Source organism: Moschus berezovskii, chromosome 5, assembly GCF_049115385.1.
Source record: "Moschus berezovskii isolate FMDL1 chromosome 5, NW_MosBer_1.0, whole genome shotgun sequence".
Classification (NCBI taxonomy): domain Eukaryota; kingdom Metazoa; phylum Chordata; class Mammalia; order Artiodactyla; family Moschidae; genus Moschus; species Moschus berezovskii.
In genome coordinates this window covers 95,306,689-95,378,777 of record NC_142464.1, presented here as the reverse complement: position 1 = coordinate 95,378,777, position 72,089 = coordinate 95,306,689, and the positions used below count along the sequence as shown (strand labels likewise).

The window sequence follows — 72,089 nt, the reverse complement described above, 5'->3', positions numbered from 1 at the left end:
TGCCAGTTAGATGCTCCAGTATGTAAAAAATAACTTTTACCTGAACTTTGCTAACCTGTCTTTGAAATATATTCTTAATAGTCTACATTGAAAATAACTACAAGTTGCTAAAGCCAGGGAGATCTCAGGAGCTAGTCACATTTATTTCTTAATGATGAAACAAAAATTCTTCATAAATATGGCATGTTCTGTACCAAAAAGACTTAAAATAAAAAGATTCCTCCTTGTCAGAAAGCTTGGGTCACATTTAAGCACTGTTGTAGACCTGCACAACCAATCAGCTTTGAGAAAGATGGTTTTGCCATCTCAAGAGTTTAAGGTGAAAAAACACATCCAATGTGAAATTTATAATGTGTTATTATAGAAGCCGTCAAATGAAGTCTCTCATCATGTATAATAACAGTCCAGGAAAATGAGCTTACAGCAGTAAGATTTAGAAGATGCTTTCCTTGATGAGTTTGGGATTTTTCAAGTATAGAAACTTTGTTTATACAAAGATATTTAGGGAACAAAGGTGAATATTAACCATGTGCTGTTGTCATAAATCATTGACCATCATCAAAAGGCAGTCCAAAATATGTAATTAATTTAATATACTTAGTATATATTTGTATGTGTGTGCTCAGTGGTGTCTGACTCTTTGTGATCCCAAGGACTGTAGCCCACCAGGCCCCTCTGTCCATGGAACTTTCCAGGTGAGAACATTGGAGTGGGTTGCCATTTCTTCCTCCAGTATGTATTTAATATATAATTAAAATTAACTCATATTGCAACACTATGGAATATACAGTCCATTCTTCAGGCCAGAATACTGGAGTGGGTAGCCTTTCCCTTCTCCAGGGGAATCTTCCCAACCCAGGGATTGAACCCAGGTCTCCCGCATTGCAGGCTGATTCTTTACTAGCTGAGCCACAAGGGAAGCCCAGAATATTATTCAACTCAGTGACTTGATTTGATTCATATTACAGAATGTTACCAGGACATAGTGTTCTTTTTTGAAGTCAAATATATGTTAGTTACTGGGGATTCAGAGTTATTGAAGAGAAAAGCAAAATGATAAATTAACTCTCAGCTATTCATGATAATACAACCTCACAAAGATCTGAGTTGAGAAATTTACTGAAGGAATTGTGTTATGGATGTTTTTAGAAGTTTGATTTTCCATAATAAAGATTTCCCTGCTAAGTAAACAAATAAGACAGTCATTCTTTTCTTTGACAAGAGCAAGTTTTGTTATTTTTGCTGAATTTAGTTTCTCCTGTCCTTTGTGGCTCCATTTATGGTGATATTTGCTGCTTATTTTTATGTTGGCATTAATTAGTAAGAATTTTTGAATTTGATGTCCAAAGCTGGTTCCTTGGTCAGACTGTGCACATCAATTCACGTAGGGGTTGTACAAGGTGCTGTTCTCTAAGGCATGAGAGGTGCCATGTTCTTCCTCTTGGGCCAAATAACACTGAATTTTTTTTTTTTTTTAGCTCTTCAGCTCCCTGAATTCAGGGCCACAAAGAACAAAATTGGACCAGAATAGCTGACTTTAAATTAATCTCTAAATATCTATCCAAATATCTAAGTATCTTTTTAGATTGTGTGTGTCCAAGAAGGTATGCAAGTTTATATCTGCTCCAAGTATCTGAATATCTTTATCTGATTTTGTAGAAACTGAGTAGGAACTACAATACCGTGTGTATGCTGACATTGGTTTGCAAGTGGTAGGACACCTAGAAGACAGTGTATTCATGAATATGCAATGAGAATTGTGATGCTGGTGACCCTCTTCACGCAGAGGCTACGGTTTTGATACCAACCTTAGCCATAGAGGTTGTTGGGAGCTGCCACTAAACCTCACTTGACTGCTTCTCCATTTACCCTTGTGCTGTGCTTAGTTACTCAGTAGTGTCCGACTCTTTGTGATACCACAGACTGCAGTCCGCCAGGCTCCTTTGTCAGTGGGAATTCTCCAGGGAATCTCCCTAACCCAGGGATTGAACCCAGGTCTCATGCATTGCAGGCAGATTCTTTACTGTCTGAGCCACCAGGGAAGTCCCCATTTGCCCTTTTCCCTGCCATAGGCTGGTTAGTGGTCATGGAATAATCCATGTTTTAAAAACCCAGCTAAGCTACTGAATGAATTTTACATGGTTTGTTGACATAGTCAAAGGTTTTGGCATAGTCAATAAGGCAGAAATAGATGTTTTTCTGGAACTCTCTTGCTTTTTCAATGATCCAACAGATCTAGGCAATTTGATCTCTGGTTCCTCTGCCTTTTCTCAAACTAGCTTGAACATCTGGAAGTTCATGGTTCATGTATTGTTGAAGCCTGGCTTGGAGAGTTTTGAGCATTACTATACTAGCGTATGAGGTGAGTGCAATTGTTCGGTACTTTGAGCATTCTTTGTCATTGCCTTACTTTGGGATTGGAATGAAAACTGACCTTTTCCAGTCCTGTGGCCACTGCTGAGTTTTCCACATTTGCTGGCATATTGAGTGCAGCATTTTCACAGCATCACTTTTTAGGATTTGAAATAGCTCAACTGGAATTCCATCACCTCCACTAGCTTTGTTTGTAGTGATACTTCCTAAGGCTCACTTGACTTCACATTCCAGGATATCTGGCTCTAGGTGAGTGATCACACCATCATGGTTATGGGGTTGTGAAGATCTTTTTTTGTACAGTTCTTTTGTGTATTCTTGCCACCTTTTCTTAATATCTTCTGCTTCTGTTAGGTCCATACCATTTTTGTCCTTTATTGTGCCCATCTTTGCATAAAATATTCCCTTGGTATCTCTAATTTTCTTGAAGAGATCTCTAGTCTTTCCCATTCTATTGTTTTCCTCTATTTCTTGGCACTGATGACTGAGGAAGGCTTTCTTGTCTCTCCTTGCTATTCTTTGGAACTCTCCATTCAAATGGGTATATCTTTTCTTTTCTCCTTTGCTTTTTACTTCTCTTCTTTTCACAGCTATTTGTAAGGCCTCCTTAGACAGCCATTTTACTTTTTTGCGTTTCTTTTTCTTGGGGATGGTCTTGATCCCTATCTTGTAAATGTCACGAACCTCCATCCATAGTTCATCAGGCACTCTTATCATATCTAATCCCTTGAATCTATTTCTTACTTCTATTGTATAATCATAAGAGATTTGACTTAGGTCATATATGAATATCTAGTGGTTTTCCTTACTTTCTTCAATTTAAGTCTGAATTTGACAATAAGGAGTTCATGATCTGAGCCACAGTCAGCTCCCGGCCTTGTTTTTGCTGACTGTATAGAGCTTCTCCATCTTCAGGTGCAAAGAATATAATCAATCTGATCTTGGTATTGACATCTGGTGAGATGGCTGGATGGCATCACCAACTCTGTGGACATGAGTTTGAGTGAACTCCGGGAGTTGGTGATGGACCGGGAGGCCTGGCGTGCTGTGATTCATGGGGTCGCGGAGAGTCGGACACGACTGAGCGACTGAACTGAACTGAACTGATGTCCATGTGTAGAGTCTTCACTTGTGTTGTTGGAAGAGGGTGTTTGCTATGACTAGTGCATTCTCTTGGCAAAACTCTGTTAGCCTTTGCCTTGCTTCATTCTGTACTCTAAGGCCAAATTTGCCTGTTACTCCAGGTGTTTCTTGACTTCCTACTTTTGCATTCCAGTCTCCTACAATGAAAAAGACATCTTTTTTGGGTGTTAGTTCTAAAAGATCTTGTAGGTCTTCATAAAACTGTTCAACTTCAGCTTCTTCAGCATTACTTCTCAGGGCATAGACTTGTATTACTGTGATATTGAATGGTTAGCCTTGGAAACGACCAGAGATCATTCTATCATTTTTGAGATTGCATCCAAGTACTGCATTTTGGACTCTTTTGTTGACTATGATGGCTACTCCATTTCTTCTAAGGGATTCTTGCCCACTGTAGTAGATATAATGGTCATCTGAGTTAAGCCACCCATTCCAGTCCATTTTAATTCACTGATTCCTAGAATGTCTACATTCACTCTTGCCATCTCCTGTTTGACCACTTCCAATTTGCCTTGATTCATGGACCTAGCATTCCAGGTTCCTATGCAATATTGCTCTTTATAGCATCAGACTTTGTTATCATCACTAGTCACATCCACAGCTGAGTGTTGTTTTTGCCTTGGCTCCATCTCTTCATTCTTTCTGGAGTTATTTCTCCACTGATCTCCAGTAGCATATTGGGCACCTACTGACCTGGGGAGTTCATCTTTCTGTTTCCTATCTTTTTGCCTTTTCGTACTGTTCATTGGGTTCTCAAGGCAAGAATACTGAAGTGGTTTGCCGTTCCCTTCTCCAGTGGACCACATTTTGTCAGAACTCTTCACCATGATCCATCCATCTTGGGTGGCCCTACATGGCATGGCTCATAGTTTCATTGAGTTAGACAAGGCTGTGGTCCATGTGATTAGATTGGTTAGTTTTCTGTGATTGTGGTTTCAATCTGTCTGACCTCTGATAGCCTCTGTCAGTACCTACCATCTTACTGGGGTTTCTCTGACCTTGGACTTGGGGTCTCTCCTCTCGGCTGCTCGCCACTCCAGCGCTGCTCAGCTGCCACTCTCCGTTCCAGTGCCACACAGCTACCACTCGCCACTCCACAACAAACTGTGGAAAATTCTGAAAGAGATGGGAGTACCAGACCACCTGACCTGCCTCTTGAGAAATTTGTATGCAGGTCAGGAAGCAACAGTTAAAACTGGACATGGAACAGCAGACTGGTTTCAAATAGGAAAAGGAGTATGTCAAGGCTGTATATTGTCACCCTGTTTATTTAACTTATATGCAGAGTACATCATGAGAAACGCTGGGCTGGATGAAGCACAAGCTGGAATCAAGATTGCCGGAAGAAATATCAATAACCTCAGATATGCAGATGACACCACCCTTATGGGCAGAAAGTGAAGAACTAAAGAGCCTCTTGATGAAAGTGAAAGAGAGTGAAAAAGTTGGCTTAAAACTCAATATTCAGAAGACTAAGATCATGGCATCTGGTCCCATCACTTCATGGCAAATAGATGCAGAAACAATGGAAACAGTGACAGACTTTACTTTTTTGGGCTGGAAAATCACTACAGATGGTGACTGCAGCCATGAAATTAAAAGATGCTTGCTCCTTGGAAGAAAAACCATGACCAACCTAGACAGCATATTAAAAAACAGAGACAGTACTTTGCCAACAAAGACCTGTCTAATCAAAGCTATGGTTTTTCCAGTAGTCATGTGTGGATGTGAGAGTTGGACCATAAAGAAAGCTGAGTGCCGAAGAATTGATGTTTTTGAACTGTGTTGTTGAAGACTCTTGAGAGTCCCTTGGACTGCAAGGAGATCCAACCAGTCCATCCTAAAGGAGATCAGTCCTGAGTGTTCACTTGAAGGACTGATGCTAAAGCTGAAACTGCAATACTTTGGCCATCTGATGTGAAGAGCTGACTCATTTGAAAAGACCCTGATTCTGGGAAAGATTGAAGGCAGGAGGAGAAGGAGATGACAGAGGATGAGATGGCTGGATGGCATCACCAACTCAATGGACGTAAGTTTATTCCCGGGTAAACTCCAGGAGTTGGTGATGGACAGGGAGGCCTGGCGTGCTGCAGTCCATGGGTCGCAAAGAGTTGGACACAACTGAGCTACTGAACTGAACTGAACTGAAGCTATTGAATGAGTGAACTCTTAGTGGTGGATTGGATTGAGAAAAACAACCAAGCATTGTTTTTTCTTTAGAAACACGAGACAAGTGCTTAATTCCATAGACTGTTTAAAACTAATTCTTTGTGACTTTTTCTCCTTTACTCCAATTATCTTTACTTAATTTATAAATACTGTTTCCCTCCAAACTATTACAGTAGTTTTTGAATATGTTTGTGATTTGACTTTTTAAGTTTAGAATTTGTCTCTTTCTATTTTCCTTTGTGTTTCCCTTTTTGTCCATAAAACAAGGCTGCTTATTAGGTCTCCAAAACCCCATGAAATTTGAAGAATTTGTGTGTTTGTATGTGGATGCATTTTTTTGCCCCCAAAGGAGAACTTTTATCCTAAAAAGTCTGTGACTTTCCCACTCTCCTAACATGATCTTATTGCCCTAGATTTTAAGTCACCAGGAGGAGAAAAATTTTTTTATTTTTATGGGTGGAAAGAGGCTAGCTTTGGAGTTGCCAAACCTGAGTTAAAACTTTCCATATATTTTCTGTTAAGTTTCCTGTTCTGTAAAATGGGGGTAATAAGTTTCTTTTAGGAAATTAAATAAGTGCTAGATAGGGTTAGGTGGTTTTCTACTTCTTATCCCTCATGGAGGCTGGTTGTGATGTTATATCACCATGGAAATAATATATATCTTGACTGTTTATTGTACGTGTTGGGTGCAGCTCTAAGCACTTTTCATGGCTTTATTCTCACTAATGCTCACAACAACCCTATGAAATAGTTTCTATTATTATATACATTTTATTATAAGGAAATCAACACACAGAAAGATTAAGTAGCTTGTTTAGTTACGTAGTCAGTAAGTGGCTAAAGCCAGACACTTTGACTCCAGGGTCCCTGTTCTGTCTTCTACTCCATGCTGTCTCGGCCTGGATTGAAGCAGTGATGTTAAGGGACAGCTTATTTAGCTTTTCTTTGATAACAATGACTGCCATTGTCCCTATTTGAGTATCTTGGAGTTAACTGGAGGTAAAAAAATCACAGGGAGTCAGAATATCTAGTTTCTAGTACTTGATTGATCACTCACCAATCCTGGGACTTTGGGAATGTACTTAGCCTTCACTGCCTTTCGATTTCCTTAACAAGAATCTGCCTATTTGTTTCCCAAAGCCTGTGATATTGTCCTTCATCAGCAGAGTAGAATCATAGTTGTCTGGACTTGCAAGCTAAAGAGAAACTTAAAATATTTGCAGTTCAGTTCTGCTGAAATGCCTTATTGAGAGAAATAGATTTGGGAGTAGAGCTATTCAACCACCTTCCTGGGAACTCCTAGATCTTTGTCCGGGTCAGGTCACACTATTGGTAGCTCGTACCCTTAGATTAGCTTAGCTTCTTTAAAGAATCACCTTAATTAGGTTCATTACTACAACTCACAAATGAGAGAAAGATATAGGAAGTCTGTTCCGAGAAAGTACCCAGCATGTGCTGGACACAGTGCAAGTGTGTGATATTTTGATTGGGAACACCATGGAAAGAGTCTGTACCTTCATGGAGCTGTTTATTAAATAGCAGATCTGGACTTTGAGGTGTAGGATATAATGCTGTATAGTAAGAAATAAGACTAGAGCAGTTCAGAGCATGTAGGAGGGACTTTAAGGAAGGTGTCCCAGAGGAAATGGGATACAAGCTATAACCTGACTTCTGAGTTGAAGGTAGCCAGAAAAACACAGAAACATGTTCAAGGCAGAGAATAGCATTATTATGAAGTCTGGAGGAAGAATGAACAAGGTGAATTCTAACAACTTAGAGAACTCTAGAACGGCTGTTAAAGAACTCCAGGAATGAGAGTGGTGAGAAATATGGCTAGAAGAGGTAAGCAGGGCTAGTCAAACAGAATCTCAAGTCTAGTGAAGGACTTTCCCAGAAAATATTGTTGAAAGCTGTACTATATCACTTAAATATGCATTATATAAAACTCTGCAGAGGAAATTTCTTCTCGAACTTTGTTTCAGGAAGAATCTTGCGGTTCTTGACATCTAATAACTTATTGTTCTGGGGTCACATTGCTGGTGGAGTATCTAGACCAGTGTCTTTACCTTCTACACCTTATTTTAGAAATATTAATCACTTTTGTTACAACTGTCATTATTATTTATTTCCTCCTTTGCCATAACAAGAAATATGCAACATTCTGTATTTTCCTCTCACTCTGGGTACGTGGAGAAGGAAATGGCAATCCAGTCCAGTATCCTTGCCTGGAAAATCCCATGCACAGAGGAGCCTGGCAGGCTGCAGTCCATGGGGTTGCTAAGCTAAATTTGGTGGCTTAATTAACAGTGGAGCCAAGTTATGTGAGGCCTTAGTTAGTATAATTTTGGAGGCTTTTTCTTTAAGAAAAACAACACAAAATTTAGGTAAGAAAAAATATTTGTTTAGATAAAAGAAATTGCAAACAAATTTGAGATTTTAAAGAGTTGACAAATAGTACAGACATTACGAAATCTGAAAAACCAATGCTTTTTACTAACTGCCTGACCTCTATTATAGCATCCATACATTTGAAGGCCAATTTCTCCTCTCCTCACATGTTGCCAGGCCAGCTTCCAAGATACGTTCATATCACAATATTTTCTCTGGTCTGACACCTTTAGGTCACATGTAGAATGAGTAGGTATTGAGAGTTAGGCATGGGAAGAAGGGAGGTTCTTGGAAATCATTCCCACAAGAGAACATTTTAACTATATATAAAAGTTTACTGTGGTTCACATAAAATATGTAACACTAAACCCAAACTAAATGTCTCCCAATCTCAGCTTCTCAAAATGTCCAGGGCTATTCCAATGCCATTTGAATTTAGGAGAAGTGTGTTGAAGGGACTATGGGAATGGGAAGATACAGCAGTCTCAACCACTTGTAGGCAACTGACTCAGCCTCTGACCTTGTATTGAGCCTGTGAATGTCCTTTCTGCTTATATCTACCATCTAATGTTACTAACCTTATTACTGTTTTTTTCTTTGGAGTTTTTTCTTTTTTTTTTTTGTACTTTTAAAATTGAAGTATAGCTAACTTACAATGCTGTGTTAGTTTTAAGTATGCAGCAAATGATTCAGTTATAGATACAGATTCTTTTCCAAATTCTTTTATATTATTGTTACAAGATAGTGAGTATAGTTCCCTGTGCTATACAGTAGGTCTTTGCTGTTTACCTATTTTATATATAGTAATGTGTATATGTTAATCCCAAACTCCTAATTTATCTCCCCCCTTCATTTTTACTATTTCATATTATGAACTGTCTAAAATAGTGTCTGAGAGGAAATAGATATAAAAAATTTAATTAATAAAGTAACAATAAACCTTGCCTAATTATCATTTCTTAAGTAATAGCACCTTGAAATATATAACAATAAATAACTTCATTGACTGCATGCTGGGCCTTGGGTTAAGTTCTCTAGATGATTTATATTATTGAATATTGACACAAACCGTCCGCAGTAGGCACTATGATCCATCCACCAATATTTTACTGTTGAAAACATAGAATCTTAATGAAGTTTAAGGACTTGCCCAAGGCTAAGTGGTAGAATGGGGAGTTGAACCCAGGTCTGCCTGCAGTTAACTATTTCCCTTTAAATAGTGTAGACACATACGGTATGTATGTTTTCACCAGTGGTTTCAGGACACTGGGACCAAGTTTCTTTTTTTAAAAAATATTTACTTATTTGGCAGCATTGGGTTTTAGTTGCAGCATATGGAAACTTTGTTGTGTCATACAGGACCTTTTGTTGTGGTGCATGGACTGTCTAGTTGTGGTGTTGGTCCACTGCAGATGGGATCTTCATTCCCCAACCAGGGATTGACCCATGTCCCCCGCATTGCAAGGCACATTCTTAACCACTGGACCACCAAGGAAGTCCCCCAACTTTCTAAAAAAGCCTTTTTTTTTTTTTTTGGTAAAAATAAAGTTGGATGTGAACTTATATAAAATGGGTTTGTGGAGTTTCAATTCCAAATACTAACATGAATTATGCTTTTGAACTGTGGTGCTGGAGAAGACTCTTGAGAGTCCCTTGGATTGCAAGGAGATCCAACCAGTCCATTCTAAAGGAGATCAATCCTGGGTGTTCATTGGAAGGACTGATGCTAAAGCTGAAACTGCAATACTTTGGCCACCTCATGCGATGAGTTGACTCATTAGAAAAGACTCTGATGCTGGGAAGGATTGAGGGCAGGAGGAGAAGGGGACGACAGAGAATGAGATGGCTGGATGGCATCACCGACTCAATGGACATGGGTTTGAGTGAACTCTGGGAGTTGGTGATGGACAGAGAGGCCTGGCGTGCTGTGATTCGTGGGGTCGCAAAGAGTCGGACACGACTGAGCGACTGAACTGAACTGAACATGAATTATGATTATTTTAAAGTCCAGTTGCTTGGAAAGTAAAAGAAAAATAAGTCTTGCTTTTCTTTCTTGAAAACAGGAAGCTGTCTCTTGGTATTTGGAGTATAGTGCATACTGGGCAAGATGAATCAACTTCTAAATAAACAGTTAGAGCAGACTGGATAATTGAGTAAGTGGAAGCTTGTTGAGTCTATCACCTCATTTCTTACCAGACATCATCTAATCATTTTTTTCAGAAATGCTAGCATTCACACTACACTTCTACACTGACATGATACACACATTTCAAGCTTCTCTTCCCCAGTGGTCTCATATACATGGGATGCAGCCCTCTGTTTATGGCTTTTGTGTTGTATGGGTTCCCTTTCCTACCTGCCACCACTGACCTTCACCTTTCTCTTCAGAGGGAGTGGGTCTCATAAACCTACCTTTGGGATGCTAGACCAATGTGAACTTGTATTCCGAGGTTCTACCACCCATTTGTTCAGCCTGAGATGTAGGGTTAGAATTGTATACCTTGGATATGTTGTCTTTTCTTTGTAACTCTGAATGGTAGATATTAATACTGGTAGATATTTAATATGTAATGGAAACTTGGGATGATTAATGAACAGAATCTGAGGCTACTCAGAACATGAGTTTGCACCACTGTCTGTTGCCTCGACTTTCCAGTTGCTACAATATGATCGTCACAAGGCTAGACAAAAGTCTGCACTGTGAGGTGCTGTGCTTAGTTGCTCAGTCATGTCCGACTCTTTGTGACCCCATGGACTATAGCCCACCAGGCTCCTCTGTCCATGAGGATTCTCCAGGCAAGAGTACTGGAGTGGGTTGCAATGCCCTCCTCCAAGGGATCTTCCCAACCCAGGAACTGAACCAGGGTCTCCTGCGTTGCAGGCGATTCTTAATCAGCTGAGCTACCAGGGAACATTAGTACAAGGGCTCTCCTTTGACTGGAACCATCAGCGTTAGTAAGTCAAAGTGTTGCCCCCAGGGGATTTCTGTTTCTGGCCTGGGGTCCATCTTGGTTCTTCTGCTTTCCTTTGATGACAAGATCATTCTGGGCTCACCAGCAATTCAATACTTGCCTTATCTATAAGAAATGCAGGAATCCAGCCTAAGTGTTCAAAATGTAATTGGAAAAGATTGGTTTTTAAACAAATGGATATTTTTCTTTCTTTGTGTTTTTAAAAAGGTTTTTGTCATAGATTTTCCTTTATTAGAAAAGCTTCCGGAAGAGAGACAGTAATGTAAAAGGGATACCATATATGTTCAGTTTTTTAGTAAATTAGTTTCTGAAAGAGTGAAAGATTCCACTCTGAAGGAAAAGTTTCTCCAAATCATAGAATCTCAGAGACAAAAGCAACCTTCAGTTCAGTTCGGTTGCTCAGTCATGTCCAACTCTTTGCTCCCCCATGAACGCCAGGTCTCCCTGTCCATCACTAACTCCCGGAGCTCACCCACACCAATGTCCATTGAGTCGGTGATGCCATCCAGCCATCTCATCCTCTGTCCTCCTCTCCTCCTGCCCTCAATCTTTCCCAGCATCAGGGTCTTTTCAAATGAGTCAGCTCTTCGCATCAGGTGGCCAAAGTATTGGAGTTCCAGCTTCAACATCGGTCCTTCCAGTGAACACCCAGGACTGATCTCCTTTAGGATGGATTGGTTGGATCTCCAAGAGTCCAAGGGACTCTCAAGAGTCTTCTCCAACACCATAGTTCAAAAGCATTAATTCTTTAGTGCTCAGCTTTCTTTATAGTTCAACTCTCACATCCATACATGACTACTAGAAAAACCATAGGCTTGACTAAATGGACCTTTGTTGACAAAGTACTGTCTCTGCTTTTTAATATGCTGTCTGGGTTGGTCATAACTTTCCTTTCAAGGAGTAAGCATCTTTTAATTTCATGGCTGCAGTCACCATCTGCAGTGATTTTGGAGCCCCCCAAAATAAAATTAGCCACTGTTTCCACTCTTTCCCCATCTATTTGCCATGAAATGATGGGGGTGGCTGCCATAATCTTAGTTTTCTGAATGTTGAGTTTTAAGCCAACGTTTTCACTCTCCTCTTTCACTTTCATCAAGAGGCTTTTGAGTTCCTCTTCACTTTCTGCCATAAGGGTGGTGTCATCTGCATATCTGAGGTTATTGATATTTCTTCCGGAAATCTTGATTCCAGCTTGTGCTTCTTCCAGCATCATCTAAAGGGATGTGTCCCTGTCCTAATCTCACAAACCCCAAACCTTGGGGTCATCCTTGACTCTTCCCCATTCCTCGGAAAATCCCAGCAGCTCTATCTGCAGAATCAGACCACTTTGAACCTGTTCTGTTCACTCTTGCTGAGTCTTACCACCTTAGTGGTAAGACTGCTTCTTCTTGGCTCCTTTTTAGTTTTTTTCTCAAATTAGCAGCCAGAGTGATATGTTAAATACATATTTAAATGTATGTAAGTCAGATCATGAACTTCTTCCAGTGGGCTCAGCTCAGCCTGTGCCCTATGTATCTGAACCTATCTCTCTGATAGACTTCTCCTCCTAGTTTGTCTCCCTCCTCGTCTCAGGCCAGTCTGGCCTTCTTAATTTATCTTATTCATGCCAGTATGCTTCTGCCTCAGGGCCTTTGCTGTGGCCTTTGCCTAGGACGCTCTTACCCAGAGTCTCCATGGCTTACTCCCTTGCCTCCTGTAGATCTCCACTCAAATTTCACCATCTCAGTGAGTAAAACTGTAGCTCTGTCATCCTTGCTAATCCTCTCTCCTGCTTTTTTATCTTGATTGCGCTCATCATCAATTAACGTATGTTTTCCTAACAATTTTTGTCTATCTTCCTCTTTTGCAGTAAAGGCAGGGAATTTTATGTATTTTGTACATCAAATAATGATAATGGGAGAGGCAGTGAGCCAGAGGGAGAGAGAGAGTGCGAGAGAAAGCAGAGAGCCAGAGGACTTGAAAGAGGGAGAGATGGAGACACGCCCACGTGCACATACACACACACGCACACGCACACACGTCAGGGAGACAGAAAGGATAGACAGGGAAGAAGACTCAGAGGACAGAGACAGTCCTAACTGGATTCACGCCTCCAACCATTCCCTAATTCAAAGACACCCTCCAACCCACTTCACTGCTGCCAGGATTAATTTCACCCAAACCAGTTCCGGTCTCGTATCCCGCTTCTTTGGGAGGTACAGGACAAAATGTAAATTCCTTAATTTGGCATAAAGTCACCTTCTGCCTCTTCTTGTTTTTCCTAACACAGCACTGAAGAATATTTCCTAACATCCTGACACTTTGCCATATTGTTTTATTTCCCCTCCCCAGACTCTTCAGATCTTTCTAAATATTTGTCCGTCTGCACTTGTGGTTTTCTGAGCCTAGAATTCTCTCTTTACTTCTTCCACTTAGAAGGCTCTGTATTTTTTCAAAGCCAGCTCAAAAATACCCTTCTCTGCGCTACTTCCTCCTTCACTCCCCGCAGAGTCAGCTTTTCCTTTGAGTCCTCGTCTAAGTAACAGCATCTACAGCACATTTGAGTGACCTACTCATCTTGGGATCATTGTGTCTCTAGCGCAGTACCAGGGCCTAACAGGTGCTTAAAATGTGCTGGCTGAATGAATGAAGTCCAATTGCAGAGGTTTAACTGAACTTGACTCTTGTGATAAGTAATTCTGGGCAGTACAAAGTAGGGGACCATATTGACATAGCTGCTCATACGAAATGAGTTAGGCTATTGCTTACTTAAAGCCTTCTCTTGTGACAATAAATAGTGAGTCTAAATTAAGGCTCATTAAGTAAAAATGTACAACGGCAGTTTTTACTGGCAAGATTCTTACCAATTTTGCTTTCTTTTCCAATATCTATAGCAATTATGCATTTTAATTCATTAAGTCATTCAGTAACTATTTATCAAGTCCATATTCTGAGTCAGGTACCATTCTACCATCTGGAGATACTGAAGTAAACAAGACAAATAGCCCTGTCATCAGAGAGCTTATGGGCTGGTGGGGGGAGACAGATCTTAAACAAATATTACACAAATAATTTGTTCATTACAATTGTAATGATAGGCAATACTGTATACATCAGTAGTTCTAAAAAGCACCGTAATTCCTAGTATTAATATTTATGGAATTCTAATATGCAAGTCACTATTGTGTGTTCTAACGTGTTGGATTTGATTACGTTTCTTTGCCTTGTGTGTTTTGTTTTCGTATAAGGAAGCTCTGGCATAGAGTGATGAAGGAATGGGGTCACAAACCACGAAGAGCAGAACTGCTGTTTAAACTACTGTGCCATACTGCTGTCTAAGGAAATCCAGGCATGAGGTCAGGGTCGAGTCACACGTTTCTTTCTGCCTGTGCAATACCAAGACTGAGAAGGTGCTTTGGAATGGGGCAGACAGTAGCACAGAATCCCAGACTGGGTATACCTTGGTCTGGCTGGCTTCTAGTTGTAGATCCCACATTCGTCTCTGTGTAACCGTGTGTGTGTGTGTGTGTGTGTGCGCACATGTGTGTGTGCGCGCAGTGCTAAGTCACTTCAGTTGTGTCTGCCTCTTTGCAAACTCATGGACTGTATCCCACCAGGCTTCTCTGTCCATGGGATTTCCCAGGTAAGGATACTGGAGTGAGTAGGCATTCCCTTCTACACAATTGTCTTTATGTACAGGGATCTTACTGACTCAGGGATTGAACCTGTGTCTCCTGCAGCCCCTGGATTGGCAGATGGATTCTTTACCACTGAGCCATCTGGGAAGCCCTTGTGTAACCTTGAGCAAGTTTTAACTTTCTGGCATTCAGTGTTTTATTTTTAAAATTTTAATGTGTTTGACTAGTTGTTCTTTAAGGAGCTTTCAGTTTTGAAATTCAAATGTCACCTCCTCAGGGAGCTCTCCTTAACCACCCCATAGTCTCTCCTTCCTCTTTCTTCCCTTACCCTGTTTTAGCGTTCATCACAGGGCTTGTCATTATTTGAAGTCATATCACAGATTTGGTGTTCCCTTTACTGTTGTTTTTGCAATGCCTAAAACAGTGCTTAGTGCATGGTGTTCACTTGGATCTTTGTTGGACAAACGTGCTTTCCAGCAAACTGAGATGGATGACCACCCTCAGCACCCACACAGGATCTTTCACAAAAATATGTGCTTGATGCTAACATTTTTAAAACTGCAAAAAGGAGACAAATGCTACATGTTCAACACCCACGTGTTTCATAAACTCGGCTTGGAAGTAGCTGGCTTGGCATACTTGGCCTTAGGACAGGTATAAAAATAAGCCTCAGAGATCCAAGACAGAGGGACAGTCTCAGGGTTTCTGACTTTCTATCTTCCATTTTTTTCCCCCCAAGCTTGTAACCTGTAGTGATGCTGTAGCTTCATCTTCTGGGACTTAGCTTTCCCTGCTTCATGGAAGTAGCATCGCCCTCTGTGTCCGTGCGCAGTTGCTCATCACTCAGTCCTGACTGACTCTTTTTGACTGCATGAACTGTAGCCCGCCAGGCTCATATTAAAATAATGTCCAACCTGTGCTAGACACATATCTCCAGGACTAACTTGTTTACGTCAGTTTTTCTAAACACATCTTTAAATAACAGCCCCCTCCCCACTACATTTCTAGTTTGTGAATAAATTAGAATGTAAATCATGGTTCACTCTGGAAAGCCTACAGTCATTTCGTTCGCTGTGCTCACATAGCTTATCTTTAAGTCATTATCAAACTGGTGGTTATGTGGGGGTCTGTTGGCAGAAAAGTGCTGAGCCCTGTGAAAGATGAAAGTGCAGGGAGAGAGCTGAAGGCATCAGCAAAAGGTATGATGACAGGAAACTTTGTAATGATTGTTACTCAAAACTGGGAATTTTGTTTCTAGCGTCTGGTTCTGTGGAGTGTGGTTGCAGGTATTCCCACCTTCCCCCAGTCTCCAGTGTTTAAGGAACAAAGGAACTGTCTAAACTTCGGCTTTGGTGCCCCTCTTTGCAAAATGCTGCCCATCTGTGTGTTGATTGATGTCCTTTGACTGATGGTCACATATAGTCTGCATTAGCCAACCCTTTCGTGTGAGCAGTTTTGGATGGAAGCTGAACACTCCTAGGAATTCAGAGCTTTCTTTTATGTCTTTGAGAGTTACTTTCCCAAAGAAAATGTTTTCAAGTTCTGAAAAATTCAGACTGTGAGTCTGGGTCAGTTAGAATATTTGCCTCCACTCATACAATACCGCATACTGGTAGGTATTTGAATGATTAGACTGTAGGCTGTCTGAGTAATCACTGAAATTGTAGGCAGAATTTTATGAATATTCAGTTCAGTTCAGTAACTCAGTCGTGTCTGACTCTTTGTGACCCCATAGACTAGCACGCCAGGCTTCCCTGCCCATCACCAACTCTCAGATTTTGCTCAAACACTTGTCCTTTGAGTCAGTGATACCATCCAAGCATCTCACCCTCTGTCGTCCACTTCTCCTCCTGCCTTCAATCTTTCCCAGCATCAGGGTCTTTTCAGTTCTTCATATCAGGTGGCCAAAGTACTGGGGCTTCAGCTTCAGGAGCAGTCCTTCCAATGAATATTAAGGACTGATTTCTTTTAGGATTGATTGGTTTGATCTCCTTGCAGTCCAATAGACTCTCAAGAGTCTTCATTTCACAGCTTTCATTAGATTCTCAATGAATGCTTGAATGCTGTGGAGAGTCTGTGTGAGACCCGAGGGGAAATTTGAAAGCTTGTATTTTTAACCTCTAATGCAAATAGAGTTTGAAAAAAGACATTATCATTCTGGGCATGAGACCCCTCACCTATAAATGCAAAGATTGAATTAAGTCAGTGTTTTTCTAAACTTTGTTCATGTACATAGTCATTTATGTACAATTGTCTTTATGATTGTTGCTATATCCTGCCCTAATCTGTGCGTGCTAAGTCATTTCAGTCGTGTCTTAGACATTTCAGTCCAAGTCATTCAGTCTCTTTGCAACCCCATGGACCGTAGCCTGCCAGACTCCTCTGTCCATGGGATTCTCCAGGCAAGAATACTGAACTGGGTTGTCATGCCCTACTCCAGGGGATCTTCCCTACTCAGGGATTGAACTTGCATCTTTTATGTCTCCTGCATTGGCAGGTGGGTTCTTTATCACTAGTGACACCAATCTGTACTATTTACTTAATTAAAAAATTTTTAACACTTAAAAGGTCATATAAAGAAAAAAATGTGAGTCAGTAGTTCAACTGAGGTAGTTGAGCGTAGAGCCTATTATACAAAATTTATCTTAAAAGAAGCCTCATTTTTGCATCTGTAAATGAAAAACCATCACTTGATGTAGATACATTTATTCACGTGCTGCATAAAAATTATTGTCTTGGGCTTCCCTGGTGGCTCAAATGGTAAAGAGTCTGCCCGCAATGTGTGAGACCCAGGTTTGATCCATTGTTCGGGAAGATCCCTTGGAGAAGGGTATGGCAACCTAACTCAGGATTCTTGCCTGGAAATTCCCATTGACAGAGGAGCCTGGTAGGCTACAGTCCATGGAGTCTCAAAGAATCGGACATGACTGAGTGACTGACTAATACTTTCAGTTTCGCTTCTTTACACTGATGGCAGGCATGCCACGTGTAAGACACATTGGTGTAATGCCAGATATTGGTGTAATGGGTCTATTGTGTTTACCATTCCAGATTTATTCCCAACCCTTCTCCACCCAGAAGGCCCTAGAACACCCTTCCTTGACTTAAGAGCTCTGTGGTTTCATCCTCTGTAGGGCAGATATAATGGCTTTCTCGGTGACTCAACGATAAAATATCTGCCTCCCATTTGGGAGCCGCAGTAGGCATGGATTCAATCCCTGGGTCGGGAGATGCCCTGGATAAGGGGATGGCAATCCACTCCAGTATTCTTGCCTGGAGAATCCCATGGACAGAGGAATCTGCCAGACTACAGTCCATGGGGTTGCAAAGAGTTGGACACGACTGAATGACTTAGCAGCAGCAGCAGCAGCAGGGCAGGTATAATGATGGAGTTTGCTGCTTTGGAATGTCAATGGGAAATATAGGATTCTGAAATAATAGAGGCCAAATCTCTCAGAGACAAGAAGGGTACAATTACCACACTAAGTCACAGGATGGAATGGTAGTCAGGATTCTTTGACCAGCAGGGATCTGTGGTGTTGACTAAAAGATTGTAAGTCTCTAGAAAACAATCTATGGACATCCTGTTAAGGTGCTGCTTGGCATAAAAAAGTAAGCTTCTAGGTTCACTGAGCCTAACTCAAGTCACCACAGTGGAATTCACATTCTCTTACCTACTTCCCAGACCTGGAGCCCCTTAACTGAGGGGAGACAAGATCTCTGTGAGAAAGACCGTGTATGTGTATTATGGAAGTTTCCCTAGATCTTCTCCGGAGAGACTAGAAGCAGTTTGCTATGGTGACTGTATAGAGTGGAGTTGGGGAAGAGAAATACCCAGGATTTCTGGAGGTTATTAGATAGTGGTTCTGAACTGGAAAAGCCTAACAGTTTGCCAAGTAAAGCTTTGGAAATCAGATGAGAGACAGAATTGGTCCACATCCACCTAATGGGGGTATTCAATGACTCTATCTTGTGGTTACTTCTCCAGACCCATAATGTACAGTCAGAGAAGATATGCCTAGTGATTGACAGAATTACACACTGATTCCTATGCCAGTGGCATTAAATCTATAATGGTAGGACAGGCCACGTGGAAGGACGCTCCTAGAACTGTACTGCTTCCTCCAATCCCCTTGACAAGATGGTAAGACCTATAGGGAGAATGATAGCAATTAGTATCACCACTGAAGTCTTGAGAGATAAAGGGAAGTGAAGATGACCTACCACATCCCCATTTAACTCAATTGTTAGGCTGATGCAAATGCTACCTGGGTTATGGGGACACAGTGGATTATTACAAAATCAATCAGATGGTGATGCCAGTTGTAGTTTGAGTTCTAGATGTGGTAGCTTTATTGGAACGAATTAGTATAGCCCATGGCATGTCACATGTCACATGTTGATCTGGCAGATGCTTTCTTTCTATTCCAATCAGTAAGAAAAATCAGAAGCAATTTGCTTTTAAAGGGCAGGGACAACACAGACTTGAACTGTCTTGCCCCAGGACTGTATCACCTCTCTTGTAATCCATCATAAAATAGTCCTGAGTCTTGATCATCTTCACATCCCACTGGAAACTATGCTAGTCCATTCCATCGAAAACACAATGCCACAGGTTTTGATTAGCATGAAGAATCAAGCCAAAAGGTGGAAGAAAAATACTGGAAAAGTTTATGGGGTTCCTGACATTTCTAGAGGCCTAGGAGCATGGGACATGTCAAGATCGCTAAAGTGAAATGCAAGTTGAGGCAGCTTGCACCACTGGGCAATATGAGAGAAGCACAATGCTTTGGGAGTTTTTTTGTGTGTGTTTTGAGGACAACATATACTACATAGTGTATGGCTTGAAAGGTGGCCAGTTTTGAGTGGGACTTAGGTCAAGAAAGGGGTACGTACAGTAGCATAAGCTTCTATGTCACGTGTGCATTATGACTTATGACTCAGGGGCCCATGGAAGTATCTGAGGCTTTATGGGACCTCTGACAAGCCCTGACAGGAGAATAAGAGCATGGAACCTTAGGATTTTCTTTGTGAAAAGAAGTTCTTGCCTTGCTACTGGACACTAAGAGACCCAGTGTGCTGATTTGGGGATGCCAAGTGATTATGCTATTTGAGTTACTCATCCCGAACTAGGTGATTTATGATCCATTGAACCATAAAACAGTATAAACAGAAGTAATCCATCATAAATGAAAATAATCAGGCTTTAGCAGATTCGAAGACCTCAAGTAATTTGTGTAAGCAACAGGTTCAGACTTTCATATACTTCCTCTTTATAACTTGATGCCTTTCCTTCAATCCATACATCTGGTTTCACGGGGAGTTCTGTATGACTAGAATAAGCAGATATCCAGGTTTGCCCTAGGTAGTACTGGTTTGGAGAAGTACTGATTGGAGAAGGAAATGGCAACCCACTCCAGTGTTCTTGCCTGGAGAATCCCAGGGACGGGGGAGCCTGGTGGGCTTCCGTCTATGGGGTCGCACAGAGTCGGACACGACTGAAGTGACTTAGCAGCTTAGCAGCAGCAGTACTGGTTTGGAGAAGTACTGATTGGAGAAGGAAATGGCAACCCACTCCAGTGTTCTTGCCTGGAGAATCCCAGGGACGGGGGAGCCTGGTGGGCTTCCGTCTATGGGGTCGCACAGAGTCGGACACGACTGAAGTGACTTAGCAGCAGCAGTACTGGTTTATACCTGTTGTCTGCATTATTCATCACTTATGACACCACTTTTCATTGTCAAAAGTGTCCTAATTTGGAGAATCAATTATGACTACCCTATGATCAATTAATGGATAGGAAGGAATGTGTGCCTGGTTTAGTTGTACTCTAGCATCAGCTGGAAGTGTACAGTTAATACTGCACAAGCCCACTAAGTGGACAGAACTCCAAATAGTATATCTGGTGTCTCTTTTGTGTGGAAGGACAAATGATTTGAGATATAGATCAATACCAGCTCACGGTCAACACCAGACTGGTCAGCTGCTCAAGGAGTCAGAAAGAACAAAACTGGACAATTACTAATAAGGATGTCTAGAAGGCAGGCTACTTAAATGTTTTAGAATGGGCTATAGTAGGAAGATATTTATTTCTTATGTAGATGTCCAGTGGAGGGCAGTCATAGTGGAGGAAATTCTCAGTAATTAAGATGGCTCCTCCTGTGGGGTATATTGAGCCCACCTTGGTGTTTGCTCATGGACTGGTGCTTGAAGTGACCACGGTGGTAGGGTATCAACAACTTGGTATCCCCCTTGTCAAAGATGATCTAACTATTAACACAATTAAGTGCCCACCTGCCAATAGCAGAGACCAACTTTGAGCCTGTTATATGACAGTATTCATCAGGGAAACCAGCATGTGTGGTCTTGTAAATGCTTGCTCTGAATTACAAAGAAGGACAAAAGAGGTAGCATATGGAGTGTGAATGGAAAAGCACAATTTCATTAGATAATGGGAATATTCCATTTCTCCACTGTTACTGAAGCTGTTTTGTTAGGTTCTCCTTATGAAAAGGATTGGGAGGAAAAGAAGGAAACTACTATGATGTGGCAATTTTGTTTGTGACTTTTCAGATCTGGTCTTGGAACCTCTTGATTTAGGCAAGTAGCCCTGGCTGATACAACCCTAGCTTTGGTGACAAGTGGGTTCCTTTTTCCCACATTATGTTTCACAGAAATGAGCTAATTCTCACATGGTGCCCACATGAGTCTTGGGTTTCTTCCTCTCGGAGGCCTCATTCTGCAGATGCTTTCGATACTGTTCTGAGAAAACTTGTGTGATTCCCTCCCAGCCCCTCGCATACCCCTAACCTTAGCCTGGAGATGCCCTAATCTCTGTTGTTCCTGGGTACTCTGTACTTGACCTTGTTATAGCACTTTTCACATGTGTTGGGGGGTTGGGGGTATCTATTCTGCAGTGCTGTTGTGAGATAATACATGTAAAGTACTCAAGTTTGGCCTTGAGTGGCTGTTTTTGTTATTGTGCACACGTGCCATGTGTGTGTGTGTGTGTGTGTGTGTGTGTGTGTGTGTGTGTATGTTAGTTGCTCAGTTGTGTCCATTTCTTTGTGATCCCATGGACTGTAGTCTGGCAGGCTCCTCTGTCTGTGGAATTCTCCAGGTAAGAATACTGGAGTGGGTTGCTGTTCCCTTCTCCAGGGAATCTTCCCCACCCAGGGATTGATCCCAGGTCTCCCTCATTGCAGGCAGATTTTTTACCATCTGAGCCACCAGATTTTTGTTATTACTGTGATTGTTTGTCTACTTGTCAATCACCCCTGTTAAAAGCTCAGAGCTGAAGGGGCTGTGTCACTGTTCCCTAGCACAGTGCCGAGGGCATCGGTAGATAAGAAATTTGCCAGGAAAGGAAAACAAGTTGAATAAAATGAGTTAAAGAGCAGCAAAGGCAGGGCATGAGTATGCTCCTCCTAACCATTTAAATATACGTAAATAATAAGCGTATAATTCCTGATATTTTCAGTGAGAAAAATTCTTTATTTAAAATAGGCTAGATATTTTTACTAGATTAAATAAAATACTCTACAAATGAGAATTTTAAATCCAGTAAACCAAACCCAGTAATACCAGTCAGTGATTGTCGACCAGTCCCCGTTTAATAACGTTTGAATGAAATAACTTATAATTCTAAGAATATGTGCCTTTGCTTAAAGAAAAATTTCCAAAGTAGTGTCACATTTCCTGGATATAACAGTGTCATGCTAGCAGGAGAAATTCTGTAATGCCAAGATAGCTAAGAAACAGTGATTTTCAAATGCAGAGACCCTTTGACTTGCTCTGATGTTATTAATAGTATTTCTAAATCACAGAGACAGGCGGCACATTTCAATAAAAGAATGACAGCAAGAAGGGGACCTACACTATTTCTAGCCACTTGTATTTATTAATATGTGCTTAGCACTTTTAATGCCTTTGTTGCAGAGGGGTAATAAGTGTTTTCGCAAACAGATATGCTATGGGGACAAAGCTGGGGAGCTTGTGCATACAGAAAGTAGCCGATATCTCCAGACTCTCAGGGCTCTTGGAAATGCCACGCATCATGCTTGATCTGGGGCTGCTGGGCCTTGTTTCTTGGCATCAATGTGTGCTGAATGTCAGGGGTCGCTGTGGAGTCCACAGTTGTTTCTTCCTGGAGACCCAGAGTTGTGGTCTCATCAGCACCGTAGGTCTCATAAACCTCAGCTAATCCAGGGGTCATCAGTGGGTCGGCAGCTGCTGGGGTGACTCCCATAAGGAATCCCCTGCTGCGCCCTGCAGGGCCCCTTGCCAGGTTGGGAATATTGCCCTGAGGATTAGTAAGAAGCCCTTCGAGGGCACTAGGTGCTAGCTCTGAAAGGAGAGCTGGGCTTTCCGGATCAGCAAGGTGGGCCTCTGGCACAGGGGAGTCTTGTGCACCTCCTTCTCCCTTCTCCGGGCCTTTGGTTGCAGCGACTGGGGAGTCAAACTCCAAAGTAAAGTCCCCACCCATGTCTGGGTTGTGGGGCATCCCTCCAAGGCTGGGCCTCATGCCTCCAAATCCTGGGAATATGGCTCCATAGGCCAGGGGGCCTCCTCTTCCTCCCTGGAAAAAACCATTTACCAAAGACACTATTGTCACATACTGTTAACTGTACCATGCAGTTTCACCTGGTCAAATTCACTGAGAAGTCACAAAAAAACTGATAGGGAACAGGGAATTGGCTGACAGCTTTGCATAAGCACATTTCTCACTAAATTGACTTCTGCAGTTTTCTGACTGGGGCGCTCACTTCTTTGAAAGGGAGATGAAGACCCTTTGAATGTTTGCTGAAAGGGAAGAAGAAGAGAAGCAGGGAAGTAGGGAAGAACCACATCTACAGGCAAAAAGGTAGTTTGAATTTAGTTTTAGGAAGACAATAAGCAGCTGAAATGGGCAATACCATTGTAAAACAAACATAAATCTGATCCATCCCTAAATTGGTTGAGCAGGTTTTGGAGGACCTTGTCAATATCATTTCTTAGTATCTCTCAAATTAATGAATCCCTATGTAATATTTTTTCTTTTAAAATTTTTTCTTCCATCCTTCCTTTTGTTCTTCTTCCCCTCCTTCCTTCCTTCCTCTGGAGAAATGGTAACATTTTCTTACTGTGGACAGTTAAAATTCTAGAACTGACCATGTTTCCTTTTTTTCCTTTGCTGCAAAACATTTCAGAACCAAAATGTTGGGCTACTTACAATGGTTGTGCATGGCCTTGTAACTTACATATCTGTATTCTCATTCTGACTCATTTAAAAATTCTATCTTCAGTTTTTTTGTTATATTTATTGTCTTTTTTATAAGCTACAGGAAAATCTTTTAAGATTGAGGCAGAATATAAATAAATTAATTGAAATTATAAAATGAAAATTGACACTTGAATTTTCAACCTGTTTTGTAGAGTCAGTTATGTATGTTGTGTTATGTAGAGTCATTACTTTCCCTCTTACCTTCTCCTGGCTCTTCACTCTCAAATTTTCACATCATCTCCTCCAGAGATGGTACTGTGAACCCATGGGCTGCAACCCTTATCACATAATTTTCACATTATTTGCTCTGGTATCTATTTTTCCCACTGATTAGTCTGTAAACTCCTTGAGATCAGAAACCTTATTTTATTTAACTTATCTCCAGAGGATCTTTTTACGTGTCTCATTCACAGAAGCCATTCAATAATTTGAGATTCGAATTTTCTTTTAGTGATAGCATGCTTATGTGTATTTATTAATTTGATATGATATGTATTTATTAATTTGATATGATTTGATAAAGATTTGTTATGTTAGTATGGTTTTGTGTTCTAACAGATGTAACATAGAAATTTCTGAGAGGAAAAAGTCCAATTGTGAGTCTGTTGGTCTCAAATTTTAAAGTTGTAATATGCATGGATAATGATAACAGTAAGAATATACTTGACTTAAGTCATTAATGTACTTGGAATTTTACAATAATCAAATTTTAAATTTGGTTAATTTTTTTCTTTCTGATCTCTCAATTTTGAGGTCTAAATGGTTTGTTATTTTGTTGAGTTTGTTGTTTTGAGGGGTTAAATGGTCTGAGAAGTAAGGGGAACTTCATGAACCGTGTGTTTCTTTTTTGGTTTGAAGCATTTGCTGTTGAGTAATGATGGCTTTTCAAGAGATGTTGCTCCTGTGCTCCTGTGCATTCAAGAAATGGGGCAAAATCCTATGTGCAAAAATGCTCATCACTCAGAAACAGTTATATGGGAAATGTGATGATTCTTTGCATGCTGCTTCAGAATCCAGCTTTTGGTTTTGGAGTGAGTCCCATGTTGTATATTCAGCTACACTCATGGCCAATGCCTCTTGCAGCCAGTCATCTGTGACTGTTCTCCCTTGGCCACTGTTTTAAGAAGAGTTTGAAGACATTACTCACCCCCATTTCTTCTGAGCTCATGATGCCAAGTCTGGCAGGAGCGTTCTGTTCAAAAAGAAATGCTGAATCATATTATGAACCAGCTGACTCCTATTATCTTTGTAGATACTCAAGAAAAAAGTCAATTGGTCTTTCCTTAAACCTTAATATTAATGCTGTGTCCAGAGGTGGAGTAAAGTGGAGAGATGAATCATTATTGACTAAATGTAGTCAATTTGGATAATTCTGATAGAAAATTTATTTACCTTTTCTTTAATGCCATTGTGTATGTGTGTGTTTGTATGCCTGGCCAGAATATCCAAATAGGAAGTGTGCCTCCTTGCCATTTCGGTTGCTAACTTCGGCAGTCAGAAAATATGGGATCTATTGTTGGAGACCTGGATTTTATAATATTACCTCCTAAGGTAACATTTAATTAAAATAGGATAAAGACTTACCAGTTGATTTGCTCCATAGGTCACGTAAAATATTCCTGGGTAAAGCTAAATATAATAATAAATACAATAATCATCACATAATGCATTCCCAAGAGAAAAGTTTTTAAATAAATTACAAACAGAGAAGTGGTATTAAAAAAACTTACCGGAGATGGTTTATTTTGTGGCATTGGTCCCCGAGATATCAAATGGGCTATTGGAAACATCTTTAAATGGTAGAAAGAAAATAAGCAATTCATATTTGCTATAAAACAATTAGCCTCTCATTACAGACATTTCTAAGAGTTATATGAAATACATTTTCAGATGAATTACTATGATAAATATTGTGTTTAATATTTAAGAAAACAAAGCAACCCATTATACTTCATATTTATGAATAAATGGGACAATTAAAATTTTTTACTCTTCTTCCTTAAAGTATGCAGATGTATTTCTCAAGAAAGTATCTTATTGAGATTTGTACTTACTGGTGGATCTTGTGGATCAGCAAAATCCATTCCTGGTAGCTGCGTTACAGATAAATATTAAAATTACTGAGCAATCAGAATAGACAAAATGAACTTAAAGGGTTCTGATCCTTTTTATGATTACATAAATAATCTAAAATGAATTTCCATGTTTTTAGTTTCATTTCAACTTGGAGGATACAACCTACACGATGACAACTGCCCCTTACTGACACGACTCAAGTGCACAGCAGGGGGATGTGTCCTGTCTGTCATGAATTTGCTTGGTCTTGCAGCATAGAAAGTAATGAATTTTGGGACCAGAGCCTGCCAGGTTGGTTTGAATCCTGGCCCTGTCACTTAATTTTTGTGTGCTACTGGGAACATTTTATAACCTCTCAGTATCTGGGGTTTTTTTTTTCCTCTTTAAAAAAGGATGATTATATCTGTCTTTATAGGATGGGAGTCAGGATAATGATATTGGAGAATGTTAACTGCCTCAACATACCAGTTACATAGTAACTTCCTTTTCTGTCCATTGCTCTTTTCTCTATTTTATCACACGGTACTTTCGCTTGATTGTCTTCTCTACCACCAGATAGGAGTATCTCACCCCACGAGACAGGAAAGCCTGGTGTGCCACAGTTCATGGGGTCGCAAAGAGTCGGACATGACTGAACGACTAAACTACAAACAACAGCTACCAGACAGAGAAATAGTAATGCACAACACTGCTTGCTGAGAGATCAGTCACGCTTCTCAGTCTTCTAGCACTGAAAAAGAGCTTGATCATAGGAAGCCTGGACTTCTCTGGACTATCCATCCTATTTTCAGTGAAAACTTTCACTTTTGCAACTAAGAGACCAGTTTTATAGGAACAGGATCTTTTAGAATCCATACCCCCATCTCAGATGGCAGAGGGCAGGAATGGATATCTGTGTTCTACTCCCAAATATGTCAATTGCTCGGACACACATTTGTATTTTCATGCATTATACCTAAAGCTCTGATTATTTAAATGTGCTCTGCAAATCGGAGAAAGATTTTCTCCGATTATCTTTCACCAAGTTAATGGATGATCCTGACAGGATTCAGAGAAAGGAGTTACCTCGGTCGTTGGTGGCTTTTCTGATGGCGCCACCTGCTGTTCAACCATCGGCCCCTCTGCTTGCTGCAAGGGCGGATGTCCCTGGTAAATCGGAGGCTGAGGTACGCCCTTCTGGACTGCGTTCTGGATGGAGGTGACAACGGAGGGCTGGAGGAAAGGTTTCTGTCCTGGCTGTTGAGGCTGCAGGGATGGCTGCGATGGGAGAGGTGGGGGATGCACAGGCAAAGAATATTCATACTGCAGAGAAATTTGAAAGGAGCGTCAGGAAGCGATGGCTCACTGAACTGTGGGGTCTAGAATTTCTAAAGCGAAAGGTCTTGGGGAACTTTGTACTTGCAAGAGTCTATGGGACTTGCCGTGAAGTTGTTACATAGAAAGTGTTTGCTTAAAGGCAATGTTATTTGGGTAAGATTGGTAGGTGTCTACCTCGCCTGCTTCCATTGGAACTGACTACCACGGCTCATCCTGCAACTGCCTCTGTGTATTTCTGTGTTACCATCTTCTCAGTGGATTACAATGATTTATGTCATGTCTTTATCCCTTATTCAACTAACACAGAATACTCTGTCTTATTTATCTTCATAGCCCCAGGACTTAATTAGCTTCTAAGTTCCTGGCACATGATAGATGATAAATGTTTTTGGAAAGAGAAAGGGTAACCAAATAAAATACCAGTTGAATTCTGGCATCATGAATTCAATTTGGAAATAATCATGTGGAGAAAGAATCACCCTTAACAGAATTTACTGTCCCACTAAATGTAGCTTGGTCAGTGATGCTGTTTGTGGTGGAAAATCAGCTGAAATCAAAGCTTCCTGTTCAAGCAACCATGCTTGGTTGCTCCTCTTTGAAATGACCTGTTGTGAATAGCTCCCTATGATTTTTAAATTGGTTGCAACCACTTCAAAGTGGTTTAAAAGTTTCACCACAGTGTGAACTCTGATTTACCTCTTCAAGCATTTCCCATCTTGAAACTCCTGGGCTTTCATTAGTACTTATACTTCATTCATTGCTCACAACTCAGCAGCTTGTAATGTGTTGTTTTGTCTTTTCCCCTAATCTGATGTGAAATTTCATAAACTTTAGAGCCATTCTTAAATGACTTCTCTTTCACTCCCAATCTATGGAGTGAAAGTCCATCTATCATTTGGTTTATGTATTTATTAGGCACCAAATAAATAATAATTAACTGATTAATATATTTATTAATTGCTATAGGGTTCATGGTGTTTTAACTATGACTTTGGCTTCATTTTAAATGTGGCTTTTAGTATTTAGGGAATCTTAACTAAATTTAGATTTTTCCAGGATATAGCCTGCTTTCATTTTGAGTCTAGTTTATTTATTTTTACTGTTCATATCTGTAACATGGTCTCTATTATTTTGGAAGACATATCTTCCTATTTGAAATAGCTATACAAAATGGGTTGAAATTCTGGACCATTTCATTTTAAATTTTCCTAAGTGCTAAAAACAGTTATAGATTTTGATTTATTTTGTTTTCTTTTTATTGTTCGTTACTGTTACCTGTCTGTGGTTAGTATAGGACAACTTAGAGAAAGCAAGCAGAAGAATATTTTAAAGCTTGAAGTTTCAGACACATTGATGCAACTAACTTACCTGTTGAGTTTCATGTTCCCTTGGTCTCATCCATGGGAAGGAGGAATGTGGTGGGAGAAGACCATTCATCCACAAAGAATTAAATGATTTCCCAAAGCCAAATCTTGAATACTAAAGACATGGAGGAAAAAAAATGTGTGATTATATTTCAGTGTTGTCTTGGTTTTCATTTTCTAAAAAAAATCACAGAAAGTGCAGAAATAGCAAAAGTAAAAGTGATATTCATTAATGTGGATAGGTAAGTCTTCCAATAGATTTACTTTCCATTCTGAGCCTGTCTGCAATATTTCTATAAACTTGTTGGAGATTTTGCTTTTTTAAAAGCATTCATATTTTGGACTGTATAATAAAATTGATAATACAAAAGAGAATTTTTTTTGTACTAAAGAAAATTCAACATTATTTTTATTTTTCCCTACTATCCCATCCTAGGTCCTTATTTTGTTTTAGGTTGTTTCAGTTACTCTTTGTTCTTTTGGTTGTTAGGATATTGTTTATTCACAAGCAAACTTTATGAATTACAATGCTGCTACTAATATCACTACCACAAATAACATGAATATTTGCAATAAGAAATATTTGAAAATACATTTACCTGAGAAAGCATGTTTAATCCCTGCAGACTTCCCAACTGTCTCATTGTCTATCAAGAAAAAGAAAACTCAGTTAGTGTTTGCCACATATGTTCCTTTTGTGTATGACACAACTGATTTTTCAACATATCATAATATTAAGACAAAGTTTGGGCTGGGTCAATTAGAATAAGATAGGAGACACAAATCATCACTAAAAAGTGGAAATGTTAAATATGATTCTGCCATTGTGGTTATTATTGCTATTAAAATAGTGAGCTTACTTTTTATCATTAATTAAAAGAGAGATAATATCATTTAAGTGGGTAAATGTTTCAACATGGGAAACATGGGAAAATAGCCCATTCAACTGAAATATCAATGTCACCATGAAGACCTTGTCTCATTGACTCTTCTCCTCCCATTTAATTTACTTTGCCTTTTACAAATCCAGCCCAAAGAGAAATTTGAAAACACACACACACATACACATAGGCAAACAAACTATAGCAAATCAAAACAAAACAACCCTACCTCTTTCCCAAGTTAAAAAAAAAAGCCCTCAAAATAATAAAAATAAAAAATACTGGGGAAAATGGTAAGTATCTAGATAGATGGTCAAGAATGCTGCCAATTCTACAGAAAGTCAATTTCATTTTTTCCTGGGGAGAGGTTTAGAAGGCTTTGAGTTGAGGTTAAGCTAGAAAGTAAGAAAAAAGTAACTCAATGAAACTATCTTCCATGTGAAAATAACTAGCATATACAAGTATCGATTACCCTCAGACTGTCATGATATAAATAAATTTCATAAGACCTTGTGAAAAATTTGTAATCTCATAAACATTTTTCTATTCTTAACTGTGTATATTTTCTACTGATACCTGAAACATTTCTATTTTGCTGGGATTTTCTAAACAGAGTATATATTAGTTATAAGAACTACAATAAGACAAACAAGAGTCTATGCAGGAGGTAGCATCTTACAGTGTTAATGCTGTTTACAGTTCTCATATACAATTAAAGTTTGTAAGATAAACTTTCCTCATGGGAACTTTATCATACACTGTAATGAGAAGGAACTAAGTATAAACCATTTGTGAATTCAGAACAATGTGTTTTAATTAATGTATTAAGTATTAAATTGGGAGGGATTGGGGGCAGGAGGAGAAGGGGACGACAATGAGACTGCTGGACGGCATCACCAACTCCATGGACATGAGTTTGAGTGAACTCCGGGAGTTGGTGATGGACAGGGAGGCCTGGCGTGCTGTGATTCATGGGGTCGCAAAGAGTCGGACACGACTGAGCGACTGAAGTATTAAATATTAATATTGCTTTGATTTGCATACAGATGGTGTTCTAAGGACCAAAACACCTGAAAATTTAAAACTGCAGTAAAATTATAAGGTGAGGCTCTAATAAATGTCTTAAACTTCTCTAGAACTTCACAGGAGGACAACCACTGACTTCTGGCTCAGAAAACTGAGAAACAGCCCTTGTATTTCTCTCTTGTCAGAAACAAACCAATGTAGCGATTGTATATAAATACTCTGACAATACATACCTCAAGGCTCAAACTAGCCATGCCTGGTATCCCAGGTTGCTGAGGAAACGCCTAAATGGAAATAAGAATAATTGGTGTTCTCTTTCAAGAGAAACTCCGCCCCACCCCCTTTTTTTTAATGATGAGAAACTTCCTTACACACTGAAAATAGAAAAACAGACCAGTACACAGTTTTCCTTTGTGAGCAAGAATTTCAGGAACATTTTTCTGAGCATATGTTATCCACTTCTTTTTAACACAGGGAAAATCCCACCATCTGAGTCATGGTGCAGATTTCTCCAAATAATTCCGTTTTGCAAATGGATAGACGGAAAAGAGCTATAAATGTGTAGCAAATACTCCAAGAAAAGAAAAAGGTTAGCTGTGTAGGCAAAAAGAGTGATATGTGTGTGTGTCTGTGTGGTGAGCAAATTATTCAGAATTTTAGGGAATGTGAGAGTTGACCCTTCTTTCCTCCTATTGACCAGTATGAAAATAAGGTAACAGGAACATATTCAACTACAGGACAAAGAACACTTTGCTTCTATTTACCCAAGTCATGCATTAATGAACAATATTTACATGAAGGTAGATAGAGAATATCTTTCCCAGTGGGAAGTAAAGAGAACATCTGATTGGGCAGGCAGTCAGTTGACAATCCTAAGCAGTTGTCCTCTTTCTCAAAGTGAACCTGATTGACACAGTTGTGGACAATTATAGGTTCCAAGAGTGTCAGGGTGTTAGATTGGTGGTTGGTGGCTGAGGTGACCACATTGTCAGTATCATACAAAGGTCAGCTAAGGTGGCAGCTTCAGTTTTTCTTTCATTTAAAATTCACATTGAGCAATGGAATAAAAACTTTTTATCTGTAGAATGGATGTTTTCATCCTAGTAGTCAGTTTTCACTGCCACCTCTCCTTTCCAAAATATTTTAAGACACCCAAAGAACTTTTGTCTCAAGGAACTTAAATATTTAAAGTTCATTTGAAGCCACTTACAAGGTTCTCACTATAAGAGACCATGTCACATTTATCTTCATGTCTCCAGTTCCAGCATGTTGCTGGATTCATGGCAGGTGCTTAGTCAATATTTTCCAAATTCACACAGGAGCTGAATAAAGTCTTCATGTAAACTGAATCACATACTGTTGATGGGAGTAGTTCAGTGCTCAAAGGATGGTATTCATATTAAATCATCTCAGTATATGAGAGAAAGTGCCAGGTGCAGGACGGTAACACACAATTAGCCCCATTGCCATGTATGTTTTAATTTAAGAAACTTAAGCTTTCGGTCACACAGTATCTTCCTATAAAGCAAATCTGTTGGTAATTGCTAGCTTCAAATGGAATTTCTTAGCTCAGTTTTGTAACCATAGAAATTTGGCTAATATTATTATTTTAAAAATGAAGAAGAACATGTACCTTACTTTTTTGGAAAAATTTCTTCTTTCCATTCACTTTCATAATGATAGCAGGTAGTTGATAGTAAATCTATGCTGTGACATCATTGGAGACCACATACATCTTATAACTCTGAGTTGAATAATAGGATTTGTCTTTGGAATATTTAAAATATCTTTGTGAATAGGAAAATTACATATTTGGCTATTGCTTTTGGATGGTAAGGCTTTCCCCTGTGGCTCAGGGGTAAAGAGCCTGCGTGCAATGCAGGAGACCCAGGTTCCATTCCTAGATTGGAAAGATCCCCTGGAGAAGGGAATAGTAACCCACTCAAGTATTCTTTCCTGGAGAATTCCATGGACAGAGGAACCTTGCAGGCTATAGTCCATGGGGTTGCAAAGAATCAGATAGACTGAGAAACTAAAACTTTCACTTTTACTTTCTTTTTGGATGGTAAAGGCTGACATCTAGGCAGCTATAACTTTTGACTCAATAGGAAGATACCATGGGATTAATCCCAATGAGTCGCTTTGTGGACACTCAGCTAGGTTCTTCAGTGTTGTCTGGTGTCTGGTGATGTCTCTACTAGGGTACCTCCAGAGGACTGACTTACCGGCACGGCAGAACTCATTTTCAGGAGGCACAGGATCAGTATCATGTCCTTCATTTTGAAAAGTGGGATCTGAAACAGAGTTGGAGTGGAGAATCAAATCAGATGAATTTTTATCGCAGAATGGTTTAAAGACAATATTTCCATTAGCCAAATCTCTGCTTTTCTAAATGACTAGGTTCAAAAACAAAACAACTAAATATTGCTAACCAACTAATTTTAAGAAGAATTGATGAAGAATTTAAAAATTTCTAAGTGCTGTTTTTAACAAAGCTACCACCTAAATGAACATGTGGGAACACTTCCATGAATATTCTATAATTTCATTGCATAAAATATATTATGAATTAAAAAATTCCCTTCCACTATGTGAAATGTTCATCTATAAAGTTTGAGTCACAGAATTTTATACTTTGTTTCCTTCCAGAGTAAATTTTGAAATGCATTTTAAAATGTAATACAACCAACAGTCATTTCATAACAAACCTTTATGTGCGGGTATAAAGGGTATACCATTCTATGTTTAGCTTATCCAGGAAACCATGCCAAAAATTATCTTTTAAAAATAAAAATGAGCTAAATATTTTAATTTCCTTTGATATTAATGTAAAATATGTCTCTAAATAGAGTTTTCCTCTTTCTAAAATGAATTATCTCTCATTTATTCTGTGAACTCAAAAGGCACTTTATATTTACACGAACAGAAATCTGACTAGTCAAGAGATTTGATCAACTTTCTATACTTTTCCAAATTAGATACTGTCACTAATAATCACAAATAACAAAAAAGTCAAAAGATAAGTCTTTTCCCCTTAGCTGAAAGGGTATTAGGCATGTCTTCTTGGGAACATGCTAATAATGGTTCACCATAAGCTATTATTCAGCTCATGGTGACAAATGAAGATAAATCCTCTTTATCAAAGCTGCCTGGAGATAGGAGAAAAGAACTTACAGGAATCACATGGAAATCATAAAATCACATTTTACCTTCAATGCTGGCATGCACTGTGCTCTCAGGGCCTTGCGATGCCAACCAAGATAGTTCTAAGAAAAGAAGACTAAAAATTTTTTCTGGACTGTGCCTGGGACTCACTCTGTATCTCTCATTCAGGGAAGACTTGAAACCTTTATTTAAAGTGGCAATCCACCAATCAAAGTGAAGCTCAATGGGAGGAAAAAAAACATAACTGCTCTGCTCCTGCAATTAGCTCACACCCTTTTATTTCATGCAAGGACACTGGCCCAGTGGAGTCTCATTATTTTTAATTGTAACTCAACCCCTGTATTTATTCAGAGAACTCGATTGCAGGGGAGAGATTGAAGGAATAATGAACATAAACTCTGAAGACAATCATTTTGGTGAGCTGGGGGAAATATATGTAAAATAGACCATTATCTGTTTTGTGTAGGTTTTTAATCTTCAGGTAAAACTAGTGACCTAGCGCCAGTCTTCTCAAGAGTTTCACCTTCATATTTGTTGTGGTGAAAGTAAATCCTCTCCTTTCCCCTCAACATACACACACTCTAGAAGGAAACACTGAAATAACTTTCTGGGCCTGGAAGAGAGGATAAAAGGATTAGATGGATAATGAGTATGTTATGATTTTTTCCTCACAGTTTCCTAGATATTTTCATGTCTGAAGACAATAGACTGCTGCTGCTGCTGCTAAGTCGCTTCAGTCGTGTCCGACTCTGTGCGACCCCATAGACGGCAGCCCACCAGGCTCCCCCATCCCTGGGATTCTCCAGGCAAGAACACTGGAGTGGGTTGCCATTTCCTTCTCCAATGAAGACAATATACTAGAGATAGCCAAACTTTTGCAAAAAAATTTCAGCTGGACCATCTGAAATAATCACCTCAGGTGAACCTTTAGTGCCTTGTCATTGCACGGAGAGGGACATAAATCAGGATATTTTCATGAACCAATAGACTCCCATGGGCACTACTCTCAGTTCATTCTTGAGACAGAACTATTTTCAGGTATTTAGTATTCAACCAGGTTAGTAAGTCATATCTGTGTCACATAAACAGCCAACATCAACATGAATGGGATTTTCTCTGTGAATAGGTAAGAATGTCCTGGATATGGATTGAACTTTAGCTGCTTTTGCTATTTCTCTGCCCCTCCTTGTCTTTCCAAAAGTATGATTTCAGATGTGGTAGAGATAAGCATTTAGGACTACTTTCTTGAGAAAGGATGAGTAAGCACACTCTTCAAGGAAGCAGAGATCTTGCCAATTACAGGGAACACTGAGGAAGCTAGTATTTGGGAGAAATATTTCTTCATACCCAAGTTAGGTCTAAAAGTATCAAATAATGTTATCTAAGAAGCTGTGCCTGAAAAACTCCATTCGCCATTGATGAGAAATTTTAGGAGGCAAAGAAGTAAGAATCTTAATATGCTTTATAAAGAGCAGAATGTTCTTGAAGTGAAAGTTTTGGGTTTTTTTGGTCTCTGTTATTCCAGCTCTGGTGCTTGATCAAGTCCCTTGATCTCTGTGAGCTCCACTTTCTTCCTCTGTTGTTGATCAGTCGCTCAGTCATGTCTGACTCTCTGCAACTCCATGGACAGCAGTATGCCAGGCTTCCCTGTCCTTCACTATCTCCTGGAGTTTGCTCAAACTCATGTCCTTTGAGTCCTTTGAGCATCTCATCCTCAGTATCCCCCTTCTCCTCCTGCCCTCAATCTTTCCCAGCATCAGAGTTTTTTCCAGTGAGCCGACTCTGCATCAGGTGGCCAAAGTATTGGATCTTTAGCTTCAGCATCAGTCCTTCCAATGAATATTCAGGACTGATTTCCTTTAGGATAGACTGGTTTGGTCTCCTTGCTGTCCAAGGGATCTCAAGAGTCTTCTCCAGCACCACACTTCGAAAGCATCAATTCTTTGGTGCTCGGCCTTCTTTATGGTCCACCTCTCACATCTGTACGTGACTACTGTAAAAACCATAGCTTTGACCATACGAACCTTTGTTGGCAAAATGATATCTCTGCTTTGTAATATGCTGTCTAGCTTTGTCATAGCTTTTCTTTGAAGGAGCAAGTGTCTTTTAATTTCATAACTACAGTCACCGTCTGCAGTGATTTTGGAGCCCCAAAAATAGTCTGTCACTGTTTCCTTGTTTTCCCCATCTATTTGCCATGAAATGATGGGACCAGATGCCATGATCTTAGTTCTTTTGAATGTTGAGTTTTAAGCCAGCTTTTTCACTTTACTCTTTCACACTCATCAAGAGGCTTTTTAGTTCCCCTTTGCTTTTTTCCTATCTAATGTATGAATAATATTTATTACCTACCATAGGTTTAGTTCAAAGATTTGGTAATATGATCAAGATATGGCAGCTGTCTGGGCTTCCCTGATAGCTCAGTTGGTAAAAATCTGTCTGCAGTGCAGGAGACTCTGGTTCGATTGCTGGGTCAGGAAGATCCCCTGGAGAAGGGATAGGCCACCTACTCCAGTATTCTTGGGCTTCCCTTGTGGCTCAGCTGGTAAAGAATCCACCCACAATGAGGGAGACCTGGGTTCAGTCCCTGGGCTCGGAAGATCCCCTGGAGAAGGGAAAGGCTACCCATTCCAATATTCTGGCCTGGAGAAAACCATGTACTGTCTAGTCCATGGGGTCTCAAAGAGTTGGACACGACTGAGTGACTTTCACTTTCTTTCACAGCAGCTGCCTATAGTGGGTGCTCAATAAGTGGGTTGATTGTCCTTCCTGTGGAAGAAACTACAATGAAACATAGGACCATGAAGATATCGTGTGTGTGTGTGTGTGTGTATGTGTGTGTTAGAGGTGGAGGAGTATTGGCAGTTAGGTCCATGAGCTCCAAGGATGTAGAGAAGGGACCTGATGGAAGGCATTTACTCTGTATGGAAGTTGATGCTAAATCTATGGGATTAAGCTTCCTAGTTTACAGCTAAACATGGAAATGGTGTCTTTTACAGTTTATGAGCATGATCATCATTTTGGTAGGACTAGTATGTTCTGTGTTACTCTTAAGCCAAATATCCAATATAGATAATATAGGTAATGTTGCTTTTACCTTTTTAAAAAATATTTTTCATACTCAGTTCTGGGGTTATTGTCTCCCAGATGTTTGCCTTTTAGTTTCTTTTTCCTTCAGTTTCCTGTATACCAACATTAAGTTTATCTTCCTAAAATATTGACTTCAGCATTTCCCTGTCCCACTCAAAAATTTTTTAAGGCTCCCTAAGGCTATAATGTAAAATTCACCCTCTGTAACTAGACAGTCAAATTAACATTTTAATTCACATTTCCAGTCATATCTCCCACTATAGGTATAATAATGATTGTTGTAATCAGTTGAAGTTAGTCTCATTTGTCTCTAGTAGAGTTTTTTTTTATTTTTGGCCTATGTTACTGGGAAAGTTAGTACATATAATGCTAATTCATGCTATGGAAGATGGTTTAGCCACAAAACATCTGGAAATTAGTGTGAGTATATGAATACATATCTGATAGTGATTATAGGTGTTAAGGAAGTTATTGCAGCTGAGGGAAACCATGTAATGTTTGTCAAGACAGTACCTATATAAAGAACAACCAGAGCCCCAACTGAAAAAGCTATGTCCAAAGCCCAGCAAAAATAAAAAGCCTCAGGATAACAGAAAATCTGAGCACCTGAGGGGACACATGCCACAGAAAAAATTATAAAGAAAAGTCTAGTGAAAGAAAATCCTATGGATGATGTTATTATAGCAGCTGAGAGCAGAGCTGTTTAAATCCCCTCTGTGACAATGATCATGTGACACTGGGTGAGCTACTCAACTCAAATATATTTAATATGTTCATATAATAATTTAATCTATGAAATATGGTCTACCATAGAACAGCATGAATTTCTTCTAAATTGAATAGAATACTGAAACAAAATACAGTGCTCAGTGTGTGTGCTTGCTCAGTTGTGTCCGTCTCTGCGACCTCATAGATGGTAATCCGTCAGGCTCCTCTATCTGTGGAATTTTCCAGGCAAGAATACTAGAGTAGGCTGTCATTTCCTACTCCAGGGGATCTTCCCAACCTAGGCATCTAGAGATGGAACACACATCTCTTGCATCTCCTGGATTGGCAGGCAGATTTTTCACCACTGCACCACCTGGGAAGCCCCTTTAGTGCTCAGCACACCATATGATATGAAGGAAATGTTCAATGATCATAAGTTCTTCTTGAAGTAAAGAAACATATATGCTGAAAATATGCTTCATATTGAACTCTGGGCCTTGGCTGTGGTTATTCCAGTCACCAGTGGAAACTTTAGCAACTAATTAAAGTGTGGACATGAGTTTGAGTGAACTCCGGGAGTTGGTGATGGACAGGGAGGCCTGACGTGCTGTGCTTCATGGGGTCGCGGAGAGTTGGACACGACTGAGTGACTGAACTGAACTGAACTGAACTGAAAATGTATAGAAATGATTTTGTGTGAACATTCCATATGACAAAATATGGAATTTGATTTTTGCTTTGTTTTGACACATTGTCCTTTTAACTGTCTATTCCAACTAGAATTGTTTAGTCACTGTCTTCTGCCATGGTTTTTCTCTTCCTGGGTTTTGAGTGAATCTTTCTCTCTGCCTAGACTCTTTTCTTACCTCTTCACAACTTGTTTTGAAAGTTCTACCCAATTTTTACTTCTTCAGTGACTCCTTCCCCCACCATTCCTTTCCTCTGTGATATTCCCTTCTCTGAATTCTAAATAATTGTCAGTCATTTTTCAGTAGTTCATACACTACATGGTGACTGTTTGTCATAGATCCTTCACATTTTGCTTTGAAAATGGCCCTCTAAATTTTCGGATATGGTTTTCATGTCTTTCAACCATAAAAACATTCCTGTGAGAATAGAAATCACCCATTCTACTATGTTGCATCTTTTGGTTCTATGAACATCTTGAAAGTGAAAGTTAAAGGTCCCTCAGTTGTGTCCAACTCTTTGTGACCCCCATGGACTATACAGTCATGGAATTCTCCAGGCCAGAATACTGGAGTGGGTAGCCTTTCCCTTCTCAAGGGGATCTTCCCAACCCAGGGATTGAACCCAGGTCTCCTGCATTGCAGGCAGATTCTTTACCAACTGAGTTATCAGGGAAGCCCACTATGAACATCATAAGAGGCAATATTTGGAATAGTATTTACCATGGGAAGGCATTAATTTAGTGTTTTACATGTATTAATTTATTTAATCCTCATAAGGACTTCATGAAGAAGATACTATTCTTCCCTTTCTATTCTTGATAAAGCTGATCTATAGAGAAGTGAAGTAAATTATCTGAAGTGGCAATCAAGTAAGTGGTGGAACCAGAGTTTAAGATACACACACCTGCTCTTATGCACTGTGCCAATGACATGGACAAATCAACGACTTCAAATACAGAGAAGTAAACACAACACACTTGTCTGTAGGAAATTTATAAGCTATTTACTCAAAGCAGAGAGAGACACAAAAATAATGAAACTTACAACAAACCAACAATAATTTAATTAAAATGCACATATAATATCAAAAGACAGAGTCCCGCATGGATTAACTGCTGAAATAGGAATGCTACAGAACAGTGATTCTCAATCTAGGATGGTTTTATTGCTCAAGGAACATTTAGAAATGTCAAGGGAATTGGGATAGTTTTTGTTGTCACAGTTTGTAGCAGGCGATGGGGAAGGAAGGATTTGCTATTTGGCAACTAGTGAGTAGAGGCCTGAGATGCTGCTTCATATCCTACAATACACAGGACAGGCCCCCCCCAACCGAAAAAATTATCAGTCCCCAAATGTCAACAGTGGTGAGGTTGGCAAACTGTTGTAGAAGATGGCTGTAAAATTTTTGAGGCTGGAGAAATACTTGGAGGCTTTCGGGTCAGATGTGAAAAGAACAGATTCATGCTGAGCCTAGAAAGAAGGATAAGCTTGGCAAGATGATCAGTCAGTAGCTGGTGACTGAGTGAATTGAGTTATTAAGTTTATCAGGGAAAGAATCTGATGGAGTGTCAGGCATTAAGCTTTAGTGAAAGGGAACAAGGGAAGAAAGTATCATTATGTCAGGGAAGGACAATTTCTAAAGCTGATTTTGTATGTTAAAATAATAAAGCAGTACTAAAAGTTCCATGGATCTTACACTGAAGTCTAATGTATATAATACTAATAGTTTATTTGTACTGACCACTTACCATACACTTACCATGCTCCCTTGGTGGCTTGGATATATGCCTGCAATGCAGGAGACCTGGGTTCACTCTCTGGGTTGGGAAGATCCCCTGGAGAAGGGAATGACTACCCACTCCAGTATTCTTGCCTGGAGAATTCCATGGACAGAGGAACCTGGCAGGCTATAGGCCATGGGGTTGCAAAGAGTCGGATACAACTGAGTGACTAACACAATTACTATGCCCTAGATGCTGTGGTTTATATTCCTTACCTTAAATCATTTTCCTGAACACCTCACGAGATAATTACTGTGAAAACTGAGCTTTAGAAAGGGTATTATGTCCTTCAGGGTTAATAAGTAGCACAGCTGGGAGTCAGTCTCCAAAGACCATGCTCCTGACTGCTAGGTCACTCATATCGATTGTTAGAGCTTAGTGTTTTATAGGGCTCATTATCATGCTGGTTTAGGCTAACAGTTATATCTGATTTTTAATTCTTACAAAATATAGATAATAAATTTGGGGGATACCTAATAATTTTTAGGGATATCTGTTGATACATTGGACTTTACTATCTGGTGGCTCAGATAGTAAAGAATCAACCTGCAATGTGGGAGACCTGGATTTAATCCCTGGGTTGGGAAGATCCCCTGAAGAAGGGAAAGGCTACCTACTCCAGTATTCTGGCCTGGAAAATCCCATGGACAGAGAAGCCTGGCGTGCTGCAGTCCATGGGGTCACGAAAGAGTCGGACATGACTGAATGACTGAACTAAACTGAAGGGATAAATACTGTATTTTAAGTTGCTGGAGTGGTAGCTTCTCAGATTGATACTTAAGACTCTTACTTTTTGATTTTTGATTGTTTTATCATAAATATTTTAATTAGTAAAGATTTAAAAAATTTATATTTTAAATTATTTTCTTAGTAAAATTTACCATGAATAGGATTCCTATCTGAAAGTATGCATATGTTTATGGCTCTTGATAAGTATTGCTGAGTTATCCCAGTTTATATATTACCAATAATTTATGTATTCTAGTTCACTTGCCAAAATTTGTTCATCTAATTTGGCATCACCAACTCAATGGAGGTGAGTTTGAGTGAACTCCGGGAGTTGATGATGGACAGGGAGGCCTGGCGTGCTGTGATTCATGGGGTCGCAAAGAGTCAGACACGACTGAGCAACTGAACTGAACTGAACTGAATTTATTTTTTTCCAAAATTTAATACATGTAATACAATATTTCACTTTTTTGGTTTTTTTTGAGGTATAATTTTTTAAAATATATTTGACATATATTGGTTCCAGGTGTACAACATAATGGTTCAGTATTTGTTTATACTGTGAAATAATCACTGCAATAAGCCTAGTTAACACTTGTCACCATACATCTTTACAATGTGCTTTTTTCTTATGATGATAACTTGGTGTTTTTAATTTATACTTTTTTGATTTATCAAGGCAAAATATTTTCCTCACATATTTATTTTCTAACTATATTTCTAATTTTTATAAATTGTTCATGTTTTTGCTCATTATTCTTATCAATGTGTGTGTTTTATATATATCATGAGTACATATTATAAAGCATTTTATATAACATATAAATTAATCTCTCTCCAGGTTTGATGTAAACTTTTTGATAGTCAATTTAAAAATATAAATCCCTTCCATGTAAAAGCTTTATATTTCACAGGAATTTCTCATACAGTATGCTTCATATATACTTATTGGAATCAGGTTGAACTCATTTTCTGCCCCTCTTTCTTTACATGGTGGATTCTGAAGCCCCATACTTGAAAACTCTGACAATGCACAAATTTGTCATTAGTCCTTTACAAAGGGATTTATAACAGAAACATGTATAACGGGTACAGTAGTTGTTGGCAAATTGCCAAGTAACATACCCACTTGCTTTGTATGTTAAAAATAATGTTTAATTTGTATCTTCTCTGGATTATTATCTGCCAGTTCATTCCCATTATAAGCCCGCTTCAGAAGGACTTTTGGAAAAATGAGTTGATCACTAGCCAATACAGAATGACTTCAGGTCTTCTTTCATTGACCTTACATGATAACATGATTTAATTTTACAGTAGAAATGGTATTTGTTTTTACTCTGCCCAGGAGAAGGCTCTGATGTGGATAATTGGAAAACAAGGCAGGAAACATATCTTTTGCTAGTCGCTTAGCTGCTGAGCTTGTTCAGTTCAGTTCAGTTCAGTTCAGTCGCTCAGTCGTATCCGACTCTTCGCGACCCCATGAATCACAGCACGCCAGGCCTCCCTGTCCATCACCAACTCCTGGAGTTCATTCAAACTCATGTCCACAGAGTCGGTGATGCCATCCAGCCACCTCATTCTCTGTCGTCCCCTTCTCCTCCTGCCCGCAACCTTTCCCAGCATCAGAAAGAGCATTTAATAGAGGCTCACTATGAACAGACCATCATTAAATTTAATGATGGTAGAGAGATATGCTCAAGCTCCTGTTCTTTTTTAAAAAATTAATTAATTTATTTTAATTGGAGGATAGTTATCTTACAATATTGCGATGATTTTTGTTATACATTGACATGAATCAGCTGCAGGTGTACATGTGTCCCCTCAGCCTGAACCTTCCTCCCATCTCCCTCCCTACTCTATCTTTCTGGGTTGTCCCGGAGCACTGGTTTTGAGTGCCCTGCTTCATGCATCAAACTTGCACTGGTCATCTGTTTTGCATATGGTAATATACATATTTCAATGCTATTCTCTCAAATCATCTCACCCTTGCCTTCTCCCACAGAGTCCAAAAGTCTGTTTTTTATATCTCTGTCTCTTTGCTGCCTTGCACATAGGATCCTCATTACCATCTTTCTAAAGTCCATATATCTGCATTAACGTACAGTATTCTTATTTCTTCCTGACTTACTTCACTCTGTATAATAGGCTCCAATTTAATCCACCTGACTAGAATGGACCCAAATGCATTCCTTTTTTATAGCGGAGTAATATTCCATTGTGTATATGTACCACAACTTCCTTATCCATTCGTCTGCCAGTGGACATCTAAGTTGCTTCCATGTCCTAGCTGTTGTAACCATTGCTGTAATGAACACTGGGGTACATGTGTCTCTTTCAGTTCTGGTTTCCTCAGCTTGTGTGCCCAGCAGTGGGATTGCTGGGTCACATGGCAGATCTATTGCCAGTTTTTTAAGGAATCTCCACATTGTTCTCCATAATGGCTCTGCCAGTTTGCATTACCACCAACAGTTTGAGAGGGTTCCCTTTTCCCCACACCCTCTCTGGCATTTATTGTTTGTAGACTTTTTGATGATGGCTATTCTGACCAGCATGAGATGATACCACATTGTGGTTTTGTTTGCATTTCTCTAATAATGAGTGATGTTGAGCATCTTTGCATGTCATCTTTATTAGTCATCTGTATGTCTTCTTTGGAGAAATGTCTGTTTAGTTCTTTTGCCCACTTTTTAATTGGGTGGTTTGTTTTACTGGTATTGGGCTGCATGAGCTGCTTGTATATTTTGGAGATTAATTCTTTTTCAGTTGTTTGTTATTATTTTCTCTCATTCTGAAGGCTGCCTTTTCACCTTGCTTATAGATTTCTTTGTTGTACAAAAGCTTTTAAGTTTAATTAGGTCCCATTTGTTTGTTTTTATTTCCATTACTTTGGGAGGTGGGTCATAGACGATCCTGCTGTGATTTATGTCAGAGAGTGTTCTGCCCATGCTTTCCTCTAAAAGTTTTATAGTTTCTGGTCTTACGTTTAGATCTTTAATCCAGTTTGAGTTTACTTGTTTGCATGGTGTTAGAAAGTGTTCTAGTTTCATTCTTTTACATGTGGTTGACCTGTTTTCCCAGCACCACTTGTTAAAGAGACTGTTTTTACTCTATCGTATATTTTTGCCTCCTTTGTCAAAGATAAGTTGTCTAGAGGTGTGTGGATTTATCTCTGGACTTTCTATTTTGTTCCATTGATCTATATTTCTGTCTTTGTGCCACTGCCATACTGTCTTGATGATTGTAGCTTTGTGTATAGTCTGAAGTCAGGAAAGTTGATTCCTCCTATTCCATTCTTCTTTCTTAATATTGCTTTGGCTAGTCGAAATTTTTGTGTTTCCATACAAATTATGAAATTATTTGTTCTAGTTCTGTGAAAAATACCATTGGTAACTTGATAGAGATTGCATTGAATCTATAGATTGCTTTGGGTAGTATACTCACTATACTGATTCTTTCAGTCCATGAACATGGTATATTTCTCCATCTGTTTGTGTCATCTTTGATTTCTTTCATCAGTGTTTTATAGTTTTCTATATATAGGTCTTTTGTTTCTTTAGGTAAATTTATTTCTAAGTATTTTATTCTTTCCATTGCAATGTTGAATGGGATTGTTTCCTTAATTTCTCTTTCTGTTTGTTTCATTGTTAGTGTATAGGAATGCAAGGGATTTCTATGTATTAATTTTATATCCTGTGATTTTACTATATTCATTGATTAGCACTAGTAATTTTCTGGTGGTGTCTTTAGGGTTTTCTATGTAGAGGATTATGTCATCTGCAGTGAGAGTTTTCCTTCTTCTTTTCCAGCCTGAATCCTTTTTATTTATTTTTCTTCTCTGATTGCTGTGGCTAGGACTTCCAAAACTATGTTGAACAGTAGTGGTGAGAGTGGGCACCGTCGTCTTGCTCCTGATTTCAGAGGAAACGTCAAGCTCCTATTCTTAAAAAATGTTACAAAATAGTTGAAGAAAGCATACATGGCATTTTTATGGGGCAATTCTGGCTGGACACGGTGGTTCAGACTGTAAAGAATCTGCCTGCAATGTGGGAGACCCAGGTTCAATCCCTGGGTCTGGAAGATCCCCAGGAGAAAGGTATGGTTACCCACTCCAGTATTCTGGCCTGGAGAATTCCATAGACAGTAGAGCCCGGTGGGCTACAGTCCATGGGGTCACAAAGAGTCAGACAGAACTGAGCAACTAACATACACACATACATTCTGGCTGGGTTCTACAGCCTGAAGGGAACCAAAGGCAGAAGCATAGTATAGGTTAGGTGAGATTGCAATAATCCAGGTGAGAGAAGATGATGGTTTAGGCTGTAATAGTAGCAGTGGAAGTGGTTAAACACGGCTGGACTCTAAATCATTTTCAAGGTAAATCTGATAGCATTTATTGCTAGAGTAAATGTAGGGTTGAGAAGGAATCAAGCAAGGGTGGGGTAATATTTATCTAGTGCATTTAATTCAAGGGTTATTTATCTTCAGATGCAGCTATCTGGAACATTCAAGCACTTAGAAGTAGGCAAGAAAGTCTCAAAGCCCGCCAAAATAAAGAGCATATAGCCCTAAAGCCTATGTGCTTATAAGAAAATTTTTTCTTAGTTTCTTTTTGTTCTCGTGTGAGCTACAGTTCAAATAAATGTCATTAGTTTATTATTTTCAGATCATAAGAAAATAAAAAGGGAAGGAAAAATTTCTAAATGTAGAAATATTTAATCACCAGAAATAAAAGCTGAGACTAAGAACAAAGATTAACAAAACAAAGCAAAAAAAAAAAACAATAGGCTGAGGATGCTTGATACAGAATCTGTGTCTCATTGCCTTAGAAGGCCCTCTTAAAAAAATAGTTTAAAAAAAAGTATTTATTTTTAATTGAAGGACAGTTGCTTTAAAATATTGATTTGATTTCTGCCATCCATCAACATGAATTAGCCATAGGTGTACATAGGTCCCGTCTCTATTAAACCTCTCTCCCACCTCCCACCCTTTCCCACCCCTCTAGGTTCTTACAGAGCTCCAGTTTGAATTCCCTGAGTCATATAGGAAATGGAGTTTTAAATGGTCATTGTGTCATTAAAATCAGGTTAGATTATGTTTTTATCTTTTAGTCTAGGAAGCAGAGAGGTAAAATTCCAAATGTTTTGCATCTAAAATATTGAAATGTGTTGGAATTCCTTACTCTCATCAGTGTCTAGGGTGAGCACAAGCAAATCTCTATAAATTCAGATAGCTCTGGTTGTCCAGAATTAGAATCTCCTCTTCTTCCTTGGAGATCCAATGTAGAGACTCTTTTTGCTTCCTCCTTTTAAAAAATTAGAACCCAGAGCAAGCTGCATTAAGAATTCTTTTTCTGAGAGTCTTCTTGACACATTCCAACTGCCTATGCCTGCCTGTGTGCGGGCTCAGTCGCTTCAGTTGTGTTGGACTCCTTGGAACTCCATGAATTGTAGCCCGCCAGGCTCCTCTGTCCATGGGATTCTTCAGGCAAGAATACTGGAGTGGGCAGCCGTTCTCCAGGGGATCTTCCTAAGCCAGGAATCAAACCTGCATCTCCTGCATCATCTGCATTGCAGGCAGGTTCTTTACCCCTGACCTACTGGAGAGGCCCCTCCAATTACCTACTGATGCCCCCAAAGCTCTCAGTAAGCCTGTGTGTGTATGTATGTGTGTTCATCGCTCAGTAGTGTCTGACTCTTTGCGACCCCATGGACTGTAGTCCTCCAGGCTCCTCTGTTCATGGGATTCTCCAGGCAAGAATACTGGAGTGGGTTGCCATTCCCTTCTCCAGGGGATCTTCCCAACCCAGGAATCGAACCCCAGACTCTTGCACCACAGGCAGATTCTTTACCTTCTGAGCCACCAGGGAAGCCCCTTGGTAACCCTAAAGATTCCTAAAAACAAATTCCTTTGAATCTTTCAGTTTTAGATCAATTAACTAGACTGAAAAGTCACACAAAATCTCAACTCAGGATACTTCTAATTTCAAAGCTTCTCTGTCCACACTTCAGCAGCTTGACATCCATAGCTCTGCCCCTCCTGCCAGAGACCATACCCCATGGTCCTACAGTGTCTGCCCCAGGGAGGATGGGGAAGAGGGGAGGGGATCTGGCAGCATTTTATGCCTTGGGCCAGGATGTGGCTTCTTTTTCCTAATCTTCTCTAGTCAGGCTATCTAAACTGCTCTGAATTCATAATGCAGACTTTGGCCCCTTCTGCGTTTTCTTCTCTGCTTTCTAGAATGCATTTTAAGTAAGCTGGGGTGAATGGAATAGGAAGTGGGTCCCTGTAAACTTCATTTATCTGAAATTCACTTATGTGGGATAGATCATTCTCTGATAACTCCCACAAAAGGGGCACTATCTGTTACATAATATATATGAAGGCTTATGTTTCTCATGATTACTTCTTTCAAATATAATTTTATCATTAAGAAGTAAATTTCAACTATTTCTAGACAGACATGGATTACACTGTGACTCTGAGACACTGCACTTCATGGTGTCACATTTAATGACACATCATTTAAAAAATAAATAATTTTCTGACCATGAGAGTGCCAGGGATGAAGGGTTTGGAGGATTTTACTGAATTTTAGATAGAGCAAGGTAATATTTGGTTTTATGTAAAAATGCAGGACTCTAACCCAACTGGACTGCAAATGTAAGAAAGCAGCCAAGATTTCTCATTCAGACAAGAGGGAGATCCTATCACTTTCCTTTTGCTGTCTCAGCATTTCTGGTTGAAACACAGAAGTGCAGAGAGGTACAGAACTAAGCAAAAATAACAGAGGAAGTACACATGATGAAGCATATGTATTTGCTCTTTTAAACCAGCAAGATGTGTTTAACTCTTGACTGGTTGTGCTGTGCTTTTCAGAATATAGTAAAATCTAGCACAGAATGGGGAGAAGGCAATGGCAAGCCACTCCAGTACTACTGCCTAGAAAATCCCATGGATGGAGGAGCCCGGTAGGCTGCAGTCTGTGGGGTCGCTAAGCACAACTGAGCGACTTCACTTTCACTTTTCACTTTCACACATTGGAGAAGGAAATGGCAACCCACTCCAGTGTTCTTGCCTGGAGAATCCCAGGGACGGGGGAGCCTGGTGGGCTTCCGTCTATGGGGTCACACAGAGTCGGACACGACTGAAGTGACTTAGCAGCAGCAGCAGCAGCACAGAATGGAGGGAAAGGGAATGATATCTATTCAGTTCAGTTCAGTTCAGTTATTCAGTCGTGTCCGACTCTTTGCGACCCCATGAATCACAGCACACCAGGCCTCCCTGTCCATCACCAACTCCCGGGGTTCACTCAAACTCATGTCCATCGAGTCGGTGATGCCATCCAGCCATCTGATTCTCTGTCGTCCCCTTCTCCTTCCGCCCCCAATCCCTCCCAGCATCAGAGTCTTTTCCAGTGAGTCAACTCTTCGCATAAGGTGGCCAAAGTATTGGAGTTTCAGCTTTAGCATAAGCTTCCTTCCAATGAACACCCAGGATCGATCTCCTTTAGAATGGACTGGTTGGATCTCCTTGCAGTCCAAGGTACTCTCAAGAGTCTTCTCCAGCACCACAGTTCAAAAGCATCAACTCTTCGGTGATCATCTTTCTTCACAGTCCAACTCTCACATCCATACAAGGGTCTACTTTTATTCCATTCATGGTTCTTGCCCTTTATTATTGCATTTATTTCTCATAAGAACCCCAGGAGGCAGGTATTATTATGATCCACACTTTTAAGATGGGCTTCCCAGGTGGCTCAGCTAGTAAAGAATCCACCTACAATGCAGGAGATGTGAGTTTGATCCCTGGGTTGGGAAGATCCTCTAGACAAGAAAAATGGCAACCCACTCCAGTATTCTTGCCTGGAAAATCCCATGGACAGAGGCACCTGGTGGGCTACAGTCTGCTGCTGCTACTGCTAAGTCACTTCAGTTGTGTCCAACTCTCTGTGACCCCATAGACGGCAGCCCACCAGGCTTCCCCGTCCATGGGATTCTCCAGGCAAGAACACTAGAGTGGGTTGCCACCTCCTTCTCCAATGTGTGAAAGTAAAAAGTGAAAGTGAATTCGCTCAGTCGTGTCTGACTCGAAGCGACCCCATGAACTGCAGCCTACCAGGCTCCTCCATCCATGGGACTTTCCAGGCAAGAGTACTGGAGTGGGTTGCCATTGCTTCTCCGGGCTACAGTCTATGGGACTGTAAAAGAGTTGGACGCGACTTAGTGACCAAACAATAACTGTTAAGATATGAAAATAAGTATGAAGGCGCTTTCACAAGTTGCTCAATGCCATACAGGCAAATTGTAGAATCAAACTTTCAGTCTAGTCTGTGTAGCCCAAGTTAACAGGGTTCAATATTTGTTGAATAAATGACATATTGAATAAATAAATGAATACTATATCTCTCACTTTTGCCATTCAAGGCAGATCTATCTGTGATGAAGGGGCAGCACAGATCTGTCCTTACTCAAGGTGTAGGGCAAGATCCTTCACCTCCTGTATCTTTTCTAAGGACATTCAAATCATCTCTCATATTTTCTGATATACGTGAAACTGGATTGATCCTCACCTTGTGCTGGAGTAAGATAGCATAGAGACAAGAAAGTAACATTTATTAAATATCTTCTAAATAATAGACAATGGACAGACTCTTTTTCTATGTCGTTTCATGGAATCCTCATATCAGCTTTATGAAATAAGCCTTATTGTCCCCATCTTTAGAGATGACAACACAGACTTTGAGAGGTTAAGGAGCTTGTCAAAGATATATAAACTGATAAGATATAATAGAATTTGAATACAGATCAGTATGATTCCAGAATCTGTATATGCTGTTTATTGGTGTTTTGTTTTAGTTTATATGTTTGATTTATGATATTTTAGTTTTAGGTGTTCAGTATTGTTATAGATTATGCTCCATTAAAAGTTTTACAAGCTAATGATTATACTTTGTTCTGTAGATTATATTCTTGTTTATCTATTTTATATGTAGTTTGTATCTCTTAATCCCATACTCTTAATTTGCCCTGCCTTTCCCTTCCCCCTTTGGTAACCACTAGTTTGTTTTCTATGTCTGTGAGTCTGTTTCTGTTTTGTGTATACATTCATTTGTATTATTTTTTAGATTCTACATAAAAGTGATATCCTACAGTATTTGTCTTTCTCTGACTAATTTCACTAATCACAACATTCTCTCAGTTCATCCACATTGCTGCAAATGGCAGAATTTTATTTTTTTATGGCTGAGAAATATTCCACTATATGCATGCATGTGTACTAAGTCAGTCCAGTCATGTCTGACATTTTGCGACTCCATGGACTGCAACTTGCCAAGCTCCTCTGTCCATGGAATTTTCTAGGCAAGAATACTGGAGTGGGTTGCTATGCCCTCCTCCGGGGGTCTTCCCCACCCAGGGATTGAGCCCACGTCTCTTATGTCTGCTGCATTGGCAGGTGGGTTCTTTACCACTAGCGCCACCTGAGAAACTCATTCCACTACACACACACACACACACACGCACACACGCACACACACATACACACACACACACTATATCTTATTTATCTGTCTGTTGTAAGTATGTCTATGAACATTGGGGTGCATGTATCTTTTCAAATTAGTGTTTTTTATTTTCTTCCAGATATATATCCAGCAGTGGAATTGTTGGATCATATAATAGCTCTATTTTTAGTTTTTTGAGGAACTTCCATACTGTTTTACAGAGTGATTGTATTAATTTATATCTTTACCAAAAGTGTATAAGGGTTACCCTTTTTCAGATCCTCTCCAACATTTGTTATTTTTTATTTATTTATTTTTATTTTTATTGGAGGCTAATTATTTTACAATATTATCAACATTTGTTATTTATAGGCTTTTTGATGATGGCCATTCTGACAGGTGTGAGGTGATATCTTATTGTTGTTTTGATTTGCATTTGATAATTAGAGATGTTGGGCATATTTTTATGTGCCTGTTAGCCATTTGTATATTTTCTTATTCCAGGTCTTCTGGCTCTTTTTTGATTGAGTTATTTGTTATTTTGATACTCAGTTGTATGAGCTATTTACATACATGCTGTTTACATCACACTCTCCTTCAGTAGGAAACTAACTCTGGATGGATTATATTAATCAGCATTATTTACTTTGAGACTTCTAAGTGCTTTGACTATGTTGTCTATTAATTCATAATATTATTTCATAATATTGATTCATATTAGTTGTTAAAACAGAAGGAAGCCTAGACACATTCGAGTCAGTTACTTTAATTTTAGTTATGGAATCTTGCACATTAAAAAAAATATCCAAAACAAAGAAATTCCTACCTAAAGCCTAGAGTTGTAAGTTATGGTGTAAGTGCTCTGCAAAGTGTCTATGTTGTGTCACCTTGCTGCTTTTTTAGATAGTATCTCCTTTTGAGATACTATGAGCCTAGCTCATTTCTAGGCTAAATTTCATCACTTGTACCCAAAGGCAAGAAAAATTTACTGATTTATTTTGGGAGAGCTGGATAGAACTGGCAGTTTCTGATTAAAGGCCTAAAGCCATTTGGAAAAAAAAATCACATTATTTTCAATCCACATTTCTGCCTGATAGGTAATGTCTGAAAGGTGTCTATGGAGGTAATTACCAGGGAAAATATAGGCTAGAAAAAACAAGAAATGGTAGACTATATTTCCTCCAAAAACCAAAGAAATGAATCAACAGAAAGTAAACCAGTAGAGTCAGCGTACTTTAAATTTTAGGGTTTTCACGATTCATTTAAGAGACCAATTAAAATTGGAGAAGCATTTTAAAAAATATGATAAAAAATTTTAAAGATAACTATATATTAAATAATTAGAAAATGTAAATTTGCCAAGCAGTTTCATTTCTTCAGATGATTCCTATAGATTGTTGTTCAGTCTCTACGTCGTGTCTGACTCTGCAATCCCAGGGACTGCATCATGCCAGGCCTTCCTGTCCTTCACTGTCTCCTGGAGTTTGCTCAAACTCATGTCCATTGAGTTGTGATGCTATCCAATCATCTCATCCTCTGCAACGACTTTTTCCTTCTGCTCTCAATCTTTCCTAGCATCAAGGTCTTTTCCAAGAGTCAATTCTTCCCATCAGGTGGTCAAAGTGTTGGAGTTTCAGCTTCAGTATCAGTCCTTCCAGTGAATATTCAGGACTGATTTCCTTTAGGATTGACTGGTTTGGTCTCCTTGCTGTTCAAGGGACTCTCAAGAGTCTTCTCCAACACCACAGTTCAAAAGCATCAGTTCTTTGGCACTTAGTCTTCCTTATGGTTCAATTCTCACATCCATACATGACTACTATAACAACCATAGCTTTGACCATATGGACCTGTGTCAGCAAACTGATATCTCTGCTTTTTAAAATGCTGCCTAGGTTTGTCATAACTTTCTTTCCAAGGTGCAGGTGTCTTTTAATTTTATGGCTGCAGTCACCATCCACAGTGATGTTGAAGCCCAAGAAAATAGAATCTGTCACTGTTTCCATTTTGTCCCCATCTATTTGCCATGAAGTAATGGGACCAGATGCCACAATCTTGGTTTTTTGAATGCTGAGTTTCAAACCAGCTTTTTTACTCTCCTCTTTCACCCTTTCAAGAGGCTCTTTAATTCCTCTTTGCTTTCTGCCATTAGAGTGGTATCATCTATATATCTCAGCTTGTTAATATTTCTTCCAGCAGTCTTGATTCCCACTTTTGATTCATCCGGCCTGGCATTTCATGTGGTATACTCTGCATATAAGTTAAATAAGCAGGGTGACAATTTACAGCCTATAGATAGATATATTCTATAAATATATGTCATATATATGTATCTTATAAATAACTGCTAACAATTATTGTAAATGATACAACAATAATAATGAATATTAACGCGCTTTTGTCATATTCTGTGCATATCAGTTCAGTTCAGTTCAGTTCAGTCGCTCAGTCGTGTCCGACTCTCTGCGACCCCATGAATCACAGCACGCCAGGCCTCCCTGTCCATCACCAACTCCCGGAGTACACTCAAACTCATGTCCACAGAGTCGGTGATGCCATCCAGCCATCTCATTCTCCGTCGTCCCCTTCTCCTCCCGTCCCCAACCTTTCCCAGCATCAGAGTCTTTTCCAGTGAGTCAACTCGTCGCATGAGGTGGCCAAAGTATTGCAGTTTCAGCTTTAGCATCAGTCCCTCCAATGAACATCCAGGATTGATCTCCCTTAGAATGGACTGGTTGGATTATAGTAAACACTTAATGTGCATTATGCCATTTAAAACTTAAGTTCTAGCAAATTGTCTGAATGTTAACCATGACCAATTGTTAAAGTGCAGTTGTTTCCTTTAACGGGGCAGGCATCCCTCCTTCCTTTTCTTACATCTGTCTGGTTTCACTCATGTACGTTACCTGTCTTGCTTGGGAAGGCATTTTGGCTATTGATGCCTGCTCTAAAGCTTAAGTACTTTTCACCACATGCAGGGTGGCTTTGGCTAAATTGACTTTCCACTCTCTCGTTAAACTTACAATGTAATGTGGCTTGCTCTAAGTTGTAAGAACAAATTATGCTTCTTAATACATGGAAGCAAAATAGGAACAGATGCATTTTCAGGCCTCTTGGAGATGGGATGTCATCCAACATCTTGTAATTCCTCTGGTGTCTGTCAGCAGCTTCACAATTCAGCAGGCACTGCAGCTTTCTCTTCTATTAGCTGTGACTTCTTACAGAGACACAACTGTTCTCTGTGCTGCTTTGTACGATCCAGCTAACTAGATTCACTAAACGCTTCTTCCTTTATCTCCAGTTTAAATTTCCTAAGGGAAAGGACCTGACTGATTTAACTAGTCATCATTCTATATAGGAGATCTCAACTGGGCGGAACTTTGAGTCAGGGCATCTCATAGACTGTTGGCCAGAAAAAGTATCCATCCCTTACCTAATCATTTGAATACAGGGAGGTAGAGTAAAAATTGTAAAGCATGATTAAGGAAATTTCTAGAAGGAGATGTGGGTTTGGCAGGCATTTTGAAACTCCCAGAAGGGGTTATGACTGTCAGATACCTTTCTTGGTCTATTTAGTATAAGTTTCTTGACTCAATGGTAATATTAAAGTTAAAACCAGACTTTTAAAAATTAATTTATAACAAGCAGCAGAGCTCTGTCTGGTCACATTATTCATAAGGATTCTAACATTACCCCATAGAAGACCTATGTCAAAAACAAAATCATAATCACATAATTCTTTGTGAGCACAGATGTTAGGTGGCAAAAGGCTAAGTTAGTCTGGCTCATAGCTCATGAAAGGGTGGATTTATCACTGGACCTGGGATCCATGGAGTTGTTTAGCCACTACCTCCTGCATCTCTCCCACATCAGAGATGGCCTTACAAATGACTCAGAATTTGGAAAATTCACTGGAAAGAGCTTGTTCAGTGGGTGATGGTTGGCTAGATACTGTCAGTATTTGTGATTTGCCTTTTTCTAAGGATGGTACTTAATTTTTTATTTTTAGCCGAAGAATTGCTCTTAATAATATTTTTCAAGAGAATATTTTATTTTAAATTTTTATTGTACAAAATAATATATTACTTTCTTTGGTATTTCTGATCACAAGCTCTAGCCCACCTGAGACTGTGGTCATTCCCTGAGCTGTCGTGGTGGTGGTGAGGGGACCAGAGCAGTGGTACATGTACAAATTATTATCCCCCAAGACTGTGATGTGACCAAGCCAAGACTGGCATTGTAGGGTCTTCCAGGAATAGTATGGCCAATGTGGAGTTCCTGGAGTAGAATCTGTGCTGGAAGGGAGAGGCCTGTTCACATTTTCTTATCCACATCCAGTCCACAGGACTACATATTCTCAAAGTGTGGTCTGGGGATACCCAGGGGTCCCCGGATCATTTTAGGGACCCTGAATTCAAAACTATTTTTTATAATAGTACTAACATGTTATATTTGCCCTGTTCACTCTCATTCTCTTCTCTCACAAGTGCATGGTAGCATTTACCAGAGGCTACATGTATGTATAACATAGTGAATACAAAAATAGATCAGTATCTAGGTGGACCTTAGATACTCCACCTTTCTTTTGTGAAGTCAGACATTAAAGAGACTTACAAATATGCAAAAACAATGTCCTTATTTCCTACTAAAATTTTTGTTTTGAGAAATATAGTGATTTTTCATATAATATTTTAGTTTCTGTTAACATGTACTTTTGGTTTGTTATTGTTATTTCAAAATAGTTAATAAATTAAATGTTGAAAAAATTTCTAATTTTAACCCACAAACCCCTTTGGGGTCTTCGAGAATTTTTAAGATGGTAAAGAGTCCTGACACTGAAAGGACCCCTGTATAGATTTCTTTCTTTTTTCTTTTACCATTACTGTAATTTAACATTGGAAAAAACACAGATTACATTATGTGATCCTAATTCTGTAGAACCATAGACACATAGATACATAGGAAAAAGACTGAAAGGAAATACACAGAAACACTGATCATTTTTTTTTTTTAGGAAAATGGATGATTTAAAATTTGAAAATATCTGTCTTTTCAAAATTTCTACAATGAATGTGAATTCTTTTATTATTAAAACAGAATGATGCCATAAATTTAAAATATAGGGCATGCTGATTCTGTGGTAATGAATATGTGGTAAAATGAACCAAAGTAAACTTGGTTAGACATTTAGAATTATTCCCAAGTCTATTAAATGTAGTCTTACAAGAAGTCTACAAAATGTAATTCCTCCTACTTTTCAAGGGGGATAAAGGCTTTCTAACATTGAGATGGGCTTCATCTTTTTTTAACCTCTGTCTTCTTTCAGATCTCTTTTAATAATTACCTTGTGAGAAAACTTCTGCAGGAAAAAGAACTGAAAATGACATCTGAACTCACAACAAAATGGTAATGTCAGTGTGAAGATAGAATTTTGGGACCTCCATTCCAGGATTTTCTCTGTTGCAGTGATTTTAATTACACTCATTCCTATTAATTGCTTCTAGTTAATCTATAGTTACATCAGAATCCTCCTCATGGATTTAATTAAATGCATCCATCTGGTCATTCATAAACACTCACAGGGCAACTTCTATGAACTAGTCAGTGGATTCTGATGCTGAGGTTACAAGGGTGAATTATCATAGTCCCTTTCCTCTCCAATAATAAAGCACTAATGAAAGTTTGGTATGACAAATGAGATGTGCTGAGAACTATGCTATCAAATAACGTTTAGAAGTTGGTTTATTGACTCAGCCAGAATTTACTGAATTCTAACTTTGTGCAAAGTTTAGTGTTAGAGGATATTGTCTGGTAAATGATTTTGTTTTCTAGAAGCTTGCATTCCATTTGGTGAGGCAATAATGCACACACATTTAAGATTAGCAATGGCAGTTCAAGGCAGTAGGAGATTAAATTTCAACTACTTATAGTAAATAAATAAGAGCCATCCGACACAGAAGAGGCCTTGGGCAGGAGTAGTTTCAAAAATCTAATTATGGGACTTCCCTGTTGGTCCAGTGGCTAAGAATCCGAGCTCCCAGTGCAAGGGGCCTGGGTTCGATTCCTGATCAGGGAACTAGGTGCCACATGACTCAACCAAATATTCCGCATGCTGCAATGAAGATCAAAGATCCCGAGTGCTGCAACTAACCCAGTGCAGCCAAATAAATAAACACATAAAAAAAATCTAATTGCAAAACTCCCTGAATGAGCCTTGTAAAACAGATAGAGCCACAGGGCAGAGAGGAGGAACAAGGTGTCTGAGGGTGGAGGTCGCAAATAGTGTTCATTTTTTATCCTCCTCAGACCTGAAGCCCTCTTCTTAAATAAATGTTTCATTTCCTGAAGTTAAATTCTTTCTGTAACCTGCATGCACACGTAGTTTAAAAGCTAAATCACATTAAGTATTCATACATATAATATCCTTACTGTAATTTAAAGGAGAAGGAAAAATATAATAAGTAGTGTACATTTCAATATATAGCATTTAAGTATGACTACAGAATAAGCCAAAATGAAGTAGTCAGATGTTTGTACCTACTCATCATGATGATGAATTTAGAAGAAACAAAATTAAAAGCCATGCTGAGCAAGATGTAGAGGAAAATGAAAGAGCAGAGGTACAGTAGACACTAGAATAAAAACAGTTTTAGGGTGAGTGATGACAGACTGGATCTGTCTATATATGATAAGAGAAAGAGGGAAGTAACCTTAATTACAGTAGGGAAAACAAGTCAAGGCAAATTAGAGATTGTTGAAGTGAGAAAATGAGGAAGTATGATTTTCTTGCAAATAAGCTATATCTTATTTACAAGTGTGTGTTAAATAATTCCCTGTGTTGCATAGGACAGAGGTGAGACAGAATAGTTCATTAACAAATTCTGTCTTAAAACCGCATATGGAGGCATACATTTCATCTTGAATTTGCTAAGGGACCGCAGAGACCATATACTTTGATAGTCAACGGGAAATTGGAGACCTATTGAAAAAAGAAAGTGCAATTCAGGGGATAATAGCAAAGTTTTGTGGCAGATCTCTGGGGAATAAGGTTGAAAAGCAGGCTTGTGGTTCAGATGGTAAAGAATCTGCCTGCAATGCAGGAGACCCAGGTTCCATCCCTGGGTTGGGAAGATTCCCTGGATAAAGGTATGGCATCCCACTCCAGTATTCTTGCCTGGAGAATCCCATGGACAGAGGAACCTGGCAGGCTACAGTCCATGGGGTCACAAAGAGTTGGACACGACTGAGCGACTAACCCTTTCACTTTCTTTATTTACAAATGTGTAAAATAATTTATAATTATTTTATACATAATAAAATAATTATAATTATTATTATACAAAATAATTATAATTATTATTTATACAAAATAATTCCCTGCATTGTGTGGGACAGAGACAAGACAGAATGGTTCAATACACAAATTCTGTCTTAAAACCACATGTTGAGGCATAGATTCGCAATTTAAAGAAATTTCAAGTTTTAATTTTCATAATATACATAATAAGAATCTGTTATGTCCATGTGAATAAGAGTTATTAATAAAATGTGGTGATATCTGTGCATTTCTTGTATCTCGATTAACATTAATGATATCTCAAATCTTCACTTTAAAATACTGGCAAGTATCAACTACAAATGCAGGTGGTACAAGTGTGGGCCATTAGCTCAAAGGCCAGGAATGGTGCTTGCCCTTAGGAACTTGATTTTTCCAGTGGTTAACAACTCTTGGAAAAGTTTGAGCAAAAGCACAGTATACTCTTTCTGTAATGAAAAGGAAGGTGAAAACCTAACACAAGGGCTTCCCAGGTGATTCAGATGGTAAAGAATTCACCTGCAATGTAGGAGATGCACTTTCGATCCCTGAGTTGGGAAGATCCCCTGGAGAAGGGACTGCAACCGACCCCAGTATTCTTGCCTGGAGAATTCTATGGGCAGAGGAGCCTGGCGGGCTACAGTCCATGGGGTTGCAAAGAGCTGGACAGGACTAAACATCTAACGCTTTCACTTTTTTCATCAATATACAAAAAGAGTTGGATCCTAGGCTTGGAGAAACAATTGTTTTAATTACCTCCATGAAAATCTGGTGGACATTTGAAAGGCATGCAGGACGTGAATCAAATTTTTCTTGTTTGGACATTTCCCATGTATTGCAAAGATTTATCAGCACTGACCCTTTTTACTGTATATCAATAGCAGCTTCAATCATTGTGACAGCAAAAATACCTTCAAAAACTGCCAAAATAGCAGTAAAAGATTGTTCTGTCTCCATTTCAATGTCCCATTATTATACTACTTCCTCTGTGGCTTAGCAGTAAAGAATCTACCTGCAGTGCTGGAGACGCAGGAGACGTAAGTTAGATCCCTGGGTTGGGAAGATCCCCTGGAGAAGGCAATGGCAACCCACTCCAGTATTCTTGCCTGGAAAATCCCATGGACAGAGAGCGTGGTGGGTACAGTCCATAGGGTTGCAAAGAGCATTCTTATACAGCAATAAAAAAGGTTTAGGCTGAGTTAAGTTACTGAGAAACTAATGCATTATAGTGATTTGAAGGAGAGTGCGGAGGCCTTCTGTTGGATAGAGCCAGTTAGTAGAGACTTTTAAACCAAAGGCTACAGATTTTATTCAGAAAGTCTTGAGAAGTTATTGGAATGTTCTAATGTCTTAACTTACTCTAAAATTCACACCTCTGTAGTTTTTCAAGTTTCTATAATTTTTATACTATCATAGCTCAAAAGAATCAGAATTCTTGATAAAAAGACAGTGAGTTTGCAAGTTGTATCTACTTATTGTGAAATACAAGTGTTAGTTGCTCAGTAGTGTCCAACTCTTTGTGACCCCTGGACTATAGTCCTCCAGGCTCCTCTGTACGTGGAATTCTCCATGCAACAATACTGGAGTAGGTTGCCATTCCCTTCTCCAGGGGATCTTCTTGACCCAAGGACTGAACCTGGATTTCCTGCATTGCAGGCAGATTCTTTATCATCTGAGCCATCAGGGAATCAGCTTACTAGGAGACGTTTAAGCAGAGTGCAAATTCCAACTGTCGTATTGGCCATTTGTGGTTAAAACATCAACCAACCAGTTGTAGGGAATATTCATTTCAGGAATGTCATTCCTGTAATATCATGCCTGCTTTCCACATCAAACAGGTAGCTACTGGTCATGTAGTGAAGGGGGTAAGAATGGAGCATCTCTGGAATTTTTGTTTTGCAGCAATGTAAATCTTTAAATCATGTCCAAAGTTAGGAAAGAATCAAGTACATATCTGATTTTTCTTAGGGCAGCTGACCACATTTTTATCCCAAACTTCTCATGGTTTTGGGTTGCTTTTATCTTTTAATGTCTAGATCTCTTCTTTTATGCCGACTGTCTTAGTTTTGGGCAATTTGAAGCTTAAATACTTTAATATCTTCCAGAGCTTCCCCAGTGGCTCAGTTGGTAAAGAATCTGCCTATAATGCTGGAGACCTGGGTTCAGTCTCTGGTTTGGGAAGAACCCCTGGAGAAGGAAATGGCAGCTCACTCTAGTATTCTTGCCTAGAGAATCCCATGGACAGAGGAATCTGGTAGACTACAGTCCATGTGTTCTCAACGAGTCGGACACCACTGAGCGACTAACACTTCACTTCAGAGGGTATTGTAGAAAGGTGTCCCTGATTTTCACAGAAACATGTTATTTTCATAGTCCAGCATGAATGCATACCAGTCATCCTGTCTAGGCAGAGCAGACTTTTTTCTTGAGTCACAGGCTCATAAAATCTTCTGGGGCTTGATAATTTCCTGGCGAAAAGTATAGGACAATTTCAAGGACTAAGATTTTTTCTTATTTATTTTGTATTTCCAAATCAAGGATCATATCTAATACATAGTAGGCGTTCAGTAAGTGTCTTTTGATTGAATGGATGAGGGACTGCTGTGGAAGGTAGCTGTGCTCTGTGATTTTCCAGGTTTATTCTCAATTCAGTCTTCTGTTGTATCTTCCCTCTTAACTCAGTCAGGAAAGAATCTGCCTGCAGTGCAGGAAACCTGAGTTCGATTCCTGGTTCGGGAAGATCCCTTGGAGAAGGGAATGGCAAACAACTCCAGTGTTCTTGCCTGGAGAATCCCATGGACAGAGGAACCTGGCGGGCTACAGTCCATGGGGTCACAAAGAATTGGACATGACTGAGGGACTAACACTTTCACTTTATTTACAAATGTGTGTCAAAATAATTCCCTGCATTGTGTGGGACAGAGACAAGACAGAAGTTCAATACACAAATTCTGTCTTAAAACCACATGTTGAGGCATAGATTCGCAATTTAAAGAAATTTCAAGTTTTAATTTTCATAATATACATAATAAGAATCTGTTATGCCCATTTGAATAACAGAGTTTTAAATAGAATGTGGTGGTATCTGTGCATTTCTTGTATCTCGATTAATATGAATGGTATCTCAAATCTTCACTTTAAAATACTGGCAAGTATCAACTACAAATGCAGATGGTACAAGTGTGGGTCATTAGCTCAAAGGCCAGGAATGGTGCTTGCCTTTAGGAACTTGATTTTTCCAGTGGTTAACAACTCTTGGAAAAGTTTGAGCAAAAGCACAGTATACTCTTTCTGTAATGAAAAGGAAGGTGAAAGCCTAACATATTCTGTATGTATTAACATACAAGGGCTTCCCAGGTGATTCAGATGGTAAAGAATTCACCTGCAATGTAGGAGATGCACTTTCAGTCCCTGAGTTGAGAAGATCCCCTGGAGAAGGGACTGGCAACCCACTCCAGTATTCTTGCCTGGAAAATCCCATGGACAGAAAGCGTGGCGGGTACAGTCCATAGGGTTGCAAAGAGCATTCTTACACAACAATAAAAATGGCTTAGGCTGAGTTAAGTTACTGCGAAACTAATGCATTATAGTGATTTGAAGGAGAGTGCGGAGGCCTTCTGTTGGATAGAGCCAATTAGTAGAGACTTTTAAACCAAAGGCTACAGATTTTATTCAGAAAGTCTTGAGAAGTTATTGGAATATTCTAATGTCTAGATTGATCCTGGGTGTTCATTGGAAGGACTGATGCTAAAGCTGAAACTGCAATACTTTGGCCACCTCATGCGATGAGTTGACTCACTGGAAAAGACTGATCCTGGGAAAGGTTGGGGGCGGGAGGAGAAGGGGACGACCGAGAATGAGATGGCTGGATGGCATCACCGACTCTGTGGACATGAGTTTGAGTGAACTCCGGGAGTTGGTGATGGACAGGGAGGCCTGGCGTGCTGTGATTCATGGGGTCGCGGAGAGTCGGACACGACTGAGCGACTGAACTGAACTGAACTGAACTGAACTTACTCTAAAATTCACACCTCTGTAGTTTTTCATGTTTTTATAATTTTTATACTATTATAGCTCAAAAGAACCAGAATTCTCTTTTTTTATTCTATAAACTTTAAAACAATCCAAAAATGAAATTCATAAAACTATTCCATTTACACTAGCAGCAAAAAGAATAAAATACTTAGGAATAAATTTAATAAAAGAAGTACAAAACATTATGAAAACTACAGAACATTGTTGAGAGCCATTTAACGATGATCTGAAAATAAAGGGAAAATTCACATGTTCATGGATTTAAAGACTTAATATTATTAAGATGGAACTACTCCCCATACTGACCTACAGAGTCAACACAATCCAAATGAGAATCCTTCAAAATAATTGTCTAATGATTTGCTATCTCCTCTCCATGTTCTCTCATTCTTTCTCTCTCTCTTTTGTCAACATACCTTTAATCGTTTCTGCCCCATTTTTTTTTAACATTTAAACCCAACAGCTAAAATGTGATTTGGAGGAATATAGTCTGCCAGGTGAACTAAGTGTGGAAAGTGTGCACTTTTAAAAAATACTTATTCTCTGATTCCGTTTTGTTTTAAACAGCTCATACATTTCATATACTAAATAATTCACCCATTGAAAGAATACAAATCAATGGTTTTGAATATATTCACATAGTTGTGCAGTCATCACTACAATCTAATTTTACATTTTTATCTCTCAAAAGAAACCCTGTACACATTTTCATTCACTCTGTGTTCTCCATTCTAAACCCACTCAAAGCAAGCACTAATTTATTTCTGTCTGTACACAGTTGCCTTTTCTGGATATTTTATATAAATGTAATTATACAATTTGTGGTCTCTGTGACTGTATTTTTTTCACTAGGCATAATGTTTCCTGATTTCATCCATGTTCTGGCATTTATTTGTATTCCATTTCATTGTAGTACTCAATAATTTTTAACTGCATGGGTATACCACATTTTGTTGATTCACTGATTAGAAGATAGACATTTTGTTGATTACACTTTTTGGTGATTCTGAAATTACTTCTGTTTTTATACCCTCTGTGAAATAAAAACAATATGATTAACTATGAGGACGTTTACTATAAGGGGTTAAAGGCTTGAAGACAAAAGGGAAAATATAAATTATTTAGGGGAGTAAAAAGCCTGAATGGCCTGAGGAACTGTTGCAGAATTGAATGACTTGCTGGGCCCACTTGGTTTTAGTGATCAGGAATTTAAAGTGAGACTGATTTTGTCTTTTCTGTCTGACTTCAGCTACTCAAGGGCTTGAGAAAAAAGTGGATGAAGAGTTGATTAGAACCAACACTGGGGATTTTACAGACATGTTCAATGGAGAGAGAGGGAAATGAGAGTTGAGTGTGAGTGCAGGGTGTTAGTGTGGTGGCAGAGTTGAAATTTATCCTGGGAAAGAAAGAACAGTAACAGCAGGATGGAGAGAGCCAAGAAGCATGAACTGAAAAGGTGAGAGGTGGTGGATGAAGAAGGTGATGCTTGATATTTGGATAATAGAGAGTGTGCTGCAAGTGGTAATGCCAACTTCAAGGCAGTTCAACCATGGGAATCAGTACTGGAAGTTGGGTGAAGGCAAAGGTCATTGTAGGAGAGGAGTTCAATGAATCAAGAGGCTGAGGTATTGAATGAGCATCTATCTTGATATTAAAAGTATCAATATTTATGAAGTTTTAAGAGAGGGGTGGAGATAGGTACAGTGGTCCATGGGCTATATCTTCAAAGATTTAGGTGATTAATTTCTTTAGAGACCTAGAAAAAGGAATGGGTTTTTAAGGAGATATGAAGAACAATGATAAATGTGGACACCTGAAAGAATTTCATGGAGAGAAATATCCTCAGGAGCAGCCTTTCTTGGGTTCACAGAAGAAGGTGAAGATATTTAAGATTTTTCAGTTGACTGGTCCAGAGGGCACAGTGACTCAGTGTGGGAGTTGGAGGGTGAAATAGGAGATTGGGTCAATTCAGACTTCATAAACAATGTCAGTCAGTTTAGTTCAGTTCAGTTGCTCAGTCATGTCCAACTCTTTGTGACCCCATAGACTGCAGCACTCCAGGCTTCCCTGTCCATCACCAACTCCCAGAGCTTAGTCAAACTCATATCCATCGAGTCGGTGATGCTATCCAACCATCTCATCCTCTGTCATCCCCTTCTGCTCCCGCCTTAAGTCTTTCCCAGCATGAGGGTCTTTTTCAATGAACAATAAACAATGTAGGCTAGATAATCATGTGATGAGAGAGAACCTGCTGCTGCTGTTCAGTCACTTAGTTGTTTCTGACTCTGCGGCCTCATGGACTGTAGCCCACCAGGCTCCTCTGTCCATGGGTTTCTCCAGGCAAGAATACTGGAGTGGATTGCCATGCCCTCCTCCAGGGAGAATCAGAATTCTTGATAAAAAGACAGTGAGTTTGCAAGTTGTATCTACTTATTGTGAAATATAAGTGTTAGTTGCTCAGTAGTGTCCAACTCTTTGTGACCCCATGGACTATAGTCCTCCAGGCTCCTCTGTACGTGGAATTCTCCATGCAACAATACTGGAGTAGGTTGCCATTCCCTTCTCCAGGGGATCTTCTTGACCCAAGGACTGAACCTGGATTTCCTGCATTGCAGGCAGATTCTTTATCATCTGAGCCATCAGGGAATCAGCTTACTAGGAGACGTTTAAGCAGAGTGCAAATTCCAACTGTCGCATTGGCCATTTGTGGTTAAAACATCAACCAACCAGTTGTAGGGAATATTCATTTCAGGAATGTCATTCCTGTAATATCATGCCTGCTTTCCACATCAAACAGGTAGCTACTGGTCATGTAGTGAAGGGGGTAAGAATGGAGCATCTCTGGAATTTTTGTTTTGCAGCAATGTAAATCTTTAAATCATGTCCAAAGTTAGGGAAGAATCAAGCACATATCTGATTTTTCTTAGGGCAGCTGACCACATTTTTATCCCAAACTTCTCATGGTTTTGGCTTGCTTTTATCTTTTAATGTCTAGATCTCTTCTTTTATGCTGACTGTCTTAGTTTTGGGCAATTTGAAGCTTAAATACTTTAATATCTTCCAGAGCTTCCCCAGTGACTCAGTTGGTAAAGAATCTGCCTATAATGCTGGAGACCTGGGTTCAGTCCCTGGATTGGGAAGAACCCTTGGAGAAGGAAATGGCAGCTCACTCTAGTATTCTTGCCTAGAGAATCCCATGGACAGAGGAATCTGGTAGACTACAGTCCATGTGTTCTCAAAGAGTCGGACACCACTGAGCAACTAACACTTCACTTCAGAGGGTATTGTAGAAAGGTGTCCCTGATTTTCACAGAAACATGTTATTTTCATAGTCCAGCATGAATGCATACCAGTCATCCTGTCTAGGCAGAGCAGACTTTTTTCTTGAGTCGCAGGCTCATAAAATCTTCTGGGGCTTGATAATTTCCTGGTGAAAAGTATAGGACAATTTCAAGGACTGAGATTTTTTCTTATTTATTTTGTATTCCCAAACCAAGGATCATATCTAATACATAGTAGGCGTTCAGTAAGTGTCTTTTGATTGAATGGATGAGGGACTGCTGTGGAGGGTAGTTGTGCTCTGCGATTTTCCAGATTTATTCTCAATTCAGTCTTCTGTTGTATCTTTCCTCTTAACTCAGTCAGGAAAGAATCTACCTGCAGTGCAGGAAACCTGGGTTCGATTCCTGGGTTCGGAAGATCACCTGGAGAAGGGAATGGCAACCCACTCCAGTATTCTTGCCTGGAGAATCCCATGAACAGAGGAACCTGGTGGCCAGAGGAACCTGGTGGACTACAGTCCATGGGGTTGTAAGAGTCCAACAGGACTTAGTGACTAAACCACCACCACCACAGTCTTCTCTTGATGCTGTCTGGCCAGCAGAGGGAGTCCAAGATCCACCACAGGATTAGAGAGCAATTTAGGGAAAGGAGGATCAGTTCAGTCGCTCAGTCTAGTGTATGACTCTTTGCGACCCCATGGACAGCAGCATGCCAGGCTTCCCTGTCCTTCACCATCTCTTGGAGCTGCTCAAACTCATGTCCATTGAGTTTGATGCCATCCAACTGTCTCATCCTCTGTCATCCCCTTCTCCTCTTGCCTTCAATCTTTCCAGGCATCAGAAAGATATTTCTAGCCAAAAAGAAACAGATATATTTGAAATTGCCAAGATGGCTTAAGTCTTTCTAGAAAAGACTACTTATGGAATGTTAACTAATCTTAATACCATGTCGATAATATTTTTGAAGAAAATATCTATTTTTAATGACTTTGAAACGTGGAACTACCAAAACATTTAAAGAAGAAAATAAAGACTGCTCAGAACTAACTTTGACTCACATTTGACTGTATCTAGTTTTGTTTTTAAATGCATGCTATACAGGATTTAAGATACTCAAGGAAAGGGATTTTGGCATTATTTACTAAATTATTCCAAGCGCCTATTAGAATAGTGCTTGGCACATATAGGCACTAAATAATTAAACTATTGAATTGATCAAGAATTAAGCTTATACTATTTGTATAATTTGCATTATTTTAAAATTTAACATTATGTTATCCATTAACAGAAAGATAAAGATACATGTGTATACATGCAATATGTGTGTGTGTGTATATATATATATATATATATATGCACATTATTGTGTACTGAAATGCTATTAAATCATTAGAAAGGAGGAAATCTTGCCATTTGTGTCAACATAGATGAAATTCGAGAGAGCATTATGCTAAATAAGATAACTCAGACAGAGACAGAAATACTGCATGGTGTCAATTATATGTGGAATCTTAAAAATAAGTCAGACTCATAGAGTAGAGAAGTTGTTGTCAGGGGCTGGGGGCTGTTGGGGGACAAGGGGAGAGGTTAGAAAAAGGGTACAAACTTTTAATTATAAGATGAATAAAGTCTGAGGATCTAAAGTATAAGATGATAACTGTAGTTGATAAGACTGTATGTATAACTGAAATTTGCTAAGAGAATAGAACTTAAGTTTTGTTAAAAAAAAAAAAAGAAAAAAGATATATGTTAATTAACTAGATGGAGAAATCTTTTCATAATATATATGTCTACTAAATCACCACAACATCAGTTCAGTTCAGTTCAGTCGCTCAGTCGTGTCCGACTCTCCGCGACCCCATGAATCACAGCACGCCAGGCCTCCCTGTCCCTCACCAACTCCCGGAGTACACTCAAACTCATGTCCACAGAGTCGGTGATGCCATCCAGCCATCTCATTCTCCGTCGTCCCCTTCTCCTCCCGCCCCCAACCTTTCCCAGCATCAGAGTCTTTTCCAGTGAGTCAACTCGCCGCATGAGGTGGCCAAAGTATTGCAGTTTCAGCTTCAGCATCAGTCCCTCCAATGAACATCCAGGATTGATCTCCTTTAGAATGGCCTGGTTGGATCTCCTTGCAGTATAAGGGACTCTCAAGAGTCTTCTCCAACACCACAGTTCAAAAGCATCGATTCTTCGGCGATCAGCTTTCTTCACAGTCCAACTCTCACATCCATACATGACCACGGGAAAAACCATTGCCTTGACTAGACGGACCTTGGTTGGCAAAGTAATGTCTCTGCTTTTTAATATACTATCAAGGTTGGTCATAACTTTCCTTCCAAGGAGCAAGCGTCTTTTAATTTCATGGCTGCAATCAGCATCTGCAGTGATTTTGGAGCCCAAAAAAATAAAGTCAGTCACTGTTTCCACTGTTTTTCCATCTATTTCCCATGAAGTGATGGGACCAGATGCCATGATCTTTGTTTTCTGAATGTTGAGCTTCAAGCCAACCTTTTCACTCTCCTCTTTCCCTTTCATCAAGAGGCTTTTGAGTTCCTCTTCACTTTCTGCCATAAGGGTAGTGTCATCTGCATATCTGAGGTTATTGATATTTCTCCCAGCAATCTTGATTCCAGCTTGTGCTTCTTCCAGCCCAGCGTTCCTCATGATGTACTCTGCATATAAGTTAAATAAGCAAGGTGACAATATACAGCCTTGACGTACACCTTTTCCTATTTGGAACCAGTCTGTTGTTCCATGTCATACATTTTAATTATCTTGCAATTTTATATGTGGCAACCCACTCCAGTGTTCTTGCCTGGAGAATCCCAGGGATGGGGGAGCCTGGTGGGCTTCCGTCTATGGGGTCACACAGAGTCCGACACGACTGAAGTGACTTAGCAGCAGTAGCAGTAGCATACCTTAGTAAAGCGAAAACAATTGGCATTATATTGTAAGCATTTTCCTGTTATATTTTTTAATTCATAATGTTTAATTAATTACTCTTAAAATCACAATTTTATCTATTCAGTAAAATCTACCTTAAAAAGCCAAACTACTTTCCAAAAGGTTGTACTGATCTACAGCAGAATGAGTTACATACAGCACACAGCTGTTTTCAGCCCTCATCATTATGGTTACAGTTTGTCTGAGTGCTCAAAGTGTGGCCCTCAAGCTCAGCAACATTGTCATCACTTGGAGATTATAAGAAATGCAGACTCTGTCTGATCCTTTCTTTGCCTCATTGAATCAGGATCTAAATTTTAACAAGATCTTCTGGTGTTTTGAACATTCCTTAAAGTTTGAACTTACAGAGGTTCAACTTTTGAATTTAAACGTTCTCTTCCAAATGTTTATTGTGCATTTTGGCTCTTTTTGAATTGTTCATTTACATCCTTTGTCTGTTTTAAAATTAGGGCTATTTTCTGAGTTGTTTTGAAGATACAAAAGACCTGATGTATTTAAAAAGGAACATGAATGAACTATGAAAAAGAGATCTATTGACGTGGAAGTTTGAATCTATCTAGAAGCAAATGACACGAAAGGACAGTAAGGGGAGAATGGTTTGAACAAAGAAAAACATTTAAACTGATCCTTATTTAGGACTCTTAGCATATATATCTCTTTTCTTAGCATTTATCAAATAACCATTCATTCACTCAGTACATTTTCTGACTGTCTCTGTTTAGTACACTGTAGCAGTGCTGTGAATCCATGTAACCACAGGAAGTCTGTTTGCTCATCTTGGGGGCATTACAATCGATTTGGTGTGGTCACGTGTATGCAAAGTTAACTAATGATAAAAAGTTTCACCAATTATGGTTGACTGAGTGCTAACTGTAGGACATTGGACTCATCTGGATATTAGACAGTAGGTAGTGGAAGGAATGGGATGCACAGTCATTGAATGCTTACCCTGTATGTGTTCTATCTTATTCAGTTCCCTTGATAACTCTGTAAGGAAGTCAGGACATTTGGATCATAAATCATGCAGAGTTGAACAGTGATTGTTTTTGGTGACAAAGCAAATAAAGTTTATTTGGGGGAGAGGGGGACAACTTTTCCTTATATAAGAATTCCAATTAATAAATGTAGAAGGAATGAGGGAAATAGAAAAGTACCATCAGCATGCCACAGGAATCATTTTTGCAGGCAAGATCCACAGACGAATGTTAAAATTTTGGTCAGAACTTTAAGGAGAAACAAAATATTTGCATAGCCAAAGATTATCTCCCCCACAATGCTTATTTAGTCCAAAGATAAACAGTAAATTTTATAGTGGAAAAATCTAGCAGGTACCACTTAAGTATCACATAAAACATATTGACACCATTTACTTCTCCAGGATGGGCATGTTCACCTCTATGGTATTCTTCCTCAAAATTAAACCTCAATCCAATTATGAGAAAACATTGGGAAAATTCAGATTGAGATGTGTGAATGCTCAGTTGCTCAGTCATGTCTAACTCCTTGCGGCCCCATGGACTGTTAGCCTGCCAGGCTTCTTTGTCCATGGGATTTTCCAAGCAAGAATATTGGAGTAGGTTGTCATTTCCTTCCCCAAGGTATCTTCCCAACCCAGGGGTCAAACCTGTGTCTCTGGTGTCTCATGCATTGGCAGGCAGATTGTTTGCCACTCAGCCACCTGGGAAGCCTACAGAATACTTGACCAGTACTCTTCAAAAATGTCAAGGTCATTAAAGGCAAGGAGAAACTGAGTTGTCATCAATTAGAAGTGGCTAAGGAAAATGGCAACTAAATGAAGTGTGGGACCTTGAAACATATCCTGGAAGAGAAAAAGAATAGTGGAGGAAGAACTGGTGAAACCTGCATAAAGTCTATAACTTAGTTATTAATATTGTGCTAATGTAAATTTCTTAGTTTGATGATTAAAGCATACTTATGTGAGATACTAACATTATGGGAAGTTGTTTGGAAAGTACATGGAAACTCACTATACTACCTTTGCAATGCTTCTATAAGCTTAAAATTATTTCCAAATAAGAGACTGAAACAACCTTTTTATACTACAAAGGAAAAAGTTTAACTATGCCTCTTTATCTTGATTCAGTACTCAGCATAAGATTGCAATCCTAACCAGCTTCATGAAAAAGAAGAAATAAAAAAAATAAATGAAGTTAGGTTTCCCTTTTGTAAAGAGTGACCATTTCATTCCAGAATATAAAAGTATTGGCTCTACAGAGCTGCTCCTTCACTGTCAGAAGGTCTTCTGCAAAGCATTGGTCATGTGAGATGAAAATTACATATGACACAGAATCATAGACAGTTCTGAACCTTCTCTTCACAATCAGTAGAGTTTTAAAATCTTGGTCATCGTGTCTCCCAGCCTGCTTATTTCCACTTTGTAATTAAAAAAGAGGATGGAAATAACAGTATGTGTTTGTATATTTCTTTATATCTTGCAAAGGAGTTTTAAATTTATATTTCATCTCAAGCTCACCAACCTTATGAGATAGGCTACTTATTATCAGCAGCCTAGTATTGGGATTTCAAAATATAGACTCTGGGATATTCATTAAGTTCTAAGGATACAGAGCCAGTTATTGGCTGGTACTCTTCTCTACCTTCCTGAAACTTTCTTACACTCTCTACCAGTGAAAGTGGAAAGTCAAATTCTCTTGTCCTTGTTGCTGTTGTTCAGTCACTCAATCGTGTCCAACTCTTTGTGACCCCTTGGACTGCAGCACACCAGGCTTCCCTGTCCTTCACTATCTCTTGAAGTTTGCTCAAACTCATGTCATTGAGTCAATAGTGCCATCCAACCATCTCATCCTCTGTCACCCCCTTCTCCTTCTGATCTCAATCTTTACCAGCGCTGGGGTCTTTTCCAATGAGTTGGCTCTTCCCATTAGGTGGCCAAAGTATTGAAGCTTCAGCTTCAGCATCCGTCCCCCAATGAATATTCAGGGTTGACTTCATTTAGGATTGATTTGTTTGATCTCCTTACTGTCCAAGGGACTCTCAAGAGTCTTATCTTGTCTTTACAGGTCAGAAAACAGGGTCATACTGAGGGTAATACTTATGATAATAATAATAACACCCAGCCATCATTGCATTCTTAAAATATGCTAAAGAATTTGCCAATTATTTTCTAAATATATATTTTCATTAAATTATTTTACAGTTTTACAAGGGGATTGAAAAGCAGCCATGGAGAGGATCGGCATCTGATTGGATGTAATGGGCAGGAGAAGAGGGAAGCATAAAGTGTTATAATGATTATGAACTTTGGTGATGTGGAATATGGTGGGACTACCGACTCGATGGACGTGAGTTTGAGTGAACTCCAGGAGGTGGTGATGGACAGGGAGGCCTGGCGTGCTGCGATTCATGGGGTCGCAAAGAGTCAGTTAGGACTGAGCGACTGAACTGACTGACTGACTGATAAAAATAGAGGATGCAAGAAGAGGAACACGAGGGAAGATGATTTCATTTTGAGAATGTTGTGTGTACTATCGACCCCACAGTATGTCCCCTGTTTGGCTTCTTTAAAGCACTTAGAATAACTTGTGAAGGTTAAGCAAAAATTGAATGTGCATTTTATTATAGTGGTTCAGAGACCAAGATTTAACCAGATATGAGAATGCAAGCTCAGAACTCTCAGCAGACTCAGCTAGTAGCCACTTGCTTGGTATGAGGGAAAGCTTTTCTAAGCAAGTTTCTGGAGATTGTGTTGCTGCAGCTAGCTTCAATTAGCCTGGTGAGACATTACTTTGAAAAGCAAATCAGACTACAATTACAGTGTATGGGACAGACGGGGTGTGGAGGAGTTAAATGATTGACAATTAACCGTGAGAAGCTTGCTGACACAAAGTCTGATTTGAGCAGTGATTAAACAAATATGTCTACAGTTATTATAGTACATGGATTTTCCCCTCATTGTAACCCCACAACTATATCCCTTGGAGTGGAGGAGGATGAGGAAAGCACTGCATTATTAAGCAATCATACGTCAGCTGATCAAGCATACACAGTGCCCACAGAATGTACAGAACAGTCTTTCAGGGCAGAGACAAGTCCTTCAACCCACACAGCTCCACAGGTACCAAGGGTTCAGTTATCCTCATTAATTATTCACAGACGACAGACCCTTCATCTCTCATGGAAGTAACAGCTTATACTTCTACATTACTTTATATTTTGTAGGAAAAAAACCAAGCCTTCTCTTGGGACTTAATCTTTTCCATGGC

General features: G+C 39.4%; 1 protein-coding gene across 1 annotated transcript; it reads right to left on the bottom strand.

Moving 5' to 3' along the window:
• Window positions 1-22,689: 22,689 nt before the first annotated feature.
• AMBN (ameloblastin) lies at window positions 22,690-33,810 on the bottom strand. The gene is made up of 11 exons (XM_088836091.1): window positions 33,796-33,810; window positions 32,812-32,880; window positions 30,820-30,870; window positions 29,279-29,326; window positions 28,684-28,794; window positions 27,064-27,300; window positions 25,977-26,015; window positions 25,653-25,712; window positions 25,507-25,551; window positions 25,070-25,114; window positions 22,690-23,238 (listed from the first exon to the last, which is right to left on the bottom strand). Exons 1-11 carry the CDS (start codon window positions 33,808-33,810, stop codon window positions 22,690-22,692), a joined length of 1,269 nt encoding a protein of 422 aa, XP_088692217.1.
• Window positions 33,811-72,089: the final 38,279 nt, after the last annotated feature.

Excerpts from the sequence above, each read along its gene's own strand:
- AMBN (XM_088836091.1), bottom strand. Across the intron at positions 29,327-30,819 it reads TGGCTAGTTTGAGCCTTGAG|ACAATGAGACAGTTGGGAAG; the intron begins GTATGTATTGTC and ends TTTTCTTGATAG. Across the intron at positions 26,016-27,063 it reads AAAAGCCACCAACGACCGAG|CTACCAGGAATGGATTTTGC; the intron begins GTAACTCCTTTC and ends TCTGTAACGCAG.